At 40.1% G+C, this 72,089-nt stretch overlaps 1 protein-coding gene across 1 annotated transcript; it reads left to right on the plus strand.

Annotated features, from left to right (window-relative positions):
• The first annotated feature begins 17,834 nt into the window (after positions 1-17,834).
• LOC117093836 lies at positions 17,835-36,068 on the plus strand. The gene is made up of 3 exons (XM_033229304.1): positions 17,835-17,965; positions 34,386-35,228; positions 35,687-36,068. The coding sequence occupies exons 2-3, from the start codon at positions 35,073-35,075 to the stop codon at positions 35,984-35,986; spliced, it is 456 nt and encodes a 151-aa protein (XP_033085195.1). The 5' UTR covers positions 17,835-17,965; positions 34,386-35,072; the 3' UTR covers positions 35,987-36,068.
• Positions 36,069-72,089: the final 36,021 nt, after the last annotated feature.

Raw genomic sequence — 72,089 nt, forward strand, 5'->3', positions numbered from 1 at the left:
GTATCAGTGCATAGATACATTAATATTAGGTCTGAGGTTGAAAGAGGGAGCCATCAGCTCTCAGTGGCCAGAGGGAACATGACATGATAATGAACAAGAAACACAAGGGAAAGTGTATTAGTTTTCTGTTGCTGTTATAACAAATCACCACAAATTTAGCAGTTTAAAGCAACATAAATGTGTTACAGTTCTGTAAGTCAGAGTCTGGTATGGGTTTATTCTGACTAAAACAAAGATGTCAGCAGGGATGTATTAATTTCTGGAAGTTCTGGAAGGGAATCAATTTCTTTGCCTTCTCCAGCTTTCTGGGGCTGCTGGCATTCCTTGTCTTGTTTCCCCTCCTATCTTCAAAGCCAATAACATTTGAGTGTGTCATTCTCATGCTACCATCACTGTCACTCGTATGCTCTTTCATCTCCCATTTCCACTTATAAAAGCCCTTGTGGTTGCATTGGAGTCACCCAGGTTAACTAGGATGATCTCCCTATATCATACTCAGCTGATTAGCAACCTTAATTCCAATTACAACCTTAACTCCCCTTTACCATGTAACCTAATAGATTCACAGGTTCCAAAGATTAGGACATTTTTTGAGAGGTCATTACTTTGTCTGCCATAAGAAGTTGAATCCTTAGGAACACAGCTGGGACACTATGGAATAACCACTTCTCTCCCATCCCTGGAGATTCTCCTTATAGTGTCAACACTGGTGACCTTTGCTATTCTTTCTTTTTTTACATTTTAAATTAAAAAAAAATTTTTTTTTGAGACAGGGTTTTGCTTTGTCATGGCTGGAGTGCAGGGGCACAATCATAGCTCATGGTGGTCTCAAACTCCTGGGCTCAAGCAATCCTCCTACCTCAGCCTTTTAAGTAACTAGTACTACAGGAGCATGCCACCCACCACACCTGGCTAATTTTTAAAAACTTTTTTTTGTAGAGATGGGGTCTGGCTATGTTGCTGGTCTGTAACACCTGGCCTCAAGTGATCCTTCCTCCTTGGCCTCCCAAAGTCTTGGGACTACAGGTGTGAGCCATTGTGCCCAGTTAACTATTCTCATATTAAATAATACAGACTTGGGAGACCTGGCAAGATGGCGGAATAGGAAGAGCTCCAGTCGGTAGCTTCCAGCGAGATCAACGCAGAAGGCGGGTGATATCTGCTTTTCCAACTGAGGTACCCAGCTCATCTCATTGGGACTGGTTAGAGAGTGGGTGCAGCCCACAGAGGGCGAGCCAAAGCAGGATGGGGCATCACCTCACCTGGGAAGCGCAAGGGTTCAGGGAACTCCCTCCCCTAGCCAGGGGAAGCTGTGAGGGACTGTACCATGAGGGATGTTTCACCCCAGCCCAGATACTCGCTTTTCCCACGGTCTTCACAACCCACAGACCAGGAGATTCTCTCGGGTGCCCATGCCACCAGGGACCTGTATTTCAAGCACAAAACTGGGCGTCCATTTGGGCAGACACTGAGCTAGCTGCAAGAGATTTTTTTCATACCCCAGTGGCGCCTGGAATGCCAGCGAGACAGAACCGTTCACTGCCCTGGAAAGGGGGCTGAAGCCAGGGAACCGAGTGGTCTAGCTCAGCAGATCCCACCCCCACAGAGCCCAGCAAGCTAAGATCCACTGGCTTGAAATTCTCGCTGACAGCATAGCAGTCTGAAGTCGACTTGGGAGGCTTGAGCTTGGTGGAGGGAGGTGTGTCCACCATTACTGAGGCTTGAGTAGGCAGTCTTCCCCTACTGTGTAAGCAAAGCAGCCAGGAAGTTCGAACTGAAAGGAGCCGACTTTCCCCTACTTCCCTGACAACCTGCCTAACTCAGCAGAGACAACCATAATCCTCCTAGGTACACAACTCCATTGACCTGGGAATCTCACCCACATCCCCTGCAGCAGCCGCAGCCAAGACCCACCCAAGGAGAGTCTGCACTCTGACGCACCTAGTCCCGCCCCCAGCTGATGGTCCTTCCCTATCCACCCTGGTAGCGGAAGACAAAGGGCATATAATCTTGGGAGTTCTAAGGCTCCACCCACTGCCAGTTCCTCCCCATAATACCACAGCTGATGCTTTCTGGAAAGTGCCACCTCCTGGAAGGAGGCCAATCAGTACAAAAATAGAACATTAAACCACCAAAACTAAGAACCTTCAAGGAGTCCACTGGACGCTCCCGCCACCTTCACTGGAACAGGCACTGGTATCCATGGCTGAGAGACCCCTAGATGGCTCACATCACAGGAATCTCTGCAGACAACCTTCAGTACCAGCCTGGAGCCAGGCAGACTTGTTGGGTGGCAGGACCCAGAAAGAGACAACAATCACTGCAGTTCGGCTCACAGGAAGCCACATCCATAGGAAAGCAGGGAGAGTACTACATCAAGGGAACACCCTGTGGCACAAAAGAATCTGAACAGCCTTGAGCCCTAGACCTGACAGGTCTGACAGAGCCTACCTGTTAGATATGAGTTCTAAATTTCTCTTCAAAGAATCAATATGTTAGTATGTTCAATTCTTTGCCTTCTACTTTGAAACTTAACTTACCCATAAAGCAACCTATTTTGATTATCTGCTCCACCCTGAGTCATTCCAATTACCTGCTCCACCCTGACTCATTCTGATTACCTGCCCCACCCTGACTCATTCTGATTACCTGCTTATTCTCCACCGACTCATTCCAATTTCCTGCTCTGCCATAAACATTTTTCCCGCCAAACCACTCACCCCATCACTCTTTAAATTAGCCAATCAGAATTAGTTCAGCCTGTGCAGTCTACCCCTAGTCAATAGGGGAAAACACAGCAGCAGCGACCACGTGCATCAGGGATAAGAACCCCTTCCCTTCCCTTGTCCAAGTGTGTGCTCACCATTGCTCCATCTGTAAGGGTGCACCCTTCAATGTACTTCTCTAGAAGTATATTGTCTTGCTGAGAATTAAAAAGAAAATTTTATATTTGAGTGCTATTTCTTTTGTGGCATCAAAACTTTATTTATAACATACCCAAATGAGAAGGAACTGGAAAACCAACTCTGATAATATGATAAAACAAGGCTCTTCCACACTCCCTCCCTCAAATCACACTAGTTCACCAGGAATGGATCCAAACCAAGAAGAAATGCCTGATTTACCTGAAAAAGAATTCAAGAGGTTAGTTATTAAACTAATCAGGGAGGAACCAGAGAAAGGCAAGGCCCAATGAAGGAAATCCAAAATATGATACAAGAAGTGAAGGGAGAAATATTCCAGGAAATAGATAGCTCAAAGAAAAAACAACGAAAAAATTCAGGCAATTTTGAACACACTTTTAGAAATGCAAAATGCTCTGGAAAGTCTTAGCAATAGAATTGAACAAGTAGAAGAAAGAAATTCAGAGCCTGAAGACAAGATCCTCAAATTAACCCCATCCAACAAAGACAAAGAAAAAAGAATAAGAAAATATGAGCAAAACCTCCAAGAAGTCTGGGATTATGTTAAATGACCAAACCACGAGGTCAGGAGATCGAGACCATCCTGCCTAACACGGTGAAACCCCGTCTCTACTAAAAATACAAAAAACTAGCTGGGCGAGGTGGTGGGCGCCTATAGTCCCAGCTACTCGGGAGGCTGAGGCAGGAGAATGGCGTAAACCCGGGAGGCAGAGCTTGCAGTGAGCTGAGATCTGGCCACTGCACTCCAGCCTGGGCGACAGAGCGAGACTCCATCTCAAAAAAAAAAAAAGAATAATTGGTGTTCCTGAGGCAGAAGAGAATTCTAAAACCTTGGAAAACATATTTGGGGGAATAACTGAGGAAAAATTCCCCAGCCTTGCTGGAAGCCTAGACATCCAAATACAAGAAGCACAAAGAAAACCTGGGAAATTCATCACAAAAGGATCTTCAACTAGGCACATTGTGATCAGGTTATCTAAAGTTAAGCTGAAGGAAAGAATCTTAAGAGCTGTGAGAGAGAAGCACCAGGTAAGCTAAAAGGAAAACCTAGCAGATTAACAGCAGATGTCTCAGCAGAAACCCTACAAGCTAGAAGGGATTGGGGCCCTATCTTCAGTCTCCTCAAACAAAACAATTATCAGCCAAGAATTTTGTATCCAGTGAAACTAAGCATCATATATGAAGGAAAGATACAGTCTTTTTCAACAAACAAATGCTGAGAGAGTTCACAATTACCAAGCCACCACTACAGGAATTGCTAAAAGGAGCTCTAAATTCTGAAACAAATGCTGAAAACACATCAAAACAGAACCTCTTTAAAACAGAAATCACACAGGATCTATAAAACAAAAATACAAGTTAAAAAGCAAAAACAAAAACCAAAAAATCCAAAGTACACAGGCAACAAAGAGCATGATGAATGCAACGGTACCTCACATTTCAATACTAACATTGGATGTAAATGGAATAAATGCTCCACTTAAAAGATACAGAGTTGCAGAATGGATAAGAACTCACCAACCATCTGCTGCCTTCAGTAGACCACCTAGCACACAAGTACTCACATAAACTTAAAGTAATGGGGTGGAAAAAGGCATTTCATGCAAATGGACATCAAAAGCAAGCAGGATTAGCTATTCTTATATCAGACAAAACAAACTTTAAAGCAATACAGTTAAAACAGGTAAAGTGGGACATTATATAATTATATTATATAATGGCCTTGTCCAACAGGAAAATATCACAATTCTAAACATATATGCACCTAACACTGGAGCTCCCAAATTTATAAAACAATTACTATTAGACCTAAGAAATGAGATGGACAGCAACACAATAATAGTGGGGGATTTCAGTACTCCACTGACAGCACTAGACAGGCCATCAAGACAGAAAGTCAACAAAGAAACAATGGACTTAAACTACACCTTGGAAGAAATGGACTTAACAGATAAATACAGAACATTTCATCCAACAACACAGAATACACATTGTATTCAACAATGCATAGAACCTTCTCCAAGATAGACCATATGATAGACTATAAAATAGGCCTCAATAAATTTAAGAAAACTGAAATTATATCAAGCATCCCTCTCAGATCACAGTGGAATAAAACTGGAAATCAACTCCAAAAGGAAACTTCAAATCCGTGCAAATAAGTGGAAATTAAGTAACCTGCTCCTGAATGAGCACTGGGTCAAAGCCAAAATCAAGATGGAAATTAACAAATTATTCAAACTGAATGACAATAATGACACAACTTATCAAAACCTCTGGGATACAGCAAAGGCAGTGCTAAGAGGAAAGTTCATAGCCCTAAATGCCTACATCAAAAAGACTAAAAGCATAAACTGACATTCTAAGGTTACACCTCAAGGAACTAGAGAAACAAGAACAAACCAAACCCAAACCCAGCAGAAGAAAGAAAATAACCAAGATCAGAGCAAAACTAAATGAAATTGAAACAAAAAAAAAATACAAAAATAAACAAAAAGCTGGTTCTTTGAAAAAAATAGATAAAATTGATAGACTATTGGCAAGATTAACCAAGAAAAGAAGAGAGAAAATCCTAATAACCTCACTAAGAAACGAAACAGGAGATATTGCAACTGACACCACTGAAATACAAAAGATCATTCAAGGCCACTATGAATACCTTTATGCACATAAACTGGAAAACCTAGAAGAGATGGATAAATTCCTGGAAAAATACAACCCTCCTATCTTAAATCAGGAAGAATTAGATACCCTGAACAAACTAATAGCAAGCAGTGAGATTGAAATGATAATTAAAAAGTTACCAACAACAACAACAACAATCCAGGCAGATGGATTTGCAGCTGAATTCTACCAGACATTCAAAAAAGAATTGGTACCAATCCTTTTGACACTATTTCACAAGATAGAGAAAGAAGGAACCCTCCCTAATTCATTCTATGAAGCCAGCATCACCCTAATACCAAAACCAGGAAAGGGCATAACCAAAAAAGAAAATTACAGACTGCTATCCTTGATGAATATAGATGCTAAAATCCTTAACAAAACACTTGCTGACCAAATCCAACAACATATCAAAAAGATGATCCACCATGATCAAGTGGGTTTCATACCAGGGATGCAGGCATGGTTTAACATAAGCAAGTCAATAAATTTGGTACACTGCATAAACAGAATTAAAAACAAAAATCACACGATCATCTCAATAGATGCAGAAAAAGCATTTGACAAAATCCAGCATCCCTTTATGATTAAAACTTTCAGCAAAATCAGCATACAAGGGATATACTTTAATGTAATAAAAGCCATCTATGATAAACACACAGCCAACATAATACTGAATGGGGAAAAGTTGAAAGCATTCCCTCTGAGAATTGGAACAAGACAAGGATGCCCACCCTCACCACTCTTCTTCAACATAGTACTGGAAGTCCTAGCCAGAGCAATTAGACAAGAGAAAGAAATAAAGGGCATCCAAATCAGTAAAGAGGAAGTCAAACTGTCACTGTTTGCTGTTGATATGATTGTTTACCTTGAAAACCCTAAGGATTCCTCCAAAAAGCTCCTAAAACTGATAAAAGAATTCAGCAAAATTTCCAGATTAATGTGCACAAGTCAGTAGCTCTTCATTTTTTTTTTTTTTTTTTTGAGATGGCGTCTTACTCTGTTGCCCAGGCTGGAGTACAGTGGTGCACTCTTGGCTCACTGCACCCTCTGCCTCCTGTAACCTCTGCCTCCCCAGTTCAAGTGATTCTCCTGCCTTAGCCTCCTGAGTAGCTGGGATTATAGACATGCGCCACCACACCCAGCTAATTTTTGTATTTTTCTTTTTTAGTAGAGACAGCGTTTCACTGCGTTGGTCAGCCTGGTCTTGAACTGCTGACCTTATGATCCGCCCACCTCAGCCTCCCAAAGTGCTGGGATTACAGGCATGAGCCACTGCTCCTGACCACAAATCAGTAGCTCTTCTATACATCAACAGCAACCAAGTGGAGAATCAAATTAAGAACTCAACCCCTTTTACAATAGCTGCAAAATAAAAAATAAAAATAAAATACTTAGGAATATACCTACCCAAGGAGGTGAAAGACCTCTACAAGGAAAACTGCAAAACACTGCTGAAAGAAATCATAGATGACATGAACAAATGGAAACACATCCCATGCTCGTGGATGGGTAAAATCAATATTGTGAAAATGACCGTACTGCCAAAAGCAATCTACAAATTAAATGCAATCCCTATCAAAATACCACCATCATTCTTCCCAGAATTAGAAAAAAAAATTCTAAAATTCATATGGAACCAAAAAAGAGCCCACATAGCCAAAGCAAGACTAAGCAAAAAGAACAAATCTGGAAGCATCACAGTACCTGATTTCAAACCATACTGTAAGGCCATGGTCACCAAAACAGCATGGTACTGGTACAAAAATAGGCACATAGACCAATAGAACAGAATACAGAACCCAGAAATAAACCCAAACACTTACAGTCAACTGATCTTTGACAAAGCAAACAAAAACATCAAGTGGGGAAAGGACATCCTTTTCAACAAATGGTGCTAGGATAATTGGCTAGCCACATGTAGGAGAGTGAAACTGGATCCTCATCTCTTACCTCAAGATGAATTAAGGACTTAAATCTCAGACCTGAAATTATAAAAATTCTAAAAGATAACATTGGATAAATGCTTCTAGACATTGGCTTAGGCAAGGATTTCATGACCAAGAACCCAAAAGCAAATGCGATAAAAACAAAGCTGGGAACTAATTAAACACCTTCGGCACAGCAAAAGGAACAGTCAGCAGAGTAAACAGACAACCCACAGAGTGGGAGAAAATCTTCACAATCTATACATCAGGAAATACAGTCTTTTCATGTTTTCTAGAAGAGGTGATGAGACTCGTGAGCATCTAGCTGGCCTGCCACTGTGCTTTATTACTACTCAGCCACAACTGTTAAAACACTTTTGGAACAAATAGGGATCTCAGAGTTTGGATCTTACCGACCTTCTTTATAGGTTAATATTCCTCCTCTTCTACCTTCTCCCAACTTACTCCTCACGTTCCAACAAAAGGAGCTATGTGCTGTTCCTGAACAATCTTCCAAGTATGTAGGGTTTTGTACTCTGCCAATTTAGCTGAACTGTAACTATGAACCCCAGAATTAACTTCTGTATGGTTCTGCATTACAGTTGGTTCCAAGAGACATTTGTGCAGGATTTAGGGGGTGGAAGCAAAGAAGCAGGCATCATGCTCAGCAGGGCAATGCAGGGCCCAGGGCCGGCTCACCTGGAAGGTGTGGGACAACCGCTGGACCCACAGCTCCTCCAGCTCTTGCCACTCTTTCAACTTCTCTGAGCCCTGGACCCGGAATAAGTGTGTTTTGTGGTGAAGAATACCAGTTTCTTCCACACGGTACCTGCACTGTTAGTTAGAGATAGATGCTGGTTCCGCTTTGTCTTCGTATGTTCCAACTTGTTTTTAAAGGCCTTCTTTGTCTTTGTACCTTAAGGTTTGTCCTCTGTCGCCCAGGCTGCAGTGCAGTGGCACTGTCTTGGCTCACTGCAAGCTCCGCCTCCTGGGCCATTCTCCTGCCCCAGCCTCCTGAGTAGCTGAGACTGCAGACGCCAGCCACCAAGTCCGGCTAATTTTTTTGTATTTTTAATAGAGACAGAGTTTCACTGTGTTAGCCAGGATGGTCTCAATCTCCTGATCTCGTGATCCACCTGCCTCGGCCTCCCAAATGCTGGGATTACAGGCGTGAGCGACCGTGCCCGGCCTGTCCTGATTTTTTTTTTTTTTTAAATCTTGCACACCCGATGACCCACAGTGACTTTAGACCAACCACTAGACACAGAGACAACCACCTTCTATTGCTTTTTCCATCAGCTTCCATTTTCGTTTTCTCTAATCAGTGACTTTTCCCTGATCCTCCATTCTTCCCCTTCCAGACTTTTACATTCCTAGCTTCTCCAACAACTGTTATGTTTAATTTCTACAACAAATCTCTTATTCCATAGCTGTCATACAGATTCTGCTTCCCTGATGGAGCCCTATATGAGGGAATGTCTCTGAGTCTTTGCATGTACTGTCTCCTCTATCTGGAATGTCTTTTTTCTTTGTTGTGTTGTAATTCATACTTCAAGGTTGAGCACAGATATCACCTCTTTTATTACTGTGATACTGTTCCTCTTAAGGGACACTAATACTTCTTCCTCTAAAGTTCTACAAGGCTCTGAACATACTTATGTTAGAAACTTCTGCTGTCTTATAATATCTTTATTAGTTCGATTGTATTTTTAAAATAACTCTTTAAAAAAATTCTTAAATTTCTATCCTTGAGAAAAAGCATGTTTAAATAGAGAAAATAAAGAAGTAGCATTGTACCCAGGGCTGTAGAATAGCTCTCACACAGTTCTATCAAATTCCTGAGGTTTGCCTCTTTTGTTGTTGCATATGTTCCTGGAATCCTTGAATTTGGAGTTGTCCAGAAGTGGCATTCCTGACCTTTGATCCCCAGCCTTCCAACAGTGGTGTACATCTCTGTTTCTCTATGTTAAACATTTTCTTATCAAAAAATTGAGTTTGATGGAGGACTGACTTGGTAAAGGATAGGGGGACATTATGTATTTTGGTTCATTTAGCAGATATTTTTGAGCTCCTACTAACTGCTAGACACTGTGCTAGATCTTGCATAAACCATGATGAACAAAATAGCAAGATACTTACTAGCCTCATGGGGCTAGTGTGGAAGTGAGTTAAGCAAATAAATTCATATGGGATATATCTTTGTAAAGAGTGGCCAATGCTTCGAAGGCAAAGGAAAGGGTGCAGCAGAAGAGCGTAGCATGGGAGATGGGCCTGGCATTAGTGGTCAGGGAAGGCCTCTCTAAGGAAATAACACTCTTAGGTTGGGACCGGATGAATGAGGAGACAGCTGAGCAGGGGATGTGCTGGGGAGACTGAGGCAGATGCAGTGAAGGGTTTTACCTGAGAAAAAACTGGCACATTTGAAAAAACCAAAATAAGGTCACTGCAGCTGGAATGTTGGAGCGAGTGGTTTTTTTTTTTTTTTTTTTTTAGTGGCTTGCAATAAATCAAGGCAGTCAGGCGGTTGGGGAGGGAAGTTGGGGAGAAGAGGCAAGTCATAGGTAGCTTGAAGCTAGATTAAGAAGCACAGATTTATATATTAAAAATCCGACTCTTTCTCAAACATAATTTTCCCCCTCATGTAAATTTTGTTTGTATTACTATCTGTTATTTGATCAAGGAAAATAGTTAAATACTTTCTGTAGGTAAGTATTCAAAGATTATCTGAAGTCAAAATGCTTTCTCTGATTAATCTTGTTCAGCTATCTGATTGTAGGAGAACATTTTGTGTTGCACAGTTATTTGCATGCGAGTCACCTTTGGACTGGGTTAATTTAATATTCACAGAAACGAATGCAGGACAGCTTGTGTGCTTGAAAAGAGTAGGTGGGAAAAATGTTACAATTTTATAATTAATACTTGCTTGTGTAGCATTCTCAAACGAACTATAGATATGATCCCTGAAAGCATAGCCTTTGTGTAGGATTCTCGCTGATTCAATAGTGTTATATGTATTTTAAAAATACACCAGAGATTTTTACTTATGAAGGCCTGTCTGATGTTCCTAATTATTTTGAATTTATGATTCATTAAAAACTTGCACCATCATTCAACCAGAGTTACAACATTTTGCGTTGCTATGGCTGTCTTAACTGTCATCAAATTCCTTTGGTCAAAGGATTTTTTTCCCTTCATTTTCCAAGGCTTACCTTTTTCTTAGTCTTGCTATCTTGTGTTTTGAAGATATGTTTTTCATTCTTTCAAGTGTGTTCTTTAGGTATATGTGGTAGAGCCTAATTTGAGGACCATGTAGTATGGTGAATGGTATAGTGGAAACAGCATTGGCATTGGAGGTAGGCAGACCTGGGTGTGAATTCCAACTCCTCTATTTACTTAGCTATATCATATTTGTTTAGTTATATATATTCTGAATCTTAATTTTTTCATCTATAAAATGGAGACAATAATCTCTTTCTTCTAGGGTTGGCAGGATCAAGAGAGACGATGTACATAAACACAGCACAGTGCCTACCACTTGGCAGGTGCTGGACTGTGTGTGTAGTCTTTGGCAGATCAGGTAGCATTTCTTAGAATTATATTTCAAATAGAAGAAATAGATCTGCACTGATTCTTCTGTGTTCTTTTACCTTTTCCTTTATGTCCAAGGACATGTACTTATTTCTCACTTCGGAAAGAGGAAAGGGTTACTGTGTGGAATACAAGGCCGGTTGTGGCCAGGAGGGACAGCAGAATGTCACACTACCTTATTTCAGAAGACTTTACGGCTGGGGTGGGCTGCTACGGGAAGCCCAGGCCAGTGTTTAAGCAAAAGTGTTCCCCAATCTTAGGAGAAGAAAGTGTGGTTAGAAGCCAGCTTAAAAAGCAAAATCCAGGGCTATAGCCAAGAAGCCAGGTTATTCATTAAAAAACATTCATTGGGAAACTTCCATGTGTCAGGCACTATGCTAAGCACTGGGTTTACTAAGTGGGGCACAGTGTGCCGAAGAGTTTATCATGTAGAGAGGAGTCCAGTAATTACAACACAGGGTGGTAAGTGCTATCATAGCTATGTGAAGCAGGGAAAGATTAGGGTTCTGAGAATTTGAAGGCGAGATGGCCATTCTATATTGCTAGGAGAGGGCTGAGAGAAAGGGCTCAAGAAAGCCACACCTGGGCCAAGAATAAAATGAAAAGTTGAACAATAAGAAGGTAAATTGTGGGTCACTTGGTGAAGAATGGGTTCTGAGCCACTCTGGTTTCTGGTCCTTAAAGGGGGCAAGAAGTAAAGCAAGCAAGGTAATGAGATTGATTCCAATAGCACCTATGGGATGCTCTCTGGAGGGCTCGACATTACTCAAAGAACAGAGAGATGCTGTCTGGGCCATATGAAACAGAAACCTTGACCTTGCTTTCATTGACTTGAAGTAGAGATTATTTAAACAGTGCCAGTGACCTGAAATAGTTCGTATGTAAGTTCTGCTGGAGGTAGCTGAAAAGCAGGAAAATATTTACTTACAGGGTAATAAAAGTTGATATTGATTTTACAGGATGGGAGAGATGGCAGTGAACTACTTCTTATTCTGGAAATTACAGTGCACTGGTGTATTGGGGAACATTTTTGAATCTTGGTTAAGTATTCTAAATCCTAACTGGAATCTCCTCATTAAGGATTTTTTCTTTTTATGGTTGTGGGGGACTCAGAAATGGATTAAACTAGTTTATTTCTGTTCACCTTGCCTGGCAATGTCTGGCTGCACAGATGCACTGTGAATGTGTCTTCCACATGTTGATGTACAAGAGAATACATACCTCCTCTGTGGGAATGGAAGATCAGTCATTAGTTCAGCGCTGGTTATTGCCATTCTATTTATCTTTTCTTTAAAACGCACTCTCAGGAGACCTATCTCTGTGATTGCCTGAGGAAAGATGCAGCTGAGAGAGTAATGGTATTTATCAGAAACTAGAGACATTTGGCATCGTTCTCTGCAGTCAAAGTTTGTCAGGTTGATTTCCTAGTAAAGATTCACTTGAGAATAAGCAGGAATACTAACTTGTGTTTACATTATGAATTTCAGAATAACTGCATTCCAAAATGTTCTCAGTATCATAATTCTGGGAAAGTGGGGATTTATATAGAAAATACTTGATCTACTTTTTACTACAGTCTATTCCTATAATTCCTTTGGTTCTCCATTCTTACCTTTTATAGACACAACTATTTAAGTCAGTAAAAATCTGGAAATTATTTGAGAGGTAAAGCACAGGTAGTCACTAGTTGAATTATTAAAATCTATAAATGTAATTTAAAAACCATTAGGGGATCTAAAAGTCACGATTTCAGCACATCGCTCCTTTCTGATTATTGCATAGAGAACTCTGTTATCTGGCTTGTTTTAAGCCACCAAGTTTTGGGGTAATTTGTCATGCAACAATAAATAACTGAAACAGTGGATCAAATGGCACCTGGTTTATGATGGGTAGATGGGGTCTCGTTCAAGCATTTTATTTCAACTATGCCCAGTAGCAAGCCGGCAGCTATTTCTTAAAAGGTAAAACTGAAGTTATCAGCAGAGGAAAACCCCAGGGGTGTTTGCTGTGATTCCTTTATTAGGAATTGCCAGAGACTCCCTGCCACGTCTTTCTTTACCACAGGCACTTGGAGTTTCCCTGGATTTCCTGGTCATGAGGAGTGGGTAGCAGGATGAAGCACATCCAAACTTGGACCTCCTGCAGAGACTTCTCTAGTTCTGGCCCCACTCAAAACTAGCAGCCTTAGGGCTATTCAGTAAATGAGTCAGAGCACCATATCCACATGTGAGATCAGTTGTCTCCAGTACCCAAAACAATGCTGAATTGCTTTCCAGGGCTTATATTTTATTCTCCCACTGGCAGTTTATGAGAACCCCCAGTCTTTCACATCCTTACTCATGCTAGTTATTGTGCTATCTTTTACTGTTTGCCAATCTCTTGGGTGTCAAATAAAATCTCATTGTGTTGTTAATGCATTTTGCTGGTGACTAATGAGGTTGAACCTCTTTTTTACATTTTTTATTGGCAGTCTTGTTTCTTGTTGGAAACGTCTGTTTATGAATTTTACCCCCTCTTTCTATTGGATTGTTCATCTTTCTTATAGCTTTTTTGATGTCATTTATATATTTTGGGTAGAATCTGCATTTGCTTACTTTCTCTTGGCTAGAAAAAATAAATGATGAACTACAGTGAAGAAGATTCCTTTGTCAAGGGATCTACCATATTTTCCTGGTTGCTACTTTCCTTTTCCATCTACTTATTGCTTCATTGAGGAGATTAGTGAATTTTCCCAGGACTTTGTCACCTCACCTTTTGCCCCATGTATTGCTTGAGAACGGGTTTGGTGGACTGGTGAGTTTGGGAGGGGAGTGTAGCGGGAGGAAACATAGCTTGATTTCTGGAATCTTTCTATTTCTCTTTGTCTAGTCATTGTTTTAAATGTTGCCTTGAAGTTGTGTCCCTTCTTTTGAGTGTGCCTGGTTTTTAACAAGTATTTGGTATTCATTTTGTTAGGTTTGACTGGGCAATGGCCTGTATTCTGGTTTTATTCTTCCATTTGTCCCTGGAAGTCTCTGGGACTACTTTCGAGGCTGCCCTTGATGTTAATTTTAAATTGACGTTCTCAGGGTAACAATGTTGGAGAGAAGAAATTCCTTTTACCTTTCGCTCTGTGTTTCTATAGTATGGCCCTGACAGTGGATGCAAGACTCCACTAGAAGATGTTGGGGTGGAGACGGATTTCTCATACCGTAAACTTGACTGTGTAAAAATGAAACCTCTCCTTCCCTCTCTAACTAAAAATTTCTAGCCTGAACCCCTTTTCTATCTGAGGCAGAAATCTTAATCTAACAACTTAGCAATAGTGTCAAACACTTCTGACATTTTTTCTTACGTATTTCAGGTTTAAACTTAGTTAACTTTAAGATCTTTATTTTTTTTTGAGACGGAGTCTCGCTCTGTGGCCCGGGCGGGAATGCAGTGGCCGGATCTCAGCTCACTGCAAGCTCCGCCTCCCGGGTTCACGCCATTCTCCTGCCTCAGTCTCCCCAGTAGCTGGGACTACAGGCGCCCGCCACCTCGCCTGGCTAGTTTTTTTGTATTTTTTAGTAGAGACGGGGTTTCACCACGTTAGCCAGGATGGTCTCGATCTCCTGACCTCGTGATCCGCCCGTCTCGGCCTCCCAAAGTGCTGGGATTACAAGCTTGAGCCGCTGCGCCCGGCCAACTTTAAGATTTTTAACACTTCTGTCTTCAATTTTCTTGCTTCTGGGGTTGATGCTAAGCTTGGCTTGGGGAGGGGTGCAAATGCCATCTCAAATAGGTGGGAGATTTCTGTATCTCCTTTAAAAGCATCTAGGTCTCTGTTGCTGTCTTCTGGGAATGTGCTGTCTTGCTGAGCCTTGGGTGTCTCACTCAAGCTACCCATTTCCCATCCAGTGCTTAGCCCCATGGCCCCATCTCTGCATTCTCATTCCTAGCTGTGTTTATTAGTTTTCCATTACTGCATAAGTGACTGCAAACCTAGTGGTTTAAAGTCCCCCCAATATTATTTCACAATTTCTATGGGTTGGAATTCTGGGCACTGTTGAGCTGAGCCCTCTGCTTAATGTCTCACAAGGCTGAAATCAAGGGGTCAGCCAGGCTGTGTTCTCACTCAGAAGCTCTGGGGAAGAATCTGCTTCTACACTCATTAGGCTGTTGGCAGAATTTATTCCCGTGTGATTGTGTGACTGGACTTTTTGTCTTCTTGCTAGCAACCAATTGGGAACATCTCTCAGCTTTAGGATGGCCTTTAGGGCCTTACCTGTGGCCCTCACAGGCTTCCTCACACACCACCTTTGGCTTGTTCCAGGCCAGCAGAATAATCTCTCTTACCTTCAATTTCGGGGCTCATCTGATTACATCACACCCCCCAAGATAATCTCCCTTTTTGATTAACTCAAAGTCAACTGATTAGGCACTTTAATTAAATCTTCAAATTCCCTTCACTTTTGCCATGTAAGATAAACTAAATCACACCTGTAAAATCTTGTCACATTCACAAGTTCTACCCACACTCAAAGGCTGACACAAGGGGCTGGGAATCTTGCGCCTATTTCAGAAGTCTGCCAACCCCACTGTTGAACCCTTGAAGTTATAGTTTTTCTGCTAGATTTTATATCTCCCTTGGCTTTGGGGCATGGGAATTTCAGACATTGTGCTGTGACACTCAGGGACTTGGAGGAAACTCAGGGCTCTTTACACTCCTGTTCTGTAGTCTACCTTTCTTGTCTGTAACTGAGAGACCTGCAGGGCTGAAGGCCTTCTCACTGAGTCCATCTCATATCCTCAGGCTTACAGGGAGAACCACCTCCTTTTCATCCCACAAGTCTCTGGGTGGGGTGGGCAAAGAACAGGACTCATCTTTTGCTTAATCTCCAAACTCTTGCTACCTCCTCTATAATAAAGGTTTTATTTACTCTTCCCATTGGGGAATGGGGAGGGACAGAAGGCATGGCTAGTTAAATAGTCTTTGAAATGTATTGCTTATGCCAAGTCTTCAGGTCTGGAAGCTTAAAAGGTAAAAATTAACTTATTTTGCCTCAATTTGCATTTCAACTATGGTCTAGCTTTTCTGGGGGCAGCAGAGGCCAGGATTAAAGTGGGGGTGGGAGCTACAGGGTAAACAAAGGGATTGCAAGGCTATCTCCTGTCTCCCCCTCCCCTCTTCGTGGGTTAATATTTCTTAAGCGGCCGGGCGCGGTGGCTCAAGCCTGTAATCCCAGCACTTTGGGAGGCCGAGACGGGCGGATCACGAGGTCAGGAGATCGAGACCATCCTGGCTAACACGGTGAAACCCCATCTCTACTAAAAAAAAAACTACAAAAAACTAGCCGGGCGAGGTGGCGGGCGCCTGTAGTCCCAGCTACTCGGGAGGCTGAGGCAGGAGAATGGCGTAAACCCGGGAGGCGGAGCTTGCAGTGAGCTGAGATCCGGCCACTGCACTCCAGTCCGGGCGACAGAGCGAGACTCCGCTTCAAAAAAAAAAAAAAAAAAAAAAAAAAGAGTATTACTCAAGTGAAATAATTGGAAGTCAATAGAAACCCCAAAGCTTAGTACATATAGAGAACGGTGTTGGGTTGGAATCAAAATGGGTAAAAGGATATGTCCAAAAAGCAGTTGGTATTTTTCACCAGAATAGTTATGCTAGGGCAATTTTGCACTTAGCTACTAACCAGTACTTCTCTCCATCCCTACCCTCTATACCCAGGCTTGATTGTGACATAAACAACCTGCTAATCTATAGCCATGATGGAAGTCATGGAAAAATCTCAAAGGAGCACACTCTAAACTCAGTTGGCTTGTGTTCTCAAAGCCACATAGGAACATTCTCACACTGTTAATTCACCAGGCAGAGCTTCCACGGCATTGCTCTTCTTCCTTTCCCATTTTTCTGCCCTCCTGACTACCTTCTGCATGTTCTTTCACCCTATTTCTAAAAGTATAGGTTTATCCCAGGAAAAGTCTATCACATTTCTACATGAATCATTTTAGAACCCCCATAGCTTTCTGATTTGTAAACTACATTTTTTTTTTTCCTTTCTGAATTTTTCTTTGCTTTACCTGGATAGTGTTACTTTACTGTTGAGGAGTAAATTTTTATCTTTGTATCGCCAACATCTGATATGAACATCTGGAAAATAGTGGTTGCTAAAATATTTGTTTAATATGAACTCATCAATGAAAGACATATCTACTTACTTGTCTGACTCTCTCCCCACTAAACATAACCACTTTGAAGGTAAGGACCTGTTTTATTCATTTTTGGATCCCTAGTGCCTAACATAATGCTTGGAATATCATAGATTCTCAAGCAAAGTTTACTGAAAAAATGAGTAATAATCAGGAGTTTATACATGTATCTCAGTATACTATAAAACAATAATTAGCTCTGATGTTATAATTTCAGAATATACTACTGCAGAAGTAGGTAAGGAAAGGTGACTGTATTGGTCTTCAAACAATTGCTGTGAAGTTAGACAGAAAAGGGATGCAATGAGAAATAATTTTAAAGAGATGAGAGTTGAGTGTTCTCTCTCTGCGCAATCTTGACAAAATCAAGCACATTTCTGATCCAAGGCAGAGAACAAATATGTCCTTTACTTTCCTTGAGATGAAATACAAACTTTAAATGCTTCCTTGAAAGTTATGAAATCCTTTCAACCAAATGGCTGCAGGGAGTTGAAATCTGAGCTGACATCTGAATCAGACAGTTGGAATAATGTTCATGAGTAGTACTACTTGAGCCATTGCTGATTTGGTAACCACTTCAGAGCATATCCTATTTATTCCCAGCATGGACCTAAATCCACTTCAGCCAAAAACGAACCAAGAAATGATGAAGAACAGAGCCTGTTTCTTTCTCAGTGGTGTATTCAGGTTTGAAAATAAGATGAGGTGATTGTTTTTTCTGTTTCCCTCAAGTTTCTTCAAGGTCTTAACTCCTTCCTTCACCTTTTCCTGTAGTTTCCTATACATTTTAATGATCTGGATATAGCCATTTTCCTGCCATGTTGAACCTTGTAGAGTTGGATTTTCTCTGATATTTCTAGATAATTAAGGTGGTAGTCAGTTTAATTCCAAATGTGTTATATTTTTATGCTTATCAATCAAGATGTCCAGATTAATAACAACACATCCAAATTTAAATGGTATCTCAATTTCTTTGGAGTAGTGTTACAGGAAGACTGTATGTTTTAGAATCATACATATCTTTTTGAATTCTGTCTTGTTACTACAAGGTATGAAGTTTTGAGTACATTTCTTAGTATTTCCCAATTGGAAAGTGTGGAAAATAACTATATTGTAGGACTCACTTGAGATTTAAATAAGTTAAAAGGCCTTAACAAACGATACATGGTTTTCCCTCAAGCAAACACTTCAACTAATATTGAAGTTTAATACTGATTCTCTAATCTTACTTTTAAAGGGCATGGTTAATAACCAATATTAGCAAAAGTAAATGCAGGAAAAGTTAGCAATAAGAAATTAAGATTTTGTGACATTTAAAATTAGTATTTTAGTGATATAACTATTATCTGTAAATTACTTTGAGTCATTGCAGAGAAAGTGACAATCCATGTTTAATACAATATTTTATTTTACTAATGAAGAGTGTATTGAACAAGGAGTTGATTGACTTGCTCAGGATCATACTGTTAAAGGCAAGCCTACGTAGATTAATGGATTTCTAGTTGAGGGCTAACACAGTGTATCGGGGAATTTCTCACTTCTGTCCTCCTCTTTCAGTTTGCACAGTCTTCATCCTACTTCAAAACCTCTCTGTTACTCTCTTGGACTACATTAAAAGTATCCTAATTGGCACTTCTGATCCAAGTTGTTCTTCTCTCCAGCTCATCCTCCTGGGTGTGGTCAGATTAATCAGACTGTTACATTTACTTGCTCAGAAACCTCTACTGGTTGCCCAGTGTCTACTAAGTCAATTCTAAACTTATTAGCCTGGCACTCAATATCTTTCACACTATAGCCTCAGGTTCATATATTTAACTAACCAGTACTTATTGAGTGCCTACTATGTGCCAGACTCTGGTCTAGGTGCTGGAATATAACAGATATATAGTCTCTACCCTTACTGAGCTTATATTCTAGTTCAGCAGTTCTCAAAGTGTAATCGGGGGACCTTGAGGGTCTCTGAGACCCTGTTAGGGTGTCTGCCAAGTCAAAATGATTTGTTATGATGATATTTGTCATTTTTCTCATTAAAAAAAATGTATATACGTGAAGTTTCCCAGAGGCTACCTGACATGTGATATCACAAAGAGACTGAATATAGAAGCAGACATAGGAAACCAGTTGTCTTCTATGAAGCCAGACATTAAGGAGCATCACAAAAATGCAAAGCAATGCCACTCCTCTAATTTTTCTTTGTTTGAAAGGTAGTTTTTTTCCCATGAATGTATGTGTAATGGTTCATAGTAGCTGTCAGTTTGACTGGGTTAAGGAATATCCAAATAGCTGGCAAAGCATTATTTCTGGGCATGTCTGTGAGGGTGTTTCTGGAAGTGATTGGCGTTTGAATCAGTGAGCTGAGTAAGGAAGATCTGCCCTCACTAAATGTGGGCAGGTATCGTCCAATCCACTGAGGGCTCAGATAGATCAAAAGGGCAGAGGAAAGGCAAATTTACCTTCTGGAGCTGGGGCATCCATCTTCTCCTGCCTTTGGACATCAGAACTCCAGGTGTCTGGGCCTTGGGAGTTTGGGACTTACACCCTCCACTCCCTTGTTTATTGGGCCGTTCGACTTAGAATGAATCACACACGCACGACTTAGAACACACACAACTGCAGGTTGAAGAAATAAGTCCATTGGGTGGTCAGTAACAATCACTACAACCTGTGCTCTTGTTAAACTCAATCATCTAACATTCCCAGAACACAATTCATGCTTTTCCACTTCCATGCCTTTATAATGCTGTTCGTTCTGCCTAGTTTGCCTTTCATTTCCTATTTCAATGCCTCCTCATTTCATCTATCACAATTCTATTCTTCTTTCAGGACTTGTCTCAAATATCACCTGAGTCATGATTCCTTCTCTTATGCTCGTCTAACAGAAGTGATTTGTTTCCCTTTTATTTTTTCCATCTTCAATGATATTTTGTTCGATCTCTCTTGTGAAACTCATAATTTTCTGCTCCGTGAAAAGTATACTACTCACATCCTTCTCAAGTTTATGATATTTCTTAAAGTTGAGGACTATTTCCTATTTCCTCTGAATATGGTGTCTTTTCTGTATCAATGAACCTTAGGTTCAGCAGTAACAGAAAACCTCCAAAAACAATAGTGGTTTCACCTAGATAGAAGTGTGTTGTTTCTTACATAAAAGTCAGAAGGTAGGCAGGACAGGCTGGTCATGACTCTTGCTCTAGAAGTCCTCAGGATTGCAGTCTCCTTCCATCTCACTGATCCTCCATCCTAAGAGTGTGGTTGTCCTTAGCTTCAAGATGGCAACATCTTTGTTTCAGGAAGAAGAAAGGAGGGAGAGACAAGGGAGCTAATCGTATGGACCAGCTCTCTCCAAAGGAAAGTTCGTGGAAGCTGCTGATAATGACACATCTTTGATATCCTGTTGATAGAACAGTCACATTTGCACACCTAGTTTCGGGGGAGATTGGGAAATGCAGTCTTTATTTGTTAAACTCAATCATCTAACACTCTCAGCTGTGAACAAAGGGGAGAATAGATATTGGGGGACAACTTTCAGGCTCTGTTATACTCCCCAAAGTGTCTATCATAGGCACTTATCCCAGGTAAATGCTTAAAATTAACTTATAGGCCGGGCGCGGTGGCTCACACTTATGATCCCAGCACTTTAGGAGGCCGAGGTGGGCAGATCATGAGGTCAGGGGATCGAGACCATCCTGGCTAACACGGTGAAACTCCATCTATACTAAAAACACAAAAAATTAGCCGGGCGTGGTGGCAGGCGCCTGTAGTCCCAGCTACACAGGAGGCTGAGGCAGGAGAACGGCGTGAACCCGGGAGGCGGAGCTTGCAGTGAGCCGAGATAGCGCCACTGCACTCCAGCCTGGGGGGACAGAGCAAGACTCCGCCTCAAAAAAAAAAAAAAAAAAATTAACTTACAGCAAATAAGTAATACTGAGCTTCATTCTTACAATTATTTGTTCAATAACAAATACACTGGAAATTTTATTCATCATGTATTTGCTTGTTGTCTTTACTGAGGTGTTAGAAATGATTAAGGAATTCTAAAATCTCTCAGACTTAACTACTGCAGGGTTCAATAGCTGATCAATTGCTTCTAGCATATCAAAAAGAGAAGGCTTTTCTATTAGACTGCCCAGCTTGCTGTTTTCATCATTTTACCTTCTCCTGTTCATTCTTCTCCGTAGTGGTAAAGACATCACTCAACTCTTCCCTGTTAGAAGTGTTCCCAAGCTTCCCTGTGTTACATGATGTCTTTGTTCTTAGCTCCCCTGTAGACCCAGAGAAAAATATCCCTCGAAAGAAACCCTCAGCGGCTTGCTCAAGCTATTAGGTTAGTTTGCATATTTGTTCCACCTAAAAGCAGTTAAAAGAATATTTATAATTTTAAAGTACTAAAAATATTGGGGCATTGAACTTCTGCCATGTGTTGGCTTTCCAATTCTTCTCATCGCATGAAAATCTTAGTAAATGATAGAGCCTACCTTTAAGTTTGAGTCTGACTCTTTAGTTCCACAAAATGTTTCACTAGAATCTATAGAAGCAACCTCAACACCCCCCCCCCCCGCCCAACCACACTTCCTGTCTCGACATACTGTCTATCTCACATGTTGTCTACTTCTGGTTCTCAGAGCTTTGAGGAAGTCATTCCTCCACAAAGAAAACTCTGGAATTTCTACATGATTGAATTTATATTTAAAATAGTCCACCTGGTTATACTAGGTCCATGGCCTATAAATATGGAAACTTACAGTTTTAGGATGTTGGCAATTACCCCAGAAATTGTCTTTGAAAAAAGTTGAAATAAAAAGGGGAATCTGTCAGAAATGGCATTTGCTCTGTTTGCTACTATTTGATTGTTTTGTTTGTACATGCCTTACTCCCTGTGGATTATATACTTCTTGAGTACCACAGCTGTGTCTGATGCATGGTTTTAGTTATAAAGTGAAATAAAGTTGGAAGTAACTGAGATAAATTAAGACAGTGATGATGACATGGGGTTTGTTCTTACCATGCCATGAGATTTTCATTAAAGAAATGAACACTGTAGAGGACTACATTCATTCATTCATTCGTTCATTCATTCATTCATTCATCTTGCAAATATTTACTGAGCATCAACCAAGTGTCCAGTACTGTCATAGATACTGGGAGACAGTGGTGAGAAATATTGATCTAGTCTCTGTCTTTATGGTATGTATAGCCTAGAAGATAAAGACAGACAAAAAAGTAATAACTGTAAAGTATGATAAATGCTTGCTAAGGAAGCAGAGATTGCTATGGGAGCAGTCAAGAGAATATTTATAGTTTTTATAGAGCGTTCACATACAAATACCTCATTTGAGCCTTATTAAGCCATGTGCAATGAGTAGTGCAGGGATTATTCTTCTCATTTACAGATGAGGAATTAGACTCAGAAAGGTTAGCAAGATGCAAAGTCCCCATAGACCCAGACTTGGGCTTTTGACTCCAAACCCAATGCACTCACCAATACTCCAGACAGCAGCTGGAGTGCCAGGGAGTGTGAGGTCTGTGGCTCTGCTGCATCTGCTTCCTGTCTTTATGATGCTCTAGTCCCAAGCTTATATAATAACTCCCATTGACTCTTGCTCTAAAAGTCCTCAGGGCTAATTAATTAATTCTTGGCATCCAATGAAGCTGCCTGGAAGCCATGAGGGTGTTCTGCCTAGCATGCCTCCAAGCCGTGGGCAGCTTATCCAGTGTTCATGCTAGGAACAGCCTCTGCAATTAGGAGAGGGGCCAAGGGATCTTTCAGGCTGATACAGAACCTACAGAAGCTCAGCCATAAAGTCTTATTAGAAGGAGCCCCCATGCTTCATTCTGCTTAGTGGTCTGTTTTCCTGTCCTATGAAGTAGAAGTCAGATTCTCCAATAAGAAAACAACATTAAAATATCCAGAGTTTGTTTTGCTTTATGTTTAGTACCACAAAGTTGAGCAGAGGAATAAACACTGTTGTTGGGCAGAAAAACTTCCCTTCTTGCTTTGTACACCTAACTGTGTGTTATTCCCTAATTACTCTAGGAAAATTCTTTTTCTTTCTTATACATTTTTGAACTTGTTGGAAATTTCCAAGGGACATGAGAGCTTTTTAGGGACTAGGAAGCTCTGGCAAAATAGAGGAGCTGGTGATACTTGTTTCCTTGATTTGTAGTGTAGTGGAAAGACCATGGTACTTTGGACCATGCAGTAAGAACATGGGCTGAGTTATTATCTCAGTGCTTTCATTTTTTGGCTGTATCAGCTTCAGAAATATAATGACTTCCTTGAACCTCAGTTTCTTCAAAGGATGGTTGTGAGGATTATAGGAAAGACAGGTAATACAGCAGGCATAGCCTGGCCCATTATTGGCCCTCAATGAATGGGAAATACTATGATGATGGTTAAAATACCCTTTCTTATGGGGAGTCAATACAAACTCTAGTATCTCCTCTAAGCCTGATATTTCTGGCAACACTAGTTCCTCTAGACCTTTACCGTTATCATAAATTCTTGTTTTTTTTTTTTTTTTTTGTCCTCCCAGCTAAGGCATTTATGATTATTTAATCTACAAATACTAATTTACAGTATTTGTAGATTTACAAATTTACAGTATTTGGAATGTGGGCTGGAGTTACTTAGTCTGGGTGACTTGGTTCATACTGGGTCCTGGGATTTGGATCTGGAGCTGCACTTGTAGATTGGAGTTAAGAGAGGGAGGAATCAGACTGCTTCAAGACACTGGCTGAGGCTACAGTTAGGATAGTTTAGGGTGACTTCTGAAAGAAGGTGTGATTTGAATCTGGCTTGAAGCAAGACAGATATGAAATAATTCAATCCAACTCAATGGATATTAGTTGGGCATCTACTCTGCACAATGGCTGGCAACCCAATGGTGAGTAAAATACAGTTCTTGCCTTGTAGGAGACCAAAAGGCAAAGAAATGACTGAAACATAATGTTATATTTGTATGGGGAGGAATGGAATGTGAAAAGGAAAACTATGGAGGAAAATTGAGAGAAGGGATAAAGTTTACCTGGGCCTTAAAAATTGGTCAAGCTTTGTTCTACAGTTCAGGCAGGGAAGACTCTCAGTGGAGAATACAACCAGAATAAGAATAGTAGGCGTGAAAGTGAAGGTGACCTGGGAGGTGGCCTCTGTGGTTTGGTGGATGAGAGCACAGGATGAATTATGGTTAGGGGATCCGGACCTCAAACAAAGGTTAATGGGTTAAAAAGAGGGGTTTATTGGGTGTTAGTGGGTGTTAACAAGGGGATTTATTATACGAACTTTTAAATTTGTCAAGGTGTTTGTTTTAAGCAGAAGAATCACACAATTCAACTTACATTAGGAAGAGAATTTGGGCCAGAGGGTTAAAGAAGGCCTGCAGGAGAGGAAGGCCTGCAGAAGCGGAAGGGCAGAGGGAGGAATCTGGGCAGGGCAGCAAGGCGAGAGCCACACTTCAGCTAAACTAATTCCTGCTGAGACACTAAAGTAAATAACGGCTTAAGACAAACTTGCTCTGAGTGAGCTGTTTGCCTTTGAATTGGCCCCTCCTCACCTGGAGGAGGTGTGACTTCTAGTGGATAGATTTGCCAGGCCACTGGGAAGATTTGCCAATTTTTGATTCATTCTTCCCAAGCCCATAACTGGCTCTTACTAGCTGTTCGGCCCTGAATGTGAAATGCAGTTTTGTGACCCGACTGAGAGTTCACAGGTCCTAGAGCATGGGTTGCTTTATGATTTATTAAAAAAAAAAAAGTTATGGTAAGATTGGAACACTTTTAAAGTGTGTAATACAGGACCGTTAACCACAGGCACAATTTTGTACCGCGGATCTCTAGAGCTTCTTCATGCTGCACAGCGGAAACTTCATGCCTGTTGACTAGCAACTCCCCATTTCCCCTTCTCCCCAACCTCTGATAACCACCATTCTGTTCTCTGCTTCTATGAGTTTGACTATTTTAGATACCTCATGTGAGTGGAGTCATACCATATTTATCCTTTAATAGAACTACTTTATGATTCAGCAATCTTACCTCTGAGTGTTTATCCAAAAGAGTTGAAATCAGGATCTCAGAGAGATATTTGCATGCTCATATTTGTTGCAGCACTATTCACAATAGCTAAAATGTGGAAACAAACTAACTGTGCATCAATGAATGAATGGATAAAGAAAATATGGTATATACAGCTAGCTCTCTGTATCCACAGGTTCAAGTAATCACAGATAAAAAATGTAGTATGAAAAAAATCCCCAAACAATAAAAATAATACAAATAAAAAATATAGTATAACAACTATTTATATAGCATTTACCTTATATTAGCTATTAAAAGTAATCTAGAGGTGATTTAAAGTGTATCAGAAGATGTAAGTAGGTTATATGCAAATATTATGCCATTTTATATAAGGGTCTTGTACAACCTTGGATTTTGGTATCCTTGAGGGTCCTAGAACCAATCTGCGGTAGATACCAAGTGACAACTGTAAATATGATATTATTCAGCCTTGAAAAAGAAGGAAATACTGCCATATATGACAACATAGATGAAGACATATGCTCTGTGATTTAAAAAAATTGACCAACATGTGGTGGGAATGTAAGTTAGTTCAACCATTGCAGGTGACAGTGTGGCGATTCCTCAAGGATCTAGAAGCAGAAATACCATTTGAACCAGTAATCCCATTACCCAAAAGAATATAAATCATTCTACTATAAAGGCACGTGCATACGTATATTTATTGCAGCACTATTTACAACCCAAATGCCCATCAATGGAACCAACCCAAATGCCCATCAATGATAGACTGGATAAAGAAAATGTGGTACATATACATCATGGAATACTATGCAGCCATAAAAAGGAATGAGATCATGTCCTTTGCAGTGACATGGATGAAGCGAGAAGTCTTCATCCTCAGCAAACTAACACAGGAAAAGAAAACCAAACACCGCATGTCCTCACTCATAAGTGGGAGTTGAACAATGAGAACACATGGACACAGGGAGGGGAACAACACACACTGGGGCCAGTTGGGGGGTCGGGGGCAAGGGGAGGGAGAGCATTAGGATAAACAGCTAATGCATGTGGGGCTTAAAATCTAAATGATGGGTTGATAGGTGCAGCAAACCACTATGGCACACATATACCTATGTAACAAACCTACACGTTCTGCATTTGTATCCTGGAACTTAAACTAAAATTAAAAAAAAAAAAAATTAAAGAAAATTGACCAACACGAGTGTTTACTCTCTGTACCCTGAAGAGTGCCTCCTCACATCAAAACCATTCCAAATGAGGATCCCCTAGAAGATTTCAAGCACATCAGTGCTGAGGGCAGAGTCAACAACTTGTCTTTTCTCCAAATGGTGTTCAGCCTGGGAACCAGGACTTATGAGTCCAATTATTGTTACTATATGGATTCTTATTATCAAAGTTCTGGATGTCACATTTTCTCAACTGTAAGAAAAGCTGTTGCTTTAAGTGTTAGTAAATGCGTTAGAAAGTTCTGTGAATTTACAATAGCAAAGACATGGACTCCACCTAGGTGCCCAATCAACGGCAGATTGGATAAAGAAAATGTGGTCCATATACACCATGGAATACTATGCAGTCACAGAAAAGAATGAAATCATGTCTTTAGCAGCAACATGGATGCAACTGGAGGCCATTATCCTAAATGAGTTAACAGGAACAGAAAACCAAATACTGAGAGAGGGAGGAGGCCAAGGGTTGAAAAATTACCTATCAGGTACTATGTTCACTATTTGGGTGACAGATTCAATTGAAACACAAATCTCAGCATTACGTAATATATCCATGTAACCTGCAGATCTAACTCCTGAGTCTAAAATAAACATATAAAATAAAATATAAAAAAGAAAGTTTATGAATTAAAACAAAATTAAAATGATATTAAAACTGCTCTCTTTTGCCATTCTTTCATTCTTTTCTACCTACTCCCTTCCTTACAAACCCAACAAACATACTCTCTCTGCCAACAAACTGTATATTTTAGAATAACAATCAATAAATCCTATGGTTTGATTCTGTCCTGGTTGTGAAGTAATGACATACTAGGAGTGTGTCAGCTCAGAAATAAAAACAATTAGGTATTATTCTTTTCAAGGGCACTAACTGGGGTGATTACTTCACTTTTCTATGCCTTAATTGCTGTAACAAGAGGGATTAGACTGGGCTCTGTCTCCACAGTTCTGTCTGAGTCTAAGAATCAGTTTCTCTAAGCAATGCAGGAGTGATAGAATACTTTTTTACATGGTGGAAAACTTGAACACTGCTTTGGAAAGTTGATTAACCTTTAAAATGGGTATTTGTTGATTGCTTTCTTGGTGTCTATTTCTTCATTTCTTTAACAGACTTGGGTTTTTGTCTCTAGGGTCTTGTTCTGCTTTGCTCAGCTATGCATCTGGCATGGACTGGATACCACATCTGGCTCCAGCGGTGGAACCCGCTCGGCTTAAACCAACCAGTATATCCCTTTCTGGCAAATGGTGAGATACAGTCAGGCAAGGAACCAGATTCTGCCTGTCTTTGTGGGCCACGTGAAGGAGTTTGGGGTTTACTTAAAGCACAGTGGGCGGCCTCTGCAGGGTTTTAAACAAGGAGTAGCATGATCAGATCCGCATTCCATCTGGTCTGGCTCAGGATCATGAGGCCCCCACTCCAGTTTCATTCCTCTGTGTGTTTGCACTGTTCCCTCAGCTTCCTCTCTAACTGCTGCCTCTTTGCTTTTAAAACACCCTTAAATTGACCAGAGAAAAGAATGAAATGGGCACTGCATGTTCCTAGTACTTGTTCCAGCACTCCCTTTGTGGCAATTTGTTTTTCCCAGTAAATATAATTCGCCCTTTCTTAATTATGATTTGAGTTTTTGGTAGCTCTGACTTGTAAATTGGCACTAATATTCAGCTTTTTCAATCTTAAAAATGGGATCCAGCAGTGGAGGTGTGGGCTTTAATAACCTTGTCTGTGACTGGTTTCCCTGTGGCAAGCAGCTGTCAGTGGGGCTCATACTGTGGCCCTTCTCTGGGGTCTTGTTTTGTGCAGCCGGAGCACAGTCTCACCCAGCACTTATCCCAGCAGCGAGGAGCTGCACAGACTGACACGCAGATATCTCTGTCCGCACTCCTTCCAAAGGGTCTTCATAACGGAAATCAAATTTAGCTCCAAACAGTATCACCTGAAGCCCTTAGTCCCCTCTTGCATTTGTTGGTTGCACCTCAGAGCAAGCTCATTCCTTTGCTTTCTTTCACTCCAAAGGGCTGAACCTTCTTTCTGAGTCTGCCTGTAAACTCCTGAAGGGGCCAGAGCCTCTTCCAGTTGCTTCTTCTACAGAGAGCTCTGGGCACAGTGAGTGCTGGATAACACCAGTAGAATGACTGAAAGGGCAGAGAAATTAAAAAGTTCTGAGTCTGGGTGTTTTTATTTTGCAACAGGATCTGGCTCCGTCACACAGGCTGGAGTGCAGTGGTGCAGCTGGCTCACTACAACCCCTACCTTCCAGGCTCAAGCAATCCTCCCACCTCCGCCTCCAGACTACAGGTATATGCCACCACACCTAATTTTTGTATTTTTTGTAGAGATGGAGTTTCTCCATGTTGTCTAGGCTGGTCTCAAACTTCTGGGCTCAAGCGATTCTCCTGCTTCGGCCTCCCAAGGTGTTGGGATTACAGGCGTGAGTCACTATGCCTGACCAGTTTAGGTGTCTTTTGTTTGCCAGTGAGGTAGCTGGGGGCCCCTAGGTAGCCTCAGGATGGGGCTGGTCACCCAGAAAGACCAAAGCATGATTAGAGGGGTGGGACTTTCATCCCCACTCTCAACCCTCTGGTATGGTAGAGGGGCTAAAGATTGAATTGATCACCAATATCCAATGATTTAACTAGTTGTGCCTATGTAATGAAGCCTCCATAAAAGCCCAAAGGACTGGGTTTGGGGAGCTTCCTGATAGATGAACTTGTGGGGGTTCCTGGAGGGTGGTGTGTTACTTGATCCATACCTTGCCCTGTGCATCTTTTAGTAAATGGGTAAAGTGTTTTCCTGAGTTCTGTTAGCCACTCTAGCAAATCAATTGCACCCAAGGAAAGGGTTGTGGGAACCCCGGTTTATACCCAGTCAGTCAGACATGGTGACAACCTACTACTTGCCACTGGCATCTGAAGTGAGGGGCTGTCTTGTGGTACTGAGCCTTCAACCTGTACTATCTGATGCTATGTATAGGTGGGTAGTGTCAGAATTGAATTGAATTAGGGGATACTCAGCTGGTGTCTGCTATAGAACTACTTGCTTGTCATGTGTGGAAAACCCCCACAAATCTGATGTCTGAAGTGCTGTATTGAGCGGATGATAGAGAGTAGGGAAAAGCAATTCCTCCTCCCTTATCTCTTGTAATAGATTTTTCTGCTTTATCTTGATTATTATTCAACCTGGCTCTCTTTTTCCCTCAACCTTGCTTTCCATTTCTCTACAGCACGTTTCACCATCAGACAGTATTGTATGTTTTATATTTTGCTAATTTACTTGTTTATTATCTGCTTCCCTGCACTGGGGTATAAGCTCCACAAGGGAAGAGAGTCTGTTCTGAGCTGTATTCCCAGCACCGCACAGTGCTTGGTACAGGTGCTCTATGAATATCTATTGAGCGAACCTGTCCCACTTTTGAAGATGGTTTATTCTTTGGATTTTGCCCGCCTTTTCTTGGCTCCTCTCTAGGGCTGCAGTTGTCTGGTAGAATATCTGGCTGTTTGGACTCATGTTGTTTTGCTTTGCTCTGTCGTGCTTTGAAGATCACACTATCAAGCTATCCAGGTACTTGGAAAGAAGGCAAAGTGGCATCAGGCCAGCAGCTCGCTAACAATCTTGAAGATTTTATTTAGATGAGAGCTGTTTGGTTTATTTGGAATCCATTGGGGTTACTTTTTATCCAGAAATAATGACTTACTGGGCTTACTGTGTACTGTACTGAATACCTTGCCTACGTTTGCTTGATTCATTCTTAGAATAAATCTATGAGGTTCGTATTAGTACCTAAATCTTATAGGTGAGAAAACTGAGGCACAGACTGGTTAAGAAAATTGAAGGTCACACAGGGAGTTAGTGGCCATACTGGGAACTGAATCCAGGTCTTGCTGACTGCAGGGTTCATGTACTTAGCCGAGAGGCTGTTTGGACTTGCCATTGGGGCTTCAGTTGTACATTTGTGCCAATTCTTTGACTTGTTCTCATTGGTTCCTGAGACCAGAGGTTTTCCTGCTTTGCAGACATTCTTCACCTTAGTGATGGAGCATATTTTAAATAATAAAGGATGGCATACAGGATTTTATGTTCAATATCACTGTAATTGCTTACAATAATTTAAGTGATCAGATAGACACATAATGCATGTTAATGCAGTTAATGTTTGTTTCAAAACAATATATATTTCAAAATGATGCAGAACAGTAGTTCTCAAACTTCAGAGTATATAAAGGTAGAGCTTACAAAAATTGAAAATGTTGACTCTTATGCCCAGGGATTCTTTTCTGTCTTATTTTTAAAAAAATATTTATTTAATTTTTAAAAAATTGATAAATAATATTTGTATATATTCATGGGGTACGTAGTAATGTTTTGATATATATAAAGTACAGTGATCACATCAGGGTACTTAGCATATGCATCATCTTAAACATTTATCATTTATTTGTGTTGGGAGTGTTCAATATCCTTCTTCTAGCTATTTGAGACTATATAACATATTATTGTTAACTATTGTCATCCTAGTGGCATAGAACACTAGAATGTATTTCTTCTTTCTAGCTGAAGTTTTATATCCTTTAACAAATCTCTCTCTATTCCCCTTTCCCTTACCCTTCCCAGCCTCTAGTATTCTGTTTTTCTTCTTACTTCTATGAGATCAACTTTTTCTTTGCTTCTACAGATGAGTGAGAACACGTGATGTTTAACTTTCTGTTCCTGGCTTATTTTACTTAACATAATATCCTCCAGTTCCATCCATGTTATTGTGAGTGACAGGATTTCATCCTTTTTTATGGCTGAATAGTATTCCATTGTGTATATATACTACATTTTCCTTATCCATTCATCTGTTGTTGGACACCTAGGTTGATTCTATATCTTAGTTATTATGAATAGTGCTGCAATAAACATGGGAGTGCAAATGTCTCTGTGATATACTGATTTCCTTTCCTTTGGATAAATTCCCAGTAGAGGGATTGCCAGATCATACAGTAGTTCTATGTGAAGTTTTTTGAGGAACCTCCATACTATTTTCCTAATTAGCTGTATTAGTTTACATTTCCAGCAGAGTAGAAGAGTTCCCTTTTGTCTGCATCCTTGCCAGCATTTGTTATTTTTTGACTTTTTCATAACAGCCATCCTAATTAGGGTCCCAGAGATTCTGACCCAGCTGATATAAGTGTTTAACAAGACTGCTCAGGTGATTTTGATGTCAATGGTTCTTGATCATCATTTAAGAAATACTAACAGGTAAACATCAGGAAACACACACGATTAAGGAAGTCTTATATGTAGTCCCAGACAGAGGCTAACAGACTTCAGAACTCTATTTGCATGACAACTTGATAGGTGCCCTGAAAATATGGTAAAGAAAATTTGGAATTGTTGATTAATCCTCAAGATAAGGAGACTAAAATTCTCCAGTAAAGTGTTATGCAAGGCTGTGTGTGTGTGTGTGTGTGTATGCTTGTGTGTGTTGATGTGAGGTATGTGTGGGGATATAAAATAGTCTCTCTTTATCTTTGGGGATCCAAGACTCTCACCAGATGTCTAAAACTAAGGATAGTACTGAGTTCTATATACACTATGTTTTCTTGTATACATACATACCTATGATAAAGTTTAACATGTAAATTAGATACAGCAAGAGATTAACCACAATAACTGATAATAGAACAATTATAACAACATACTATACTAAAAGTTATGTGAATGTTATCTCTGTCTTTTAAAATCTTATTTTCTGTACAGGCATATTTGGAGATATTATAGGTTTGGTTCTAGACAATTGAAACAAATATCTCAGTAAAGTGAGTCACACTTTTTTTTTTTCGTTTCCCAGTGCATACAAAAGTTATGTTTACATGACACTGTAGCTTATTAAGTGTCTAGAAAAATCACGTATATATCTTAAATAAAAAATAGCTTATTCTTGGCTGGGTGTGGTAGCTCATGCCTGTGATCCTAGTACTTTGGGAGGCCAAGACGGGTGGATCATCTGAGGTCAGGAGTTCAAGACCAGCCTGGCCAACATGGTGAAACATCGGCTCTACTAAAAATATAAAAATTAGCCAGGTGTGGTGGTGCACACCTGTAATCCCAGCTACTTGGGCGGCTGAGAGAGAATCACTTGAATCTGGGAGGCAGAGGTTGCAGTGAGCCCAGATCACACCACTGCATTCCAGCCTAGAAAACAAGAGTGAGATTCCACCTCAAAAGAAAAAAAAAAAATACTTATTCTTAAAAATTGCTGACAGACATGAAGTGAGCACATGCTGTTGGAAAATTAGTGCCAATAGACTGCTCTACGCAGGGTTGCTGCAAAACTTCAATTTGTAAAAAATGCAATATCTGTGAAGCAAAATAAAGTGAGGTTTGCCTATAGCCATCTATCTTTGGACCACAGGTAACTGAAACCATGGAAGGTGAAACTACAGATAAGAGGGTACTACTGTATAAAAAGTATAATGATACTCACGTATAGGGCGAGATCAAGTAGCCTAACTACCTCGGTGGAACAGTAACATAATCAGTGGGAAAAGACTTGTTGAGCAGGTTATTTAAGCTACCACTCAAATATTTTCTGACTTTACCCAGGGGATTGCTTTTCTTGAGTTATTTGGAAGATAGTTCTGAAGGAAACTAAAAGAGTAAGCTACCCTTTGTGGGAGATTTATTAAAAAACAGAGAGATCGCACTTAAAGGTCTGATAAAAAGTTACAATGATGGAAAGAGAATCCTCCCTTCTATTTGAGAGAGACACAGGATCAACTCAGGAGACTGACAGGGCAACACTGAGAGGCTGGAGAAGGCGGCAGTGAAGGCATTCATGTTGTTAGGGTGGCATCACTAGCAAGACAGGGCAGCATCAGCAGGGCTGGGGGGAAGTGGAGGGAATGACTCGGACCACTTCAGTAGGAGGAAGGCTAGGCCTTGGGTTCTCAGTGGTTTCTCTGGGTGGTGGCTTAGAGCCCTGTTAAACCAGGCTCTTAATAATAACTAACACTTAGTAGAGTACCTTACTACGTGCTGAGTCCTTACGTAAATTGTTTGTATTATTACTTGAATGAGAAATTGTTTTTCTAGTTGATCTAGCAAGTGGCAGACGTAGGAACTGAACCCAGACAGCTAGCTTCGGAGTCAGTGTGCGTTAGTGCTGGGCTGTATGTTTTCTCCTATGTACCTTAATGCCAGTTAGTGTTCCCTGTTCTGGATGTGTAGATCATGCAGGTGAGACCCTGGAGAGCTACTTTTCAAGCACATGCCATTATTAATTGGTGAGGTAAAAGGCGGGGTTAATTATAAACTTCTACCTGGAAAATGATTCTCAAAGAACATCCCTTGCCCATACTAGACCCATAGAAGCTAGGTGATACATGTTTACTTGAATGAAGAATAAAAAAATCCTGCTTACAATGGTATGAGAATATTGCCTTTGAGTACCGTACACTAAACAACTTATTGTAATGACAACATCCAGAGGCCATTCATCTTCATAAGCTGAACTGCTTAATGTAGGCTGAAAAAAATAGATCTTTTTTTATTTCACAGTCAGAAAAATGACTTTTTGACAAAAATGAAAAACCCAAAACAATGTTTTATTGAAAAAACAAAAAAGTCCAGACCCTGGTATTCTCCTTCTCTCCAGTTCCAGGAGGGTCTGATTTAAAAAGAAGCCCTTTACTCCCCTAACTGGGTTATTTTAATATTATATTGATAGTTTATAATGAACCACCTATACTATGCTTCTGCCCATGAAGAACTTATGTTCCATTCAGAGGAAAAAATAAGTTTGTTTACTCACTTTTCCCTGTTCTCAGAGCTTTCTAATACTGATTCACTTCTTTTTTTGCTCAAGAAAATAGGATGCAAGAGTAAAAGCTGGTCCTCGAGGCTTGTGAAAGTGGGGTTCTTTCTGAAAGTGCAGCCAGCAGCCAAGAGCCACCCTTCAGAAGATAAAAAGAAGAGCAGCTGCATGAGCAATGGCCACAGCAACGCATGGGTCCTGTCTGTCCACGTAGTCCTCTCCATCTGCCTGTAGTTTGCCAGGTCTTCTACCCACACTGGGGAAATTCCAGCTGCTAACCCTCTTTGGGTTGCACCTCCCCTTTTTGCACAGGGCTCTATTGGGAAGGCAGCTGTCATGTGTCTATTTGAAAGACAAGAAACCAGTCTAGTTATAGAAAAGAGATTTAGATTACATCAGAATAACAATGCAAATCATTTGTGCAGTTCTTAGTACAGAAAACAGATGTAGGAACAAAAATCGGGAGAGTTAAAGAAAGTGGTTTTTTATTCTGTCATCAAAATTGTTTTTTAAAAACATGTCACAAAAAAGCACATCTGTAGTAAGATAAATAATTGTGTGCTGGCTTCATAAACAGAATGAATGGTTGAATTCACACAACGTTATTTACTGTTTCAGGGCACACACACGTGGTTTCCATGTGGTTTCTTGCCACTTTGGCCTTCAACTGGCCTTGATATTTTCCACTGAGGGTTGTCTGATTGTCTCCACCACAGCCCTGAGTCTAAGCAAAAGCCCATGAGTTGGTTGACTGGTGTTCCTGTCGTCCTTGGGAGTGGACAGACCGGCAGATGTGGGGCTAGTGGGGAAGATTCTCATAAACACTTTATTTGTTGTAAGAACTCCAATTGGAATGTGGCTTCCACTCATGGGAGGAGGACTGCTTTAGAACAAGTTAGAGAGAGAGAGAGAGAGAGAGAGAGAGAGTGTGTGTGTGTCACACACTTGGTGTTGTTGCTTTGTATCATTTCACCCTTTAGTCTGACATAGAAACTTATTTATTGAGATTTGTTGATTCCTGTTGCTGATGATACATGGTAGTGTCACAAGTATGGGAAGAACTTCTAAGTGTGTGGTAATTCAGCCTTGTTCTTTTTTCTTTTTTTTTGGTTGCTTTTTCCCTCTACACCTTGATCTTGAAAAGCCTGGCAAGGAGTTTGTTCAGAGACAAGTCTTTAAAGGCTCTCCAGGCCTCAGCGATACCATGTTGTAAATAATCCTCTTCCTGGTGCTAAGCTTTTAATGAAGCAGTGAAGAAAATAAGATGCAAATCCCAATCAAATGAGGCCTTGTTGCATAGTGTATCAGAAAACAGCTGAGAACTCAAACAGCAGCTGCTTTTTCTTTTTCAGGAAACTTTCTATAATAATACCAATAAAACCCAAGACTATTATTCTGAACAGAAACAAGAAATACAGCTGGAGCTATTTCCTATCCACCTGATGAAGGGCACTACCAGGCACTCACTCTGGCTCTGTCCACCGATGCCTGTGCCCACTTTGTGTGACATAGCTTCCATGGAGACAAGAGCAATGGTAATGGAAGAAGAAAGTCTGGATGTACTCGTGCAGAAAGACAAAGCTTCATGGAACAATATTAATCTTCCGGTCATCTCTGTGCCCATAAAGTTGTCAGACTGCCTTTGGATTTAAAGCCTGAAAATGAGTCCCAACGAAGTCCGTTGATATGAGGCCCAAGGAAGACAGTTTTTGGAAGGGGCAAGACAGGAAAGATGGTTTGGTCACTGTGAGGAAGAGGAGGGTAGAAAAGCCTCAGGACATCAGAATCTTTAGGAAGTGGCTACTGACAATCAAGCAGAGCTTTCTCCCTGCATGTCTCTATCCATTTAGTGGGTTCTTGTGCTAAGCAACTCAGTGACTGCCTTCTGCTCCAGATGTAACCTTCAGTCTCTGTTGCTCCTTTCTGTTCTGCTGGCAATACTCAGTGTAATTTCAGCCACAGAGGAAAGGAGGTGAAGCGAACATCAGTGGGAGCCTAAAAAGTTAAACCATGGACGTGTTTTCCCAGTGTAGAGAAAAACTTGCTTCTCCACCCCCAGGACTTTGTGCCCTGCTCACCTGGAAGGTAAGCAGCAAGCTGCTGGGGCACAAGGAGCTTGTGAGTGACTGAGAGCAATGATGAGCTCATCCCCTCCTTTAGGCACCTCACCTTCTGCTTCAACCATTTCGGTGGTTTCTTAGTTTGTTTCCCTGCCTTCTATTGCCTCTTCTCATTCAGAATTCATTCTGATGACAGCCACTAAATTAGTCATCCTCAGGAAGAGCCTGGGTCATGCCTCAAACACTGCAGAGGCTCCTGAGGGCTCACTGAATGATGCTTAAGCCCTTCGCCTGCCCCTTGAGACCTGGTACAGTCAGGCTCTGCTTCCCTTTCCCCATCTGTGCTGCTTACACTCCGTTGGACCCTTCAGGTGCCTTCTCTGCTGTGCTCTGGGATTTGGGGGACTGGCTTCTACATGCTTCACTGGGGCTTCCTCACTCTCTGGCTTTTCATTGGGTTTGACCATTGACAGAGGGAGGTGGATGTCTGGATACTTATTCCTCTCCTCTCTTCCTGTCAGTCCTTGATTCTGGCAGTAACCAAGTCTTGTTTCTCTACCCAGGCCATGACTCCTATCAAGCCACCCCTCTTTCACAGTGTTCTGGTAACTCCACTTCTTTTGCTTCTTCAGATCCGTGGCTGGAAATGGCCGCATGCTGTTGCTCGTCTCTGTTGGCTTTGGCATCCCAGGGTGGATACTTTACCTTGCCCGGTCCTCTTAAAGAATAGATTTATTCAATAATTTCCCTTTACTTTCTTGGGTGTGTCACCTCTTTCTTGCTGGAACCCTATCTCCATCCTGTCCTCTCTTGTCCAAGCAAAAGAGCCACTTGCTATTCCTCGAACATAGTACTTTCTCTTCTCTGTGACTTTTCATTTGCTAGCTTTCTTCATCTAGTCCCGAGGAAACTCAGGTTTGGAGGATCCTATTCAGCGGTCCAGTAATTCGATGCTTCAATTCTCTCTGCATCTCCCACTAAATGATTGTCTAGTCTCTGTTTAAATATTTGTAAGGCAGGAATTCATTGCCTCTTAAGGCATCAGTATTTATTCATTCAGTTCATTCAGTGAACATTGTTGCTGCCTCCTACCATGTGCCAAGTGCTATGCATGGTGTCCCTTCTCAAGAAGCTCAAAACAGTGAGGAGATGAACGTATGAATAACCAATTTTGGGACAATGTGATATGGATTACTTTGGTGTTATTAAGAGGTGCTTTGAGAGCATAGACAGCTGAGATGGGATGGAGTGGAGTCTTGCTCTGTTGCCCAGGCTCATCTGATATGAAATGGAGTCGCACTCTGTCCCCCAGGCTGGAGTGCAGTGGCATGATCTCAGCTCACTGCAACCTCCACCTCCGAGGTTCAGGAGATTCTCCTGCCTCAGCCTCCCAAATATCTGGGATTACAGGTGCCCGCCGCCACACCTGGCTATTCCTTGATAGGGTTTTAAGCTCCATGAGGACAGAGTCCTTGTCTTGATTATCATGGAATCCCCTTTATTTAGCATTTTATGAGGTTGAAATCAAGACGTCAACCTGGCTGAAATTTTCCCTGAAAGAAATTTTTTTTTTCTGGAGGAAAAATCCAGTTCCAAGTTCATTTTTGTTATCAGCAGAATTCAGTCTTCTGCATTTGTAGTACTGAGGTCCCCATTTTTTAGTAGTTACTGCCAGCCAGAGAAGACTCTGCCTTTAAAGGGGTCATGCAATTAGGTCAGGACCACCTGGATAATCTCCCTTTCTAAAGTCAACTCTGCCATATAACGTAACCTAATCCTGGGAGGCAAATCCATCAAATTCCCAATCTGGGGGATTAGGTGGAGCATGTACACCAGAGGAAGAAGAGGGAAATCTTGGGGATAATCCTAGAATTCTGGTAGGAAGCAACATACATTGAAAATAGTATATATGATATGTTGAATCAGAATAGACAAGTTTAATTAATGGTTTCAGAACTCAAGACAGTAATGACCCGTAGGGTCAAGGAGGCAGAGAAACAATAGCATACATGAAAAGGAAATATTCAGTCAACGGGTACACACTCATTGCCTTCCAGATGCTAAAGAGAACCTAGCCATGCCATGCTGGCCTTATGGTCTACAAAACTATGCATTAATAAGTGGGATTTTTGAAAAAATGTTACTTCAAGTTCTGGGATATATGTGCAGAATGTGCATGTTTGTTAGATAGGTATATATGTGCCATGGTGGTTTGCTGCACTTATCAACCTGTCATCTAGGTTTTAAGCCCCACATGCATTAGGTATTTGTCCTAATGCTCTCCCTCCCCTTTTCCCCATCCCCAACAGGCCCCGGTGTGTGATGTTCCCCTCCCTGTGTCCACATGTTCTCATTGTTCAACTCCCATAAGTGGGATTTTTTAAAGCTGCTAAATTTGTGGTAATTGTTACTCATCAATAGAAAAGTAATACAAGACCTCAACTCCTGACCAGTCTGTGGGTAGTAATCTCATAAAACAAGTTGCCTCATTATATAAACATTTTGCAGCTACTTTATTACAGAGGACTCATCAGGAAGTTACGTTGCTTAAAACTAGGCATTTTGTAGACGCTTTCTTAAGATTGATTTATGGCCAAGATGACCTTTAGTTTATACCAGTTTTATCAGATTTCAAGAATAAAATGATTCCATCACAGTAGTGTTTTTTTTTTTTTTCCCCTCTAAGCTTGACTATTAGCTCAAATGATTGTCAAGAGCTATGCATTTACCTGGAAATACAGAAATGCTGAATTCTAGGTACTTGTCAGCCAGTGAATTTGAAACCTGGCTTTGCTTATTATTATATATATGCCATGGACAAGTTACGCCCTTAAAAACCTTAAGCTTTTCATTTGTAAAATGGGTATAGTAGCTCCTACCTTGCAAACTGTCTGTAAGGCTTGAAGATGGGGTATATAAAGTGCCACTCTACTTCTTCATACCCTCTCCTTCATCTTTCCTTGATCCTTTATCCCTTTCTTTTTTTAAGATGTGATTTTACAGAAAGGTACTAAAAATAAACAAAGGAAAGAAAATGTTAGGAAAAGCCTTTTAGGTTTTATTGTTAATTTCTCTTATGAGTTCACTTGTCTATAAAGTTATACTTGGTACCATAACAAACACTGAAGAGAAGTGTTTCCTGCCCAAAGGGGAAAGACATTCTGAAGGAGACGGGATGGCTTCACATAATCTATCTTTTTATTTTTGTGTTGGCTCAGTATTCTCTTTTTCTGATTATAAGGGTGTGGTTCCTTTAGGAAGTGGGATTGCTCTAGTGTATTTTATAAGACCAGTGAAGTAATCTTTCCACTGTGACCTATCCTTGGATGGGGGAATGGGAATGGGAGGAAGAAATGTGGATTTTTTCAAGGTAGTGGCACATGAGCGACAGCCTTTGCTGCTTGTGGTATACAGGATGTTTCTGTAACAGAGCATATAAACACAACATTCATGACTAAGTGTTTTGTAGAATGGAAAAATCAATGACTAGACTAGGAAGGAAACCATCATTATGGACAAATACCATGGCTGGTGTCAGTTGTACAGAAGGACCATAGACCTGATGCAGGCACTGTTGAAGGTGTCCAAGTTACTCAAAAGTCATTAAAAAATCCGTTTTAATTTTTCCGATTGTTTCCCAAAACACACAGATGAAAATCCTGTGTGGTTGACTTTGGCTGCTGTTACATGAAATTTTACAAAGCTTAGAGATCTATTTTTTTTTTCCATAAAAACCAGTGGAATTCTAATGTGACACTTGGGAATTGTGTTTGAATTCTGAATGTGTGTTTATGTCTCAATTTCCCACCAACACAGATGTTTACTTCAGAAAGACAGTCACTCTAGACCTTTCCTGGACTCTCACCCAAGTTTTTCACAAGAATATTGTATCATTATGTAAGAGAGCAGCTGCTGGTATCTTTTACACTTTTTTGGAAAGTTCTTTAATTTTTTCTTCATGAGAGTTTCCACAGGGGTGGAATCATTTTGTTTTAGTGTTAGAATCTATTTTCTTTGAAGGGAAACTAGTTAACTCCTATAAGCTGAGGGAAAGGAAAGAGAGTGGATGTAGAACGAGTGTAGCTGATATTGCTAAAATAGATTGTGTCACAGTCAAATGGGAATGAACATTGAAATAATAAAATATCATTCTTATTCTACAATAGAGAGAAGAGGGTTAGCCTCTTGACAATGGAAAGGAATAAGGGAGAAAAAACAGATGAAGGAAAGTATGAAGAAGTAGAGTAGCACATTATATACCCCATCTCCAAGCCTCACAGACAGCTTGGATCACGAGGTCAGGAGCTCGACACCATCCTGGCCTACACGTGAAACCCCGTCTCTACTAAAAAAAAATACAAAAAAAAAAAAAAAAAAAAAAAAAAACTAGCCGGGCGAGATGGCGGGCGCCTGTAGTCCCCCCTACTCGGGAGGCTGAGGCAGGAGAATGGCGTAAACCCGTTGCAGTGAGCCGAGATCGCGCCACTGCACTCCAGCCTGGGCGACAGAGCGAGACTCTGTCTCAAAAAAAAAAAGAAAAAAAAAAAAGAGTCTGTTACAGAGAAAGTTGGTAGGCATTTTTGAGAAAGGCTTTTGGAAAGATTTTGGAACAGAATTGCGGTTCTGAGAAGAATGAAAACGGTGAGTGAATCCTGTACTGGCAACTGAGGTATCCAGGTTCTCTCATTGGGAATGACTAGGTGGCTGGTATGACTCACAGAGAGCCAGGAAAAGCAGGTTGCTGTGACAGCCCACCCAGGATCCGTAAGAGGCGAAGGGAGCTGCCATCCCCAGCCAAGGGAGGCAGTGAGTGATTGCGCTACCCTGCCCAGGAAATGGGCAAATTTTCCATGGATCTGTGCAACCAGCGGATCAGGAGATACCCTCATGAGCCCACGCCACCAGAAACTTGGGTTCCAAGCACAGAGCTATGCAGACGCTAGATGGCTGATCCACTGGAGACTGCCTAAGACTACTGAGTTCCTGGGAGGGTGGGACAACCGTTATCACTGTGGCTGCCTGCTGCTTAAGATGACTGAGCTTTTCGAGGGAGGAGTGGCAGCCATCACTGCAGCTCCAGTTTGCCATTTTCCCCTGCCGGTGCCGGGCAGACTGAGCGGTTTGGACCCAGGAAGCATTCCACACAGCACAGCACAGCGACTGTGGCAGATCATGGCCAGGCTGCCTGTTTAGGCTGAAGCTGGACCCATCTCTCCTCATTGAGTGGGGCCTCCCTGTGGGAATTTCAGCAACTCCAACCTAGGGGTTTACAGACAGAACTCTGATCTGCCTGGGATGGAGTCCCTGTGGGGAGGAGTGCCCCTGGTCTCTGTGGATCTTTTCTCCTGTTGGCTCTGAGGAATCTGGGCAGTCCTGATGAGTAAGATTCCCCTCAGTGCAGTGCACCTCCTCCAACAAGGGGCAGCCAGAGTGCTCTGTTAAGAGGGTCGCTGATCCTGTGCCTAATGGCTGGGTAAGATTTCTCAACGGGATTTGCCGGACACCTTATACAGGAGTATTCCTGCTGGCATCACGTGGGTCTATGGGACAGAGCTCCCAGAGGAAGGAGCAGGCAGCCATCTTTGCTGTTCTGCAGCCTCCATTGGTGACATATCCAGCTGCAGAGGGAGCCAGGCAAATAGGGTATGGAATGGACCCCCAGAAAACTGCAGCAGCCCTGTGGAAGAGGGGGCTGGCTGTTAAAAGAAAAACAAAGAGAAAGCAACAACAACGATGGACAAAAAAGTCCCCACAAAAACCCCATCCGAAGGTCGGCAGCCTCAAAGATTGAAGGTAGATAAAGTCACGAACATGATAAAGAATCAATGAGAAAACACAGAAAACTCAAAAAGCCAAAATGCCTCTTCTCCTCCAAAAGATCAAAACACCACTCCCGCAAGGGCACAGAACTGGGCTGAGGCTGAGATGGATGAACTGACGGAAGTAAGCTTTGGAAGGTGGATAGTAATGAACTTTACTGAGGTAAAGGATCATGTTCTAACCCAATGCAAAGAAGCTAAGAACCGTGATAAAACACTACAGTAGCTGTTAATCAGAATAACTAGTTTAGAGAGAACATAAATGAGCTGAAAAACACAACATGATAATATCACAATGCAACCACAAATATCAATAGCCAAATAGACCAAGAGGAGGAAAGAATTTCAGAGCTTGAAGACCATCTTGCTGAAATAAGACAGGCAGACAAGATTAGAGAAAAAAAATGAAAAAGAATGAACAAAACCTCTGAGAACTATGGGATAATGTAAAAAGACTGAACCTCTAAGTGGTTGGGGTACCTGAAAGAGATGGGGAAGGTGAAACCAAGTTGGAAAACATACTTCAGGATATCATCCAGGAGAACTTCCACAACCCAGCAATACAGGCCAACATTCAAATTCAGGAAATCCAGAGAACCCCAGTAAGACACTCCCTGAGAAGATCAACCCCAAGATGCATAATCTTCAGATTCTCCAAAGTCAAAATGAAAGAAAAAGTGTTAAGGGCAGTCAGAGAGGAAGGCCAGATCACCTACAAAGGGAAGCTCATCAGATTAACAGTGGATCTCTCAGCAGAAACCCTATATGCCAGAAGAGAGTGGGGACCCATATTCAATATTCTTAAAGAATTTCCAACCCAGAATTTCCTATCTGGCAAAACTAAGATTCATAAGTGAAGGAGTAATAGAATCCTTTTCAGACAAGCAAGTGCTGAGGGAATTCACATCACCAGGCTTGCTTTGCAAGAGCTCCTGAAGGAAGCACTAAATATGGAAAGGAAAAGTCATTACCAGCCACTAAAAAAACACACTGGTGTATACAGACAAATGACACTATGAAGCAACTACATCAATAAGTCTGAAAAGTAACCAGCTAGCATCATGATGACAGGATCAAATTCACACATAACAATATTAACCTTAAATGTAAATGGGTTAAATGCCCCAATTAAAAGACACAGAATGGCAAGCTGGATAAACAGTCAAGACCCATTGATGTGTTATATTCAAGAGACCCATCTCATGTGCAAAGACACACATAGGCTCAAAATAAAGGGAGGGAGGAAAATTTATCAAGCAAATGGAAAACAGAAAAAAGCAGAGGTTACAATCCAAGTTTATAACAAAGCAGGCTTGAAGCCAACAAAGATCAAAAAAGACAAAAAAGAGCGTTACACAATGGTAAAGGGTTCAATTCAACAAGAAGAGCTAACTGTCCTAAATATATATGAACCCAATACAGGAGCACCCAGATTCATAAAACAAGTTCTTAGAGACCTCCAAAGAGACTTAGACTCCCACACAATAATAGTGGGAGACTAACACCCACTGTCAACATTAGACAGATCTTCAAGACAGAAAATTAATAAAGATATTCAAGACTTGAACTCAGCTCTGGATCAAGTGGACCTGAAAGATAGCTACAGGACTCTGCAACCCAAAACAACATAATATACATTCTTCTCAGTGCCACATGGCACTTACTCTAAAATCGATCACCTAATTTGAAGTAAAACAATCCTCAGCAAATGCAAAAGAACTGAAATCATAACAGTCTCTCACAATCAAATTAGAACTCAAGATTAAGAAACTCATTTAAAACTACACAACTGTATGGAAATTGAACAACCTGCTCCTGAATGACTTCTGGGTAAGTAATGAAATTAAGGCAGAAATCAAGTTCTTTGAAACCAATGAGAACCAAGAGACAATGTACCAGAGTCTCTGGGATGCAATTAAAGCAATGTTACAAGGGAAATCTATAGCACTAAACTCCCACATCAAAAAGCTAGAAAGATCTCAAGTTTACATTCTAACATGACAACTGAAAGAACTAGAGAACCAAGAGCAAACAAACCCTAAAGCTAGCAGAAGACAAGAAATAACCAAGATAAGAGTGGAACTGAAGGAGACAGAGACATGAAAAACCCTTCAAAAAAATCAACAAATACAGGTTTTTGAAAAAATTAATAAAATACACCACTAACTAGATTAATAAAGAATAAAAGAGAGAAGAATCAAATAGACACAATAAAAATGATAATGGGATATCACTACTGACTGCACAGAAATACAAACAACCATCAGAGGGTACTATGAACACATGTATGCAAATAAACTAGAGAATCTAGAAGAAATGAATAAATTCCTGGACACATACACTCTCTAAGACTGAACCAGGAAGAAGTTGAATCCCTGAATAGGCCAAAAACAAGTTCTAAAATTGAGGCAGTAATAAATAACCTACCAACCAAAAAAAAAAAAAAAAAAGCCTCAAACTAGATGGATTTACAGCTGAATCCTACCAGAGGTACAAAGAAGAGCTGGGACCATTTCCTTTTAATCTATTCCAAACAATTGAGGAGGAGAGACTTCTCTCTAACTCATTCTATGAGGCCAGCCTCATCCTGACACCAAAACCTGTCAGAGATACAACAGAAAAAGAAAACTTCTGGCCAATATCTCTAATGAACATTGATACAGAAATCCTCAATAAAATACTGGCAAACTGAATTCAGCAGCACATCAAAAAGCTTACCCGCTCTGATCAAGTTGACTCATCCATGGGTTGCAAACGTTCAACATATGCAAAACAATAAATGTAACTCATCACATAAACAGAACTAAAGACAAAACCACATGATTATCTCAATAGACACAGAAAAAGCCTTTGATAAAATTCAACATACCTTCACGTTAAAAACTCTCAATAAACTAGGTATTGATGGAACATACTTCAAAATAATAAGAGCCATTTATGACAAACACACAGTCAATATCATACTGAATGGGCAAAAGCCGGAAGCATTCCCCTTGAAAACTGGCATAAGGCAAGGATGTCGTCTCTTACCACTCCTATTCAACATATTATTGGAAGTTCTGGCCAGGGCAATCAGGCAAGAGAATGAAATAAAGGGTATTCAAGTAGGAAGAGAGGAAATCAAACTGTATCTGTTTGCAGATGACATGATCTTATATTTAGAAAACCCCATCATCTCAGCCCCAAAGCTTCTTAAGCTGATAAGCAACTTCAGCAAACTCTCAGGATACAAAATTAATCTGCAAAAATCACAAGCATTCTTGTACACCAGCAATAGACAAGCAGAGAGCCAAATCATTAATGAATTCCCTTTCACAGTTGCTACAAAGAGAATAAAATATCTAGGAATACAGCTAATGAGGGAAGTGAAGAACTTCTTCAAGGAGAACTGCAAACCGCTGCTCAAGGAAATAAGAGAGAACACAAACAAATGGAAAATCATTCCATGCCTATGGATAGGAAGAATCAATATTATGAAAATGGCCATACTACCCAAAGTAATTTATAGATTCAATGCTATTCCCATTAAACTACCATTGAAATTCTTCACAGAATTAGAAAAGCCTACTTTAAAATTCATATAGAACCAAAAATATTCTGTATAGCTAAGACAATCCTAAGTAAACAGATCAAAGCTGGAGGCATCACGCTACCTGACTTTATACTATACTACAAGGCTACAGTAACCAAAACAGCATGGTACTGGTACAAAAACAGGCATATAGATCAATGGAACAGAATAGAGAACTCAGAAATAAGACCACACATCTATAACCGTCTGATCTTTGATAAACCTGAAAAAACAAGCAATGGGGAAAGTGTTCCCTATTAAATAAGTGGTACTGGGAGAACTGGCTAACTATATGCAGTAAATTGAAACTGGATCCCTTCCATATACCTTATACAAAGGTTAACTCAAGATAGAATAAAAACTTAAAGGTAAAACCTCAAGCTATAAAAACCCTGGAAGAAAATCTAGGCAATGCCATTCAGGACATAGGCATAGGCAAAGATTTCATGATGAAAACGTGAAAAGCAATGACCACAAAAGCAAAAATTGACACATGGGATCTAATTAAACTAAATAGCCTCTCCACAGCAAGAAAACAACAACAACAACAACAAAAACAAAACACTATCGTCAGAGTGAACAGACAACCTACAGAATGGGAGAAAATTTTTGCAATCTGTCCATCTGACAAAGGTCTAATATACAGAATCTAAAAGGAACTTAAACAAACTTGCAAAAAAAAAAAAAAAAAACCAAACAACGCCATTAAAAAGTGGGCAAAGGACATGAACAACACTTCTCAAAAGAAGACATTTATGTGCCCAAAAAACATGAAAAAAAGCTAACATAACCGATAATTAGAGAAATGCAAATCAAAACCACAATGAGATACCATCTCATGCTAGTCAGAATGGCAATTATTAAAAAGTCAAGAAACAACAGATGCTGGTGAGATTGTGGAGAAATAGGAATGTTTTTACACTGTCAGTGGGAATGTAAATTAGTTCAACCATTGTGGAAGACAGTGTGGTTATTTCTCAAAGACCTAGAACCAGAAATACTCTTTTGCCTCAGCAATCCCATTACTGGGTATATAGCCAAAGGAATATAAATCATTCTATTATAAAGATATATGCATGCATATGTTCATTGCAGCACTATTCACAATAGCAAAAACATGGAATCAACTCAAATGCCCAACAATGATAGGCTGGGTAAACAAAATGAGGTACACATACACTATGGAGTACTATGCAACAATGAAAAGGAAAGAGATCATGTCCTTTGCAGGGACATGGATGGAGCTGGAGGCCATTACTCTTAGCAAACTAATGCAAGAACAGAAAACCAAACACTGCATGTTGTTACTTATAAGTGGGAACTGAACAATAAGAACACATGGACACAGGGAGGGAAACAACACACACTGGGGCCTGTTGTGGCAGGGGTGTGTGTGGGGAGGGAGAGCATCAGGAAAAATAGGTGACCACTCCCACAGTCACTTGTCGGGGGCCCCCTGCAACCCTGCAAGCTGTGCTGCCTCTGTTGTATCTGGGATCACCAACACAAAGGCTGGTACCCACTAGCACCCTGCTGTGGTCAACAAGCATGCACCCTGCTGTGCTGCTATTGCTGCTGCTAGCATGCGCAAATGAGGACAGATCTAATTTCAGGGAACCAGAGACCAAAGCTAGGGCCGGATACCAGTCCCCCGGAGTTAGAGCATACAGTCCAGGAGTTAGGAGCTGAGCCTGGGCCCCCTAAAATCTTCCAGAAATGAACCCAGTTTACTGAACCCACCTTATACCATAATCAAACCCTCAAGATCATCAGATAGGATTAAAAAAGTAAAAACCATCCAAAGGACAGCAACTTCAAAGACTGAAGGAACATCAGCTCACAAAGATGAGAAAGAATCAGCACAAGAACTCTGACAAAAAAGCCAGAGTGCCTTCTTTCTTCCAAACGACCTCACTAGCTCTCCAGCAAGTGTTCTGAACCAGGTTGAGATGGCTGAATGATAGAAATAGAATTCAGAATATAAATAGGAACAAGATCATTGAGATGTAGGAGTATGCTGAAACCTAATCCAAGGAAGCTAAGAATTACAATAAAACAATACAAGAGCTGACAGACAAAATAGCTGGCATAGAAAAGAATGTAACCAACCTGATGACAGGATCAAATCCACAAATATCAATATTAACCTTGAATGTAAATGGGTGAAATGCCCCAATTAAAAGGCATGGAGTGGCAAACTGGATAAAAAACAAGATCCAATGGTATGCTATCTCTGAGAGACACATCTCACATGCAATGACACCCATAGGCTCAAAATAGAGGGGGGGAGAAAAATCTACAAAGCAAATGAAAAACAGAAAAAAGCAGGCGTTGCAATCCTAATTTCAAACAAAAGAGGTTTTAAGCCAACAAAGATAAAAAAGAGAAAGAGGGCATTATATAATGGTAAAGAGTTCAATCAAACAAACAAGAAGACCTAGATTTACAAAACAAGTTCTTAGAGACCATGAAGAGAGTTAGACTCCCACACAATAGTAGCTGTTACTTAGTTGTGGTCTATTATTCCTTAAATTTACTAAAGAATTTAGGTGGCCAATATTTTAGAGTTTTTTTTTTCTACTGCTATATTTGTGTGTGCTATATTTGTTAGGATTTTTTTCTCCATCAGGAATGAGCTAGCTTCATAAATAAATTGACAAAATTTCTCTCATTTTCTGTAACTCTAGAACAGTATAAATAGCAGAGGAATGACTGATTTCTGAAGGCTTAAAAGAACTCACTGTGTTCAGGAAGTTTTAAGAGTCTCTAGTTAGTGATCTATCTATTTTGTTATTTTTTTCAAAAACCCAGCTCCTGGATTAATTGATATTTTGAATGGTTTTTCGTTTCTCAATCCCTTTCAGTTCAACTCTGATTTCGATTATTTCTTGTTTTCTGCTAGCTTTGGGGTTGGTTTGCTCTCTTGGCAGTGCGTACAGAGGGCATTCTTTGATTATGTTTTTTAAATATCAAATCTCAATTGAAGATCAATCCTCAATATAGGATAAAGTCAATATAGAAAGAATAAAAATATTGGGTTGGAACTACACCAAAATATGTCCCTGAAATAAAAATCATCCTTTTTTCCCCTCCCTCCCTCCCTCCCACTTCCTCCCTCCCTCCCTCCCTCCCTCCCTTCCTTCCTTTGCTTATTTTTCTTAACAATGGAAAGAAATACACCTCTTCTTCTTTCCCCTGTTTTTTCCCTGCCACACCTTTAAAAAAATCCAGAAATGAATATAGCACCATACAGGAAGTCTCTAACTTAAGAACAGTAATTTAAAAATAGGCACACTAGACTCTCATGCTTCCCTTATATGGTAGCGGGTACAGAGTAGTGGTTAAGAGTATGGCTCTTGAAAACTGAACCTCTCTCACCTGTAAAATGGGACTCATCACCATACCTACATTCTGACTGTGAGCATTAACTGACATGAATGTCTATGAAGGTTTTAACACTATATCTTGGACACAGTAAGTATTCGTAATATAATAATAACGGCAATTATGGTTATTGTTATTTGTCATCTAGTAAGTACCATTGAACTTAGCTGATTTGTAGTAGCATCTCCTTCTTGAAAATGGTTGTTGGGGATGGGAAGCAGAGATGGTTTCTTTATAATGATCATCTGAGGTTAGATACTATTATATTCACCATTTTACAACATGTGACTGCACTTGGTGCCCCTGGCAGACCTCAAGATGTTGAGTAACATATTTTATGTGTCTCATACATTGATGCTGGGGGATATATTTTATGGATCCTTATATCTACAGAACTTGCACAATATTAGAATTGGATAGATTCTTTATAATGGCTGATCTATGGGACTCCCTCCCACAAAGTGTCTCATTCCTGTATCCTAGAGATGTTGTTCTCTTCTCTTAGCCTTCCCATGCTTTACTCTATGCCCCATGGCACTTTCTCTGGCTCCTCACCCTCCTCAATACTTTCTCTTCTGCCAAAAGTCTTGCCCCAAGCCAGCAGATCCCTTAGTGGAAGCTTACAACCTGGTGGGCCACAGATCATGTGGGCTATAGAGAGTAATAATTGTTGGAGAGATGTGTTTGTATGACATAAGCTTTAGCTTTGAGTGTGCTTTGCAATGTGCTTTGCACAGCCATTTTATCTGCCTTCAAGACCCGTTCTTCCTTCAGGTGTCAGCACTAGATATCCCCCTCCCCTCACGGCTGCCTGTGCCTCCTCAACACCCAGCCTGTGTTTCTGTCACAACACTGACTGCTCTCTGTTGGATTTAACGTTCTCCTTGTCTGTGCCACTCCCTGTGAATTCCTTGAGGGCGAGGACTGTGTTCTCTGTGTTCCACAACTCTATAACTCCGGTACAAGCATGGTGCGTAACCAGTGTTCCAAAAATACTCCCTCATTAAATCAATGGAAACAAGGTTCTCATGTTGACAGGTCCTGCAGTACTGTTTACAGAGTATTGTAGGAAAAGGATGGATTAAATCAATGTTTGTGGACTGACCTGGGAATCTAAGTTCCAGTTACAACATGTTTCTAGGTGAAAGCATTCTGGGATGCTCATGCTTATTTTCAGCTGCAAAATGTTAGTGCTCCAAAATTCTGAAGGATCCATTGCACTCTTCTTAGATTGGCATAATTCCTCTTGGGTTCAGCGGAGAACCATATGCCCATGGGAGAGAATCTGGCTGCCTTTGAATAGATGTTGGAGCAACACTAATAAATTTCAGAGTGAATGCAATTTGCATATGCAATAACCTATTCCCATAATTGAGGATTTCCTGAGTGACTGAGAGGCTCCAAAGGTAGAATACATCCTCAATCATTTCCACACAGCATTGAGTTGTTGCCAAGCTCTGACCCTTTAAATGTCTCAAACAACACCCAAAGATTTTGGGAAGAAAATCTATTCAATTTACTAGTATCATTTCACAACATTTATAGGTCATGATTCTCTAATGTAGGGGGGATATTGAGAATGTGTAGTTGACACATTTTTCTCATGAAGAACACCCTTATTTTTCTTTCCCCTTAAGTATGAATTTTTCAGTAATGATGTAGTACTGGTGGGTTCAATGTAATCAAAGTTTTCCAGGATCTTTCTTGCTAAAAAGTGAATCACCAGGTTTTCTGGTATATTATGGGAGGAACATCTGTGCATTTTCAAGCGTGTGGTATGCAATGAAACATGCTGTAAGTCAATCAAGTGAGTTTTATTTATTTTTTAGAGTCAGGGTCTTGCTCTGTTTCCTAGGCTGGAGTGCAGTGGTATGATCATGGATGGCTCACTGTAGCCTCAGATTACTGGGTTCAAGCTATCCTTCTGCATCAGACTTCCCAATTCCTAGGACTATAGGGACATGCCACCACACCTGTTAATTAAAAAACAATTTAATTAATTAAATTTATTCTTAATTTTTAATATTTTTATTTGTTTTTTGTAGAGACAGTGGTATTGCTATGTTGCCCAGGCTGGTCTTAAACTCCTGGCCGCAAGCACTCCTTCTGCCTTGGCCCCCGCAAGTGTTAAGATTTTAGATGTGAGCCACTACACTTGGCCAGTGAATGGTTTTCTTTACCAGTCCTTTGCAGTCTCTCTTCAACATTTATTGTCAGCTTAATTTTTTTTTTTTTTTTTTGCTTTTGCACGTTGAACTTTAATGACATAGGTACTTGACATGTCTCTTGAAATGTCATATGTAGTGACTGCAGCAAAATTATTACATAGAAGGGGTATGGGGTAGGTGGTCTGGTTGGAATAAAGGACTAGACCTTTACTTTTAAGTTTCATTTGTATAGTGAGCCTACTGTTTGTACATAGAAGGTGTGTTTCTCCCTCATGGTGACTCTAGTCTTCTAGTATCCTAGGTCAAGATCTTTGGGATTATCCTTGACTCATATTTTTCTCACTCTATGTCTAATCCTTCAGCTATTTTGTGGGGCCCACCTTGAAATATATCCGTAATCACATCTCTTCTCACCTTCATAGCTAGCACCTTGTTCTAAGCTGCCATCATCTCTTGCTGAGATTGTTGCAATCACTTCCTTCCTAACTAATCTCCCTATGTACATCCTCCCTCATATATGCACAGCCATTTTATCTGCATTCAAGACCCATACATACAGTCACTCTCCAATTTGTCTTTTGAGTTTCATCTCTTGTTCTCATAATTGTTGGAGTGATCCTGTTAAAAAAGAATCAGATTATTCCTCTGTTATTTTTATATTATTTTATATTATTATATCCTCTGTTATTCCTCTGCAGAAAACTCTCTGAGAGATTCCTATTCTCACTCAAAATAAAAGCTATAGTTCTGAAAATGGCTGGAAAGGTCTTATATGATCAGGACTTCTGTAACTTCTCAACTCCTTTATTCCCTTGCTCATTCTATTCCAACCACATTGGCCTTCTTGCTGTTCTTTGAGCATGCCTGAAATGTTCATGGCCTTTGCATGTGCTTTCTTTTTATCTGGACTGCTTTTCTTCTGGGTAACTCCCTGGTACCCCTCCAACTCTATCATCTGCTTCATCACTTTACTTATCTCACTTGTCTTCTGTGCTCTATAACATTGCTCACAGTTACCCACTTCTAAAAATGACTCTTGCTTCTGGACACCACATCGTCTTGAAATTATTTGTAACTGTTTGACCATTCTTTCCTTTTAAAAAAAATTCAACTTTTATTCTAGATTCAGGGGGTACCTGTGCAGGTTTGTTACAAGGGTCTGTGGCTTGATGCTGAGGTTTGGGGTATGAGTGACCCCGTCACCAGGTAATGAGCATAGAACCTAATAGTTTTTCAGCCTTGTCTCCCTCTCTCTCCTCCATCTTGTAGGCCCCAGTGTCAATTGTTCCCATCTTGTGTGTATGAGTACTTAATGTTTAGCTCCCACTTATGTGTGAGAAAATGTGGTCTTTCGTTTTCTGTTTTGTGTTAATTAACTTAGGATAATGGTTTCCAGCTGCGTACATGTTGCTGAACAGGATATGATTTCATTTTATTTTATGGCTGTGGAGTATTCCATGGTATATATGTGCCACATTTTCTTTATCTAATCCACCACTGATAGGCACTTAAGTTGATTCCATATCTTTGCTATTGTGGAATAGTGCTGCAATGAGCATATGAATGCATGTGTCTTTTTGGTAGAACGATTTATTTTCCTTTGGTAGTATATACCCAGTAATGGGATTACTGGGTCAAATAGTAGTTCTAGTTTTAGTTCTTTGAGAAATCTCCAAACTGCTTTCTACAGTAGCTGAATTAATTTACATTCCCACCAAGAGTATATAAGTGCTCCCTTTTCTCCACAGTCTTGCCAACATCTGTTATTTGTTGACTTTTTAATAATAGCTATTCTGACTGGTGTAACATAGTATCTCATGGTTTCGATTTGCATATCTCTGATAATTTGTGATGGTGAACATTTTTTCATATGTTTGTTGGCTGGTTGTATGTCTTCTTTTGAAAAGTGTCTGATCATGTCCTTTGCCCAGTTTTTAGGGAGCTGTTTTTTGCTTGTTATTTAAGTTCTTTATAGAGTCTAGATATTAGACCTTTGTTGGATGTGTAGTTTGCGAATATTGTCTCCCATTCTGTAGGTCACCTGTTTACTCTTTTGATTGTTTCTTTTGCTGTGCAGAAGCTCTTTAGTATAATTAGGTCTCGCTTGTCAATTTTTGTGTTTCAATTGCTTTTGAGGACTTAGTCATACATTCTTTGACAAGGCCACTCTCCAAAATGGTATTGGTTTTCTTCTAGAATTTTTATAGTTTGAGGTCTTACATTTAAGTCTTTAATCCATCTTGAGTTAATTTTCATATCTGGTAATAGGTAGGGATCCAGTTTCATTCTTCCGCTGCATGTGGATAGCCAGTTAACCCGACATCATTTATTGAATAGGGAGTTTTTTTCCCCCATTGCTTATTTTTGTCAATTTTGTTGAAGATCAGTTGATTGTAGGTGTGCAGCTTTATTTGTGGGTTTTCTATTTTGTTCCATTGGTCTATGTGTCTGTTTTAGTACCAGTATCATGCTGTTTTGGTTACTGTAGCCTTAAAATACAATTTGAAGTTGGCTAGTGTGATGCTTCTGGCTTTGTTTTTTTGGTTAAGGATTGCTTTGGCTACTTGGGCTCTTTTTTGTTTCCATATGAATTTTAGAATAGTTTTTTTTTCTAATTCTGTGAAAAATGACATGGGTAGTTTGATAGAAATAGCACTGAATCTGTAGATTGCTTTGGGCATTATGGATGTTTTAACGATATTGAGTCTTCCAAATCCATGAGTATGAAATAGTTTCCCACTTGTTTGTGTCATCTATGATTTCTTTCAGTAGTGTTTTGTAGTTCTCCTTGTAGAGATCTTTCACCTGCTTGGTTAGATGTATTCCTAGGTAATTTATTTACTTTTTCGTGGACATTTTAAATGGGATTATGTTCTTGATTTGGCTCTCAGCTTTAACATTATTGGTGTATAGAAATGCTACTTTTTTTTACATTAATTTTGTATCATGAAGTTTTACTGAAGTAATTTATCATGCCTGGGAGCCTTTTGGTTGAGTCTTTAAGGTTTTCTAGAAATAGAATCATATTGTCAGTGAAGATAGATAATTTGACTTCTTTTCATTTATCAGGTCTAGGAACCTTTTGGTGGAGTCTTTAAAGCTTTCTATATATAGAGTCATACTGTCAGTGAAGAGAGATAATTTGACTTATTTTCCTATTTGGATGCCTTTTTTTCTTTCTCTGGACTGACTTCTCTGGCTAGGACTTCTAGTACTATGTTGAATAGGAGTGGTGAGAGTGCACATCCTTGTTTTGTTCTAATTCTCAAGGAGAATGTTTCCAGCTTCTGCCTGTTCAGTATGATGTTGGCTGTGGGTTTGTCATAGATGGCCCTTATTATTTTGAAGTATGTTCCTTTGATACCAGTTGTTGAGGATTTTTATCATGAAGCGATATTGAATTTTATCAAAAGTTTTTTCTGCATCCATTGAGGTGTTCATGTGGTTTTTGTTTTTAATTCTGTTATGTGGTGAATCTCATTTATTGATATGTATATGGCGAACTAACTTATACAACCCCAGGAAAAAAGCCTACTTGATCATGGTGAATTAACTTTTTGATGTGCTGCTGGGTGCAGTTTGCTGGTATTTTGTTGAGGATTTTTGTGTCTATGTTCATCAAAGATATTAGCCTATATTTTTCGGTTTTCATTGTGTCTTTGCCACATTTGGGTATCAGGGTGATGCTGGCTTCATAGAACAAATTGAGGAAGAGTCTCTCCTCCTCTATATTTTGGAATAGTTTTAGTCGGATTGGTACCAATTGCTCTTGGTATGTCTGGTAGAATTCGCCTGTGAATTCATCTGGCCCAGGGCTTTGTTTGGTTGGCAGACTTTTTTTTTTTTATTATTATTACTGTTTAAATTTTGGAACTTGTAATTTTTACCACTCTCTCTTGATGTCTTTCATGAGTTTGTCTTCCTCTGTCTGTCCCTTAACTGCCACTTGTCCACTTTTAGTCCTCTGGAGTTCTTGCCACCTATTTATTTTCTTGAGCAATGTTATCTTCTCTGAGGTTTTAAATGACCACTTACATGCTCACAAACTCCCAAGTATCTATTCTGAGCCTAGTTCTTTCTCTTGCTGTTCAGATGCGTAGGTCCTATTACCTGCTGAACATCTCCATCTAGGTGTCCCAGGCCCACCTCAAACTCAACGTGTTCAAAAGGTCGTCATCTTCTTTATTAAGTTGGGTTTCTGTTCATGTTCTCTATCACAGGGGATGGCACCATCTAGATACTTTAGTTATAAGTTACCTTTGACTTCTCTCTCTCTTTTTGCTCTCCACAGCAACTAATCGTCAAGTTCTGCTGGCTATACCTTTCAAATAGTTCTGAGTTTTGTCTCTCCCTCTTTTTGTTTATTACTACTTATAATGGGTCCGGTGATAGTTCTTAAAAGATAAGTCCACACCAAATCCCTGGAACTTGTGCTCCTTATATGGAACAAGGGTCTTTACAGATGCCATTGTTAAGGATCTTGAGATGAGATTATACTGGATTTTCTGTGTAGACCCTAAATCCAATGACGAGAGAAAGGCAGAGGGAGAACTGTGGCATAGAGAAGAGGGGAAGATACAGACACACGGAGGAGAAAGCAATGTGGAGATACAGACAGAGGCAGTGATTGCAGTGATGTGGGCACAAACTAAGGAAACCAAGGAACGATGACAGCTTCCAGAAGGCAAAAGAGGCAAGGAAAGATTCTCCTGTATGGGCTTCAGAGTGAGTGCCCTGCCAACAGCTTGATTTTCATTTCTAGTTTCTAGAAATGTGAGATCGTGAGAGAGTATATGTTCCTTGCTTTGAGCCATGTAGTTTGTGGTAATTTGTTATGGCAGCCACAGGAATTGAATGTACTCCCTTTGCCAGTTCAGAAACTTGTCATCCTTGTCTTGGATTAGTGAGAGAGCTGCCCAGTGGTTTCTCTGTCTCCAGTCTTAGCACTTTTATGTTACATGTTTTATTCCGCACCCAGAGTAGTTATAGTCAAAACTCAATTTGGCCCTGTCCCTTCCATGTTTAGATCTGTCTAATTCCCTCCACCTATCATATACTCTCTCTTCTCCTGTAGCTTCAGTGCTTGTTTAACCTAGAAGCCTTGGCCCGCCCTGCCCCCCACCCCGCCGCCTTTTTTTGGTCACTCCATTGGTCCTGCAAATCCTCAAACATGGATCAATCCCACCATATACTTTCTCTACTTCTACCTTTAGGCTATTGGGAAAATTGATATAATTGTGTGGATTTTTTCCCTCTATACATTCGTAGTCCCCAGTCTCAGGCAAGTCTTCAAAATGGTCCAAAAATCTGGCCAGCTGCCTCTCCTAATTGTCCCCAGTGACTCTTCCAAATCTTTATCATTGCCTTCTAAGCTCTTCCACTTTGTTTTGTGCTGTCCCTTCCTTATCCTTAATGGGAGAAACTTCAAGGTTCTCAGGGATAAAATTCCTCAGATTCCCATCCCCATCCCCACCAAGTTTCATAGCTTCACCTCAGCCGTCTTCCAGTTTCTGAGAAAGACACATCCCCCTCATTCCTTCTGTATTGTTGACTTTTTCTGTCCATGTTTTTGAGGACTCAATTTATTATTTCCTCTTCTATTATATTTTTAGCTCTTTCTATGGGATCCATTCCCAGTGCTGATAAACATGCTGACATCTTTTTTGTTTTGAACAATACCAAGTACTCAACGCTTTTATAATTATGTGACCTGACCTGTTAAAATGAGAACAATTTTGTAGAGATAAACCAAGCTGTCTTAAAAAATGATACACTGTCAATTGTCTTTGAAAAGAGTTCTGAACTTTTCTTTTTCTTTCTCTTCCATTTTGATCAAGGAAGAAAATGGACAAATTAGAAGACCATGCTGAAAGTCTGCCAATGTTACCAGCTGCTTGCTGATAATGATTTTTCTTCTTCCCTGGCTGGAAGGAAGGGTAAATATCTCTTAATGACAATCCCCCATCCCTGCCAGACTGATATACTCAACATTGGCCCCTCCTGGCCACATCTGCTGCTATATCAAGCATGAGTTTGTAATTTGTCTTTGTCCAACCTGGTCAGAAAATGTGGACTCTCGTCATGGTCATACATGACATTTAAAACATTTTTCATTTTTATCTTCAATAATTTATAGATGGAAAATCCTAGGGTATTCATACTTTCAATTAAATGTAGAGCTTCCTCTTTATGCATTTGCTACTTTTTTTCTTTGAAGAAAATGGACTATTCTCCTTTTCATGTCTTGGATTGAATTCTTTTCTACCCTTTTCCTTTTCATGCTTCACAGTTGAATTCCTGCGCAACATGAATTGCTGGCAGTGATGCATTCCAGAGGGTACCACCTATAGTTTTGAGGCATGTAGCCTTGCCCACAAAGACAGGGACTTGGAGAGGAAAGATGCATAACCAGTGAAAACAAAGGTAGTAGTGCTCAGCTGTAATCTTTTAGAAGTGACAGTATTATATTTATATTAGAATTTTAATTGAAGAAAACCAATGGAAACTATAAATTATAATACAATTCTAATTTTCCTTTCCACATTTGTTGTTTTCTGGATTCTTGTGTCATGTTATTTCCTGTCACAGATAGAAAGTTTAGAATTATATACTTATTGTTTCTATCAAAATTTGATTCAATTTTTAAAAATACTTTTTTCTATGACTGAGTGTGATAGACAGAATAATGGCCTACAAAAGAAGTTTATGTCCTAATCCTGGAGCCTGTGAATCTGTTCGTTACCTTACATGGCAAAGGTACTTTGCAAATGTGATTAAGTTAAGATCTTGATGGGAGATTATCTTGGATTACCTGGGTGGGCCCAATGTAATCACAAGGGTTTTTATGAAAGGGAAGCAGGTAGTTCAGAGTGAGAGTGAGTCAGAGAAGGAGATGTGATATTGGAAGCAGAGGTCAGAATGATGCCATTGCTAGAAGGAGCCATGAACCAAAGCACCCAAGCAGGCTCTAGAAGCTGGAGAAGCAAGGAACAGATTCTCCCTGAAATCCTCCAGGAGGAGCACAGCCCTGCTGATACCTTGACTTTAGCCCTGTAAGACCCGTTTTTGGACTTCTCTAGAATTACGAAATAATACATTTGTGATGTTTTAAGCCACTAAGTTTGTGATAATTTGTTAAAACAGCAATAGGAAACTAAAATGCTGGAAGTTTTAGTAAAAAACACAACATGATTTTCATTCTTTTAACCTAAAACTTAGTGACAGGTCCTGTCCAGGGAGCATTGTCACTTTAAGAAGCTGTGATAGTCTCACAAAAGCAGCTGCGGGTTTGCTAACCCGAAAGCCACAAGGACTGACTCATTGTCTTACGGGTTTGACCTTGGGTCCCTCTCTCCCTGCCTTCTTTACTTCCCTCCATGTTCTCTGGCCACCATGCCTAGTCACTGACCTGTACCCAGGCTTATGATCTAGTTTTTCACTATGATTTAGTTAATGGCCTTAGAATCCTCAGCTTCTCTTCTATCTAGTTTGAAGTGATGCACATGTCAATCCTTTTTGGCTTATCCTTCCTGGCCAATGTGATAAGATGCCTGACTTATACATACAGGCCCTCAACTCTTGTTTCGGCAGTGTTCAGGTATATTTGCTTCTGCTTTGGTTTACAGATGTGCCTGAATTTTTGGCTTTGTTTGCCTGTCTATTCATCCATTCTTTAATAGTAACTTTCTGAACAGCTACTCTATGCAAGAACTGGAGTAGAAACTAGGGATGAATAGATGAATAAGATATGGTCTGCATCTTCAATGAGTTCATAGTTCATAGGAGACCAACATAGAGAGGTAATTAGTAAAAGAAAACATAAAAATATGTATAGTCTGTTACTGATCGTAGGGGAGAGAAGATATTCTGGGATAGTGCGAGGTGGGGGAACTTCCTGAAAGGTGTAGTTGGCTGAGTGGGAAGTTAGAAAGAATGAGTAGGGATTATCCAGTGGCAGGGAGGTGTGCCTGGGGGATGGTGTGAATGGAGGAGATGGCACAAAGTGATAGGAGTTCAGAAGAGGGAACAAATCAAACAAAAACATAGGAAGTAGGGGAGTGTGAAAAAGAGAGTTGCAGGGAGAAGATGGAGAGGTAGATAGGGGCCAGACCTCAGAATATCTTGCATGCCCTGGAAGGGTGCTTCAACCCTAGCATTCTGGCTGTTCATCTTGTAGTGCATAATATTCATTCATTAAACTCATCAGCCCTACTCAACACCTTGGAGATCAGATGTAAACAAGACAAAGCTGCTGACCTCTTGGAACCCAGTGTATCACAGGAGACAGATAACATGAGTGATCACAATGGTAATCACATGGTAATCACAGTGAGAGGAGACATTAGGGGTAGCTCACAATCCAGGCTGAAGGTCCAAAAATATTTCCTTGAAGAAGATATAATATCTGCTTGGGAGGCTGAGGCACCAAAAAAAAAAAAAAAAAAAAAGGAAAGGATATAATCTCTGAACTGAGTCTAAATAGATGGGTGGGATTACCCAGGATTTTTTTTTTTTTTTTTTTTTTTGAGATGGAGTCTCCCTCTGTCACCCAGGATGGAGTTCAGTGCAGTGGTGCGATCTTGGCTCACTGCAACCTCTGCTTCCTGGGTTCAAGTGATTCTCCTGCATCAGCCTCCCCAAGTAGATGAGATTACAGGTGCATGCCACCACACCCTGCTATTTTTTTTTTGTATTTTTAGTAGAGATGAGGTTTCACCATGTTGGCCAGGCTGGTCTCCAACTCTTAGCCTCAGGTGATCCAACTGCCCCCACCTCCCAAAGTGCTGGGATTGCAGGCATGAGCCACCACGCCCGGCCAAGGATCTTGTTAAGAAGGGAGATCTATTTAGCTTTCAACCTTAGAGAATCTTATTGCCTAGGTCTTAGGTAGACTTAAAAATCTGCATTTTACATGCCTACCTAGTAGGTAGTTCTCATGCAGTTAGATTCATAGATGGGTTAAATTTTTTTGCTTCCACAAAATGAGTCTCACATGTTGGACTTCTATGTAACCTGATTCAGGAGGCTCAAACCATGAATAGCTTCATTGAGATGTTGAAATACTCATGATACTTAAGAAGAACAGTATTGCAATAACTTAGTGTTGTTCTACCCACAACTAGATGGCTCTTGAATGATTCAGAGGGAAACTTTGGATGGGATATATTAGAAGCAGTTTGGGAAGTTCCCTTTGAAAGGTTGAATGATATGAGAACATGCTTCCACAGATGAATGAAGAATAGGTGAACTTTCTTTCTTTAATTTCTCTACCAGCTCCCATCAACTTCCTGCCTCTGACCCCTAATGCTTTCCAAGAAAATGGGCTCAGCTACTTAATCCTTAGGCAGGGTTGAGCTGAGGATAGCCACTGTTCTTGGTTAGAATTAGCTTCTCTGAAAAACTTACCAGATTCTAAATCATTGCCAACGTACTTACATCTTCTTATTCTAAGATGCAGGGTAGTATAAGAGAAATGGCATAAAATTTGAAGTCAGGCTTATCAGTGGTATTTACCTACTTCATAAATATTTGAAGTATTGAATTTCTAGGTACTCAGCAAACAAACAAATAAACATACAAACAAAATCCTGGTCCTGCTCCATACAAGTTCACAATCTAGTAAGAGAAACAGGTAATATTTATAACAGTGTAGTAATTGAAATGAGAGAATTGACAAGCTACTGTGCACAAGAGATGAGACATTTGGCTAAGCCTGAAGTGAGAGCTTACAAAGAAATAAGCCCTCAGTTAGGGGGTTGGGAAGAAATTAGCTGGGAAAAGAAGGTGAGGTTAAGGCACATTTTATTTCCCTCTCTTGTAGCCTTTCTTACCACAACATCTCATAATGGTCTATACACAGTAGATTTGTGGTCTGAAAGAATCATCATTTACATATCTTCATTAACTTCTTACTTGAGTGGAATGAAAAGATCACTTAATACTGGATTGGATGACCCAAATCAGCAGTTTACTCAAGGTTTCTTAGTGAATCATCTTCAAAGCAAAATGCATTTATTTATAAGAGCCTTGTCCTTTGAGGCAATACCCTGTCACTGTATCAGCTTTGTTTGAAGGCTCATTAGTGCACAGTTGGCTTTGGAATGCAATATAGGCAGGATGCATAACCATAGGTATGGTGGTTTATTTAGGACCAGTCTGACTGTTAGAGAATGGTAGATGGCCTTGCTCAGTTCCTAGACAATCACAATCTCTTCCCATCACCCCCCACCACATTCTTTTTCTTTTGACAGTTATTTACTACCCGTCAAACATAGTTACTAAACACTCTGAGAACCTGAAAAAAATCAAGACTCTTTAAGAAGAAAGAATGCATGAACTTGGACAAAAATGATTAATGTGGGAATGTTCAGAGATTTTCCCCACAGCTTCTCTGCCTAATAAACAGAATCCTCAGTTTACATGAAGCATTTTTCTCTCTCTCCAAATATTTCTTTTTACAGAAGACAAGTAAATTTGATGTACCTGGTAAAGTTCTCAGAGAGAAAAGAAAGGGCTCTTCTTCTGATGGAAGAAGAAGGCATTGGAGGAGTGATGGAGGAGTATTTCTCTTTGAGGGTTTTGAGGAGAGAGATGCTGGAATACCTCTAGGACAAGAGCAAAATGAGCAGGAGAACAAAAGATTTTAGCAAGTGCTTTTATGCGTTTTCTGTTGGAATTCCTTTGAGTAATATGAGTAAAGCATGGGATTTGTTAATGAGTTTTTATTTATTTTGGCTATTGCATGGTGCTTCTTGGATATGATAGGGCTTTCAGACTAATTACACTATGGGTACATATGCATCCTCATGTGATTCTATAAATACAGCATGTCCTAGCCTACCTGTGGGTTCCAGGTTAAGAATGTCTCTTTTGGGGTCTAGATTACTGAAATAATCTCCAAAGTAATCTTCCCATCACCACTTTTCCTCTTCTCTATTTTTTCTGCCATACTATTCTAAAAATACATATTGAATTATGTCATTTTCTTGCTTAAATCCTCTTAATGGCTTTATTTGCCCAAGCGTTACGGGTTCCATTGTGTCCCTACCAATCCTTATGTTGAAGTCCTGACCCCCAGTACTTCAGAATGTGACTGCACTTGGAAACACATTCTTAAACGTGGTAAATAAAATAAAATGAAGTCATTAGTGTGGACTCTAATCCAATATGACTGGTGTCCTCATAAGAACAGTTAGGACACAGATGGGTACAGAGGGAAGACCATGTAAAGACACAGGAAAGCACTGCAAAGAAAATAATCAACAAAATAAAAAAGTAGCTTCCCCCCTCCCCCTGATTCCCAATGGGAAAAAAAGTTTGCAAACCATTTATCTGAAGGGTGGTTAATATTCAAAAATTATAAAGAACACATACAACTCAATAGTATAAAAACAAATAACGCAATTAAACAGACACTTAGGTTGTTTCCATCTCTTGTTCCTACAGTAGCTTGTCAGTTCTCTCATGTCGATTATCACATTGTTATAAATATTATCTGTTTCCCCTACTAGATTGTGAGCTTCTAAGGAGCAGGACCAGGATTAGGGGTTTGATTGTTAGTTTCCAATTTGAGAACATCTTTAGAATTTTGCTCCTGATGGGCACAAGCTAACTGTCATTACTATTATGGGCTATTAGTGTTACATGATTCTTGCATTCTGTTGCTAGGGGATAAAATTCTTTTAAATTCCTGATATTTGTCTGGTTTTAGAGGTATCTGATTGGACCAATAATCAGCCCATATCTCCTTGTATTATAATAAACTGTTTTTTTTGTCTTTCCCATTTGATTGGGATATCTTTGAGGGTAAGAATTATGTCTTCTGCATTTTCAATTAATTTTTAATTGCAACTAGAAATGCTTTTATTGCAGTTGAGAGTCTGTTGCTGGGTAGCAGTGTTATGCAATGGATATGGGTTGACCTAGTTAGAGATTCTGGGCTCTGGCTGAGAGCAGCCTTTCCCCTGGTTTATGTGTCCAGGCAAATTAGCCCTGACCTAGTCCCTTATCACACACTGCATTTATTACCATTGTAACCGCTCTCTCCCCGACTGATTCTTAATCCACTGTGGGTGTTGAATACGTGCTTTATGAGTGAATAAATGAGAGTGTGTGTGATTACCTAAAATATCTCTTGTGCTTGTTTTCAAATTTTCTGCTGCTGTAGTCTCTCCTTTGAAACCTAAGCGTTATCTAAGAAGACCCAAATGAAAATCCCTTATGTGGGAGAGACGTCACTGTCTTTCATTAGCAGGTCAGCAGAGGGTAAGTCTTGTGAAGAATGATGCAACTTAGAACAGGTACAATTTGTTATGAGAGGTGAGGATGGGGGACTAGAAAGGCCCAAACTGGGGGTCTTTCCTCAGGATGCCAGGCTGGAGTGGGCTGCTGGTAGAGTTGTTGAGCAGGGAAAAATATGAGAATCCTGAGTACTGAGTTTAGGGTATTACTAAAAGAGAGAGAGGTGAAGAGGAGAGGAGGGGTTGCTAAAGACTAATCAAGCTTTAAGGTTTCACATAGGGAACCCTATTCATCCTGCCCATAGCAAAGCTTGTGTCTGTAATGAGATCATGAGTGCAGTGAAAACTTACTGAATTCAGGTCACTTGGTGGTCTATAGGAGTCCCAACTGCCTAATTTACTCTCTATTTTAGGAACTTGTGTAAAGAAGGAATAAGATAATTCTGGAAACAAAGAAACAAAAAACTGGAAAACACCCCCATATCTAATTGTCAGCTTACTAGATACTCATAAACCAAAAGCTTATTTGCTTTACTGTGTATGGAGCAGAATTGACAAATAATGCTAATAAGTCACACACAGCACTTCATAGTTTATAAAGCACATGGATGTACATTATTTCAGTCTTCCAGTAAAGCAGGTGGGTAAGTTGTTATCCCCCATTTACAGATAGGAACCCTGAGGCTTGGAGAAGTTATTTGACTTGCAGATGCTTATGTGACTGGTAAATGGTGGAGGTTAAGACCAGAACTCAGGCTCCCCTGGCTTGAGATCTGTGTGGTCTTCTGTGCCAACCTTTATTTTGAAACATTTCCCAGGACAGTGGCTCAGGCTGAGTTGCCCAGGGCCTTCTGTTGCCTGGCCATACTGACCCAAACATTTCCAGAGTTATTTACTGCGTTCACTTATGCCTTAGTCATTATTAGTCATTTAAATAAAGATTGCAAAGGTTTGTCCTGGTAAGAAGTAAGTAAATTACCATTTCATTTTTATTTTTCAAATATGGTGATTATGAGAGTTTTCCTGGCCATAGCCAAGGTTATGATTTCTATACAATGTCTTACTTTGGGGACAGAAACAGATTATAGCTCTGGGAGGCATTTATGATGCTTATAGAAATTTCAAGTCCTATTGTTATCTTGACCATGTCATGCCTCTTGGATCTTTGTATTCTGGAAAAGAGAAGTATATGGCACCTATGGAAGTATATGGCACCCTTAGGTTGAAACTTGACTGTTGTCAGCAAGTACTCAAGGGTGCTCTACAAATCAGGTGGGTGGCTCTCAGCACGGCCTCAGCATGGGATCAGCTCTGCTTACTTCAAGTAATTAATATTATTACTACTAATTAATAATAATGGGTATTACTTATTGAACCCCATCTCTGTGCCAGGCATAGTGCTACACACTGTATATACACTATCTCCAATTCTGAAAACCATCATATAAAGTAGACATTGTCATCTTTATTGGTAATGGCCTCAGCGAGGCTAAGTAACTTATGCAAGTGCTAAAATTAAGTCAGTTAAAACCTGGTCAGTTTCATTCTTGTATTTGAAATGTTAGTAATGTATGATTCTATAAAAGGTTTTAAAAATATACAGAATTTTATTAATTCTTCTTGTGCACTATGATTGATAACTTAAAGACCATTCCCAGTGAAAGTGCCTAATTATGGGGACTTTATGAGCATGTGATTCTTTCCAAGGCCTTCTACTTTGGGGGTAGTAGGCACATGTGGTGGCCAGAGCTGGGATCATTTCCTTGGCAGAGGCTAACTTTGGTGGGGACAAGCAGAACTACCCTGTGCAGCCCGGACCTTAGAAGAATCCCTTTGAGCACCCCATTTTGGTTGGCTGAACTTTTCATTTCCTTTATCACTTCTGGGTCAATGAGCTGAAAGTGTTCTTGCATGTGCTAACAGGTAGACTTAGATCCAAAGGATTTATTTGCCTTGGAGCATGCCCTTCAGGAAGGCATATCTGCTCTTTAGATGAGAGTCTTAGAGTTGTTTGCAGTAACTGCTAGTCTGCTTTCCTGTATGAGTAATTTATCTCAGGAAGTGGCTTAAGTCTTCAGAAATCTGGTGCAATGCACATCAACACATTTGGGCTTAGAAAAGGTTGTGTTAGCAAGGCAGCTATGGTGGAGTGGACTTGACATGGAATTAGAAGACTAGGCTTGGGCCCTAGCTTTACCAGGAAACCAGGTTTATGACTTTCACCTAACCTGTATGAAAGGCCACTTACCTTATTAATACCTTGACATCCTTAATTTGAGCTTGCATATATAACCAAAGTTTTGGCTCCTAAAATGATGGACCACAAACCCTCTAACATTCTGGAATGACTCTTAAAAAACTTCTAAATGAAGTATCTTGATTTCCTAACCCACACAATGGCATGTCGTCACCAGTATTTTTGAGCACTTTTTTTTTTCTTGGTGGAGAGAATGGGAGAGCTTAGGTTTCTCCTGATGCAGATTACGACGAAAACTCCTTCTCTCTTGCTCCTCTTTCAAAATTTTCTAAAACCTCACTAGTGCCAAATAGCTGTGCATAGCAGGCATACTTTCATGAAATGTTTGAGGGTAATGGAGAATGCGCATGGGATTGTTACATTTCAACACAGAGAGAAGTAAACGGCTTAAAATTGCATATTAAACATCATTATGCTCAAAGTCTCTGGCCAGCTCCACCTCTGGTGCTGTCGGATGTCCCTGCCCCAGCTCTGTGGCTCAGGTTAATTCTTTCTCCCAGAATCTTCTTTATCCCACATCAGAGTATTCCAAATCTGTGTCTTCCCTACCTTGCGGGGAATACAAAATACTTTTGGCAATTTATTGTAAAGGCCAGTTTAACTCTTCTCTTTTTATACCTCTGCCTTCTAGGAAATGTTCAAGGTGGGGTGTCATATGGGGTCTACCTTTAATAACCAGATAAGTTTGTTAAGGTGTTTTTCCCAAGGGAGAAAGAGCCTACTATGTGGAAGTGGAAGAAGTGTTTTTGTTGTTGTTGTTGGTTTGATTTCATAGCAATTGGTCTACCCTATGAAGATATTTACCTTGGTCTCCCCACAGTTGGTGCTCCACACAGTAGGCAGAGGGACTACTCTCAATGCAAGTGAGGTTGTGTCTCCTCCTTTTCTTAAAACTTTTAATAGCTCGGAGTAAAATTCCAAGTTTCTTATGTGGCCTTCGGGGCCCTAACTGCTGCTGCTTTGTTTCCCCATTTGACCTCTGACCTGCCAGGACGCTTCCCTCACTGTGTTTCAGCCACAGTGGCTTCCTGGGACCCACCAAGCCCCTTACCACCTCAGGGCCTTTGCATTTCCCTCAGGTAGCCTGTAACTTCCCTCACTTCCTATAGGTCTCTGCTCAAATGTCTTGGAATTAGGGAGACCTTCTGTGACTGCTCTGTAAAATCGTACTCTCCACTGTTCTTTGTACTAACAGATTATTAATCATTTGTATAATTACATGTTGATTTTTTGTCTCCCCACACTACAGTGAAAGCTTATGGGAGTAGAATTTACTTTTTCCTGACTTACTGCTCTTTTCACGAATCCTATAATAGTGCTTGCATATAATAAGTCTTGATATATTATTTGTTGGATGAATGAATGTATGCATCCAACAGATATTTCTTGAGCACCTACATGTGTCAGAGTCTGTGATATCAATCTCTGCAGGTTATATTGTGAGAATTAGTTATGCAAAGATCCTTTCTTAAAAGCAGAAATGTGCTCGGACGTGGGGGTGTGTTTAAAAAAAAAAAGCAGAGTGCCCCCCAAGGGTAAAGCATTCTTACTTCACTTTCCCCATTTCCTCTTTATTTTGTCCATGCCTCTAGGTGCTCAAGAGGCCCGTTGCTCTGTATCAGGAATTGGTATGCTTTTTCTGTAAAGGGCCAGGTGTAAGTCTTCTAGGTTTCGTGGGCCTTGCCTTCTCTGCCTCAACTACTCAGCTCCATTCGGCTATTGCAGCACAAAAGCAGCCATAGGCTGAAGTCAAGGCATCAGCATGGTTGTGTTCCAACATCTCTGGCTCACAGGTCATGGTTTGCTAACCCCTATTGGAAAGAATAAAAGCCCCTTCACAAATCAGTCTCAAATTAGTTAGAATTTAGAGCACAGTGTGACACCCTTCTTGCAGTGATTGACATTTAAGGAGATCCTGAGGGCCCAGGTTTCTCTTAGCAGGAACCAATGACTTGCAGTGGAGTTTGTAGAATCAGCAAAATGTTAGAGGGAAGATCATTTTGAGGCAGAGGGAATTTTCCCAGTCAACCACAAATTATATTTGTTATGTTTCAGTAAGGCCCACCCTGTTCCTAAATAAGAGAACAGTCAATCTGAAGAGATTTAATACTCAAAACAAATAGGACAACTACATCATTCTAACTTCCACTAAGTTCAAAGTGGTGCGAAAAGTAAGCAATGTTTTCATCTTTCATGAACGATCAGATTTCTTTCATGAAAGATCAGGTTTTAATACATTGTCTAGTGATGATTTGCATCATGGGGCAACTTTAGGGCTCCATTTCCCAGGGTTGTCATACCTCTCTTGGGAAGTGTGTCTTTTTTTTTTTTGAGACGGAGTCTGGCTCTATCGCCCAGGCTGGAGTGCAGTGGCGCGATCTCGGCTCACTGCAAGCTCCGCCTCCCGGGTTCACGCCATTCTCCTGCCTCAGACTCCTGAGTAGCTGGGACTACAGGCGCCCGCCACCGCGCCCGGCTAATTTTTTTGTATTTTTAGTAGAGACGGGGTTTCACCGTGGTCTCGATCTCCTGACCTTGTGATCCGCCCGCCTCGGCCTCCCAAAGTGCTGGGATTACAGGCGTGAGCCACCGCGCCCGGCCGGAAGTGTGTCTTTAAGTAGCAAGCTGGTCTACCATTCTGGCACTGGGTGGCTGCATCTCAGGTTCAAGTTCCAAATTGTCCTTACAGTTTATTTTTCACAGCTTTATTTGCCAGCAAAAGCTGTTTAGTGAGCCTGGTTGATAACACTGTTCAATTTCAGGATCTGCAGATTGCCTCAAACCTTTGTAGTCATAGGAGAAATCATAGTAATTTAATTGTTAGGTGATAGGCAGTCAGTATGTTCCATATGTTTGCTGTCTTATGCCAACTCTTTTAATGGGAAACACACTGATATCTGGCAAAGCCAGATCAAATTTTTGGCTACTCAGTATGTATGTGGGTATGTGTAGGGTTTCTTTCTTTTACAAAAAAATGCTAAGGGGAGAAAGAATTGATGAGTCAAAGTATTTCACAAAACTGAGTTTCCACATATAGGGTACAGAGAAAATGTACCTCATCAGTGAGATGCTGTTGTATTTTGGTGATCAAAATTAGAAACATATGTGAGAAATGTTCCATTGCTTTTTCAGGATTCCAAGTTCAGTCTGGACTATTTGTTACTTTTTTTTTCTTAAATTTTTATTATTCTCAACAGGATTGTTTGTTTTTCTCTTACTGATTTGTTTGAGTTTGTTGTAGATTCTGGATATTAGTCCTTTGTCAGATGTATAGATTGTGAAGATTTTCTCCCACTCTGTGAGTTGCCTGTTTACTCTGCTGACTTCCTTTTGCCATGCAAAAGCTCTTTAATTAGGTCCCAGTTATTTATCTTTGTTTTTATTGCATTTGCTTTTGGGTTCTTGGGCATGAAAACCTTGCCTAAGCCAATGTCCAGAAGGGTTTTTCCAATATTATCTCCTAGAATTTTTATATTTTCAGGTCTCTGGTTTAAATCCTTAATCCATCTTGAGTTGATTTTTGTATAAGGTGAGAGATGAGGATCTGGTTTCTTTTTTCTTGCATGTGGCTTGCTAATTATCCCAACACTATTTGTTGAAAAGGGTGTCCTTTTCCCACTTTATGTTTTAGTTTGCTTTGTTGAAGATCAGTTGGCTGTAAGTATTTGGGTTTATTTCTGGGTTCTCTATTCTGTTCCATTGGTCAATATACCTATTTTTATACCAGTACCACACTGTTTTGGTGACTGTGGTTTATAGTATAGTTTGATGTGTGATGCCTCCAGATTCATTCTTTTTGCTTAGTCTTGCTTTGGCTAAGAAGGCTCTTTTTTGGTTCCACATGAATTTTAGAATTTTTTTTTTCTAATTCTGTGAAGAATGATGGTAGTATTTTGATAGAGATTGCATTGAATTTGTAGATTGCAAATTTTTTTTTTCTTCTTGAGTGATAATCAACTTTTAAGATGATGTCTCCCAATGAAACTTTGAATAATAATATAATGTTAGAGATTTGTTTTTTTAAAATTAGTACAGGATGAATTTTCTTATTATAAAGCTGAATGAAAATACAGTTTGAAGCACACATTTGGTTAAGAAGCAAGGACACTAGAAGAGCTGTACCAGAAAAGAAATTTATTTTGGAACGTTGTCTTGTCCGTCAGAGGAAAAATATTGGGGGAAGGTAGAGAGGACATTTTGTGGAAAGAAATTACTTTCTTAACTTAAATAAAATTAGCAAACATTATTCCAAGGAGTTATATAGGGTTGTTTGTTGCCCTGATCTTTTTCCTTTGGTTTGTCGTCGTATTAGTTTGTAATAGTAAACTAGTTTGTAGTTGTAAATGTTTCTGAGAAGAAAACACTTTTAATTTTATTTCTCAGGAAAGACATTTCTGTGCATTTCTAATCATGAGATTACAAATATATAAACTTCGAATGGGAGTTTATCTGTCAAACTGATTCACGCACCACGTTTCAAATTGTTTTTACTTCTTTTTCTTCTGCTCTTTCTTCTTTACATCCCTTTTCCTTTCCCTCATCCTCTTTTTGTCTTCCTCCTTCTCCTGTTCCTCTCTTTTTGCTTGAATCTTTTATGAAAAATAGCAACATTAGACCAATATTTAGTTTTAGAATGAAATTTCAATATAACTAGACAATTCACGTAGTGTGGACATTAAATGCAAAGCCAAATAGTTCAGTTAACTTGAATACATGCCTTCCTATTTCTGGAACAAGATTTATTACGTAAAAACCCTGATTGTTTTTCCCTTTTACATCCAAGTTAGCTCTATTATGTTAGTATCTGCAGATGGGTTTAATTTGAGTACTTTTTCACTTTGGATCACCTCATGATTTTTCCTGGGAGCCAACAATGACAGTGATCTCATGGAAGAGATTGCATAAATGCTACTCATTAGGGTTATTTAAGAACTGAAATAGACATTTCCAGTTGTTTTTAAAACTATAAAATAAGCAATAATTAAACATGATCAAAAACTCTGCCAAGTCTCTTTTCCATATCACTGGATATTATAATAAGAGCTAATCATATGTTTTGATTAACATCTGGAATTTAAATTTTAGGGCAGATTATTTTTTAACCAAGTCTTACCTTTCAAATTATACTTATTTTCAACAATATATTAATTTTCATTCTGTAGAGATTTAACACCATTTTCATTTTTATTATTTAATTTGCTTATCAGGCCAAACTTTGAGACATATTGCCCCTGGTTTTCTGAAATAGCAGTCCCCAAGGGTTAATTCAATCACTTGGCTAGTGCGAGTGAAATCAGAACTGGAAACCAGACAGGACTGACACTCAAATGTGACTACTAGGTTGTGACTTTGAGTATATGCTTTTTTCTAAAATATGTTTTATTTTAGAATGAATTTGAGGTGGTTGCTTCTCTAGTCTAGATTTATTCTAATGAAAACATTTGAAATAGCTAAAATATTACATTCCTGCTATGGACAGTTACTTAATATATTACTAAAAGTTACAATGAAAAAAAGCTGATATAGCATCTTGTTTTCCTAAAACAAAGAACAATAATTTCAGTTAAAATTTTCCACATTGAAAACTATTTGTTGAGTCATGTTGTTGATATGAAGTTTGAAGACACCCATGTTAGACATTACAGCATCTGATTTTTACCCTCTCCCTCTGATCTTACAGGAGGGACAGTTCTCTGCTCCACTGAAGCTAGGTATGGCCGTGTGACCCGTGTTGCCAGTGAAACAGGAGGAGAAGGGACATCTGGGTGGAAACATTTAGGAGTCAAGTGTATTTCTCCATACTCTCTTTCTTTGGCTTTGGCAGTGATGGAGGTACGTGTTGAGATGGAGATGCCATTAAACTGAAGCAGCTGAGAATGCCCAGCCAACATATGGAGGACAGCTGCCCTGGAGAGCATCCTGGACCAGTGATGGCTCTGCTTGAGCAAGAAATACACTTCTGTTTTTTACATCCTTGAAATCTTGGAATTATTTGTTACTGTAGCAACCTATTTAAACTGACCAATTCAAGATGAAACTGCATATATTGAGTTAACATGGCTTTTTAATTTCTGAAAGGTTTCCATGGGGTCATGTAATGCTATTATCCCCCCCATCTTTTTCTTAGCATGATGTTTTCCTCCTGCAGCACCCCCAAAATCAATATTTTTGAATAGTGTGACCATAATATCAGAGTTATTGAATGACAAATTTGTAGAGTGTCTGGAATCATGAAGGACAAGTTGTTCAAAATCTCT

Source organism: Trachypithecus francoisi, unplaced genomic scaffold, assembly GCF_009764315.1.
Source record: "Trachypithecus francoisi isolate TF-2019V2 unplaced genomic scaffold, Tfra_2.0 Lachesis_group12, whole genome shotgun sequence".
Taxonomy (NCBI): domain Eukaryota; kingdom Metazoa; phylum Chordata; class Mammalia; order Primates; family Cercopithecidae; genus Trachypithecus; species Trachypithecus francoisi.

Coding starts and splice junctions, on each gene's coding strand:
- LOC117093836 (XM_033229304.1), top strand. CDS start 35,073: ATGAGTTGGTTGACTGGTGTTCCTGTCGTCCTTGGGAGTGGACAGACC. Junction 35,229..35,686: donor GGAGGACTGCTTTAGAACAA/GTTAGAGAGAGA, acceptor TTTCTTTTTCAG/GAAACTTTCTATAATAATAC.